The sequence below is a fragment of the Nicotiana tabacum genome, chromosome 16 (assembly GCF_000715075.1).
Source record: "Nicotiana tabacum cultivar K326 chromosome 16, ASM71507v2, whole genome shotgun sequence".
NCBI lineage: Eukaryota > Viridiplantae > Streptophyta > Magnoliopsida > Solanales > Solanaceae > Nicotiana > Nicotiana tabacum.
In genome coordinates, this window is record NC_134095.1 from 102,995,618 (window position 1) to 103,067,706 (window position 72,089).

The following is a 72,089-nucleotide window of genomic DNA, read 5'->3' on the forward strand; positions in this document are numbered from 1 at the left end:
CGTTCACAGATCACAAGAGTCTACAGTATTTGTTCAAGCATAAGGAGCTAAATTTGAGGCAGAGAAGGTGGTTGGAGCTGTTGAAAGACTTTTATATCACCATCTTATATCATTCGGGAAATGGCAATGTGGTGGCCGATGCTTTGAGTAGAAAGTTAGCTAGTATGGGCAGTCTTGCATATATTCTGGTCGGTGAGAGACCACTTGCTCTGGATGTTTAGGCTTTGTCCAATCAGTTCATGAGGTTGGATGTTTCTGAGCCCAGCCATGTGTTAGCTTTCACAGTCTCTCGTTCTTCATTATTTGAGCGTATCCGAGATCGACAGTATGATGATCCTCATTTTCTTGTCCTTAGAGACATAGTGCGGCACGGAGTTGCCATGCAAGTTACAGTTGGAGATGATGGAGTTTTGAGGATACAAGGTTGTATTTGTGTGCCTAATGTGGATGGACTTCGAGATTTGATTTTAGAGGAGGCCCATAGTTCCCGGTACTCTATTCATCCGGGCGCCGCTAAGATGTATCAGGATTTGTGGCAGCATTATTGGTGGAGGAGGATGAATAAGGATATTGTTGCATATATGGCTCGGTGTTTGAATTGTCAGCAGGTAAAGTACGAGCATCAGAGACCTGGTAGTTTGTTCCAGAAGATTGAGATTCCTGAGTGGAAGTGGGAATGTATCACTATGGACTTTGTTGTTGGAATCCCACGGACTCAGAGGAAGTTTGATGTAGTGTGGGTTATTGTTGATAGGCTGACCAAGTCAGCACATTTCATTCTTGTGGCAGTTTCCTATTCTTCTGAGAGATTAGCCGAGATATATATCCGGGAGATTGTTCGTCTTCATGGTGTGCCCGTGTCTATCATTTCGGACCGAGGTACATAGTTTACCTCACATTTCTGGAGAGCAGTTCAGTGTGAGTTGGGCACACGGGTCGAGTTGAGCACAACATTTCATCCTTAGACGGACGGGCAGTCCGAGCGTACTATTCGAATTTTGGAGGATATGCTTCGAGCTTGTGTCATTGACTTTGGAGGCTCGTGGGATCAGTTCTGGCCTTTAGTGGAGTTTTCCTACAACAACTACTAGTCGAGAATCTAGATGACTCTTTGTGAGGCTTTATATGGTAGGCGGTATCAGTCGTCGGTTGGATTGTTTGATCTGGGAGAGGCTCGGTTGTTGGGTACGGATCTAGTATAGGATGCCTTGGACAAGGTTAAGATTATTCAGGATAGGCTTCATACAGCTCAGCCCAGGAAAAAGAGTTATGTCGACTATAAGGTTCATGATGTGGCATTCATGGTCGGCGAGCGGGTGTTGCTTCGGGTGTCGCCTATGAAAGGCGTGATGAGTTTTGGGAAGAGGGAAAACCTTAGCCCTAGATTCATTGGCCCGTTTTAGATTCTTGATCGAGTGGGAAAGGTGGCTTATACACTTGTGTTGCCGCCGAGTTTATCAGCCGTGCATCTAGTGTTTCATGCATCCATGCTTCAGAAGTATCACAACAATCCATCCCACGTGTTAGATTTCAGCACTGTCCAGTTGGACAAGGACTTGTCCTATGAGGAGGAGCTGGTAGCTATTCTAGACCGGCAGGTTTGTCAGTTGAGGTCGAAGATTTTCCCTTCTGTTCGTGTTTAGTGAAGAGGTTAGCCTGCCGAGGCAGCTACCTGGGAGTTCAAGTCCGATATGCGGAGTTGATATCCACATCTTTTCTTCGACTTAGGTACTTTTCTTATGTCCGTTCGAGGATGAATAGTTGTTTTAGAGATGGAGAATGTGATGAAGAAAGAAAATTTTGTGTTCTGAGTCCTTAAAAACCTCTTTTTGTCTCCCCTCGATTTGCGTTCGTAGTCCATGCGCGTTTTCGGAAAGCTTTTATGTGAAAACTAAGTAAAATAATGAAATTGGCTTTTAAAATTGAATAAAGTTGACCTTGGTCAACATTCTTGGTAAACCGACCCGGACCCGTAATCTGTCGGTCTCATAGGGTCCGTAGTAAAATTTAGGACATGGGCATATGCCCAGAATCGAATTCCAAGGTCCCAAGCCCGAGAAATGAATTTTTGAAAGAAATTGTTTAACTGAAATTATAAGAGTTTTTTTGGAAATGAAAAGTGGTTTGAATTGATGGTATCGGACCCATATTTTAGTTTTGGAGCCCCGTACAAGTCTTATATAATAATTAAGTTGAATCTGTGAAGTTTGGTAAGAATCGGAGTTCGTTTGGTATAAATCGGACCTTTATTTGAGAAAATACAAATTTTGATGTTCTTGAATGATTTCATGAATTTGAGGTTTAATTCATAGTTGTTGATGTTATTTTGATGATTTGATCGCTCAAGCAAGTCCGTATGATATTTTTGAACTTGCGTGCATGTTTGGCTTGGAGCCCCGAAGGCTCGGGAGAGTTTTGGATAGGCCGCAGAGTGAAATCGGACTTAGGAAACCTACTGGTGTGTTGCAGGTCTACAGACTTCGCAATTGCGAAGCCTGGCTCGCAATTGCATGCTCGCATATGAGACTAGCCATAGCATTTGCGATGACTGGGCAGGGGGTGACCTTCGCATTTGCGAAGTTCCAGTCACAAAAGCGACTCCAACAGTGTTCGCATTTGCGAACGGTCGTTCGCATTTGTGATGTTAATGGGGCAGGCCTTCCTTCTCAATTGGGAAGCCTTTGCCGCAATTGCGAGTGCGCATTTGCGAACATATCATCGCAAATGCGATATCTGCACCTGTGTAAATCATAACTTAGCTGAAAATTCTTCATTTTCACTCCCTCAAACCCTAAGCTCTCTTGGGCGATTTTCTAAATAAACGGTCTTCTCCAAATCGATTGTAAGTCATTTATAACTCATTTTCTTTAATCTAGAACATTTTGATGGGTTTTTAATGTCTTTGCCTTATGCTTCTTATGTTTTGATGATCTAACAAACTTATTGTCAAGAACTAGATAAAGAACCTTAACCACCAGGTGTACTTTTCAAATGAACAATGTTCAGTCTGATCTCCAGCAAGTGAGTGAACAACCACAAAGAAGAACACAACAGGGACCTGGTCCCTTAAGGATCTCCAACAGAAGTACCAAGTCAACTATACAGTTGGAACGTAACAACAGATAGTGACTGTCCGCAACTGTTACAAAGAGGAACACAACAGGGACCTGGTCCCTTAGGGTTCTCTGATAGAAGTACAAGTAAACTATACATTTGGAACGCAACTGCAGAAAGTGACTGTTCGCAACTATACACGCGATAGTGCAACAAACAGTGCAACAGTAACTTCTCATTAGGAAGAAGCGTGTACCAAGATTTGACATCACCATTGTGATGTCTTTTGCGGTATAACAACCTGGTGCAAGGCACAACACATTCACTTGTGCATTCAGTGATATTCTCTCAAGTATTAAAGTGTTCATCTGGCATTAAAGTCACTGATGTGTCAAGAACAAGAATACAACTCCACTTAAGGATCAGTTTCACAATGAGTCTATGTGTATCCATAGTTGAGTTGTAATCTTGTTATTTGTTCTTCATTGTAACTCCTATCTTGCTTTCTCAGAAGCTTTGTTTTAAGAAACCCAAAATCCGTAAACTTTCTGATTTTATGTTGTGACTAGGTTTAGTCATAAGTTTAAAGCCTTTGTAACTAGAGAGTCACAAAGTGGCTTATGGTAAGAGTATCACAAGTTAGTTAAGTTGAATCCTCTGTAGTAGAGTTATTACAAAGTGGCTTGTAATAGTGAGATTACAAGTTAGTGATGTTGAAAGCCTACAAGTGTAGGTCGTGATTTTTGTCCCCTTATGTGGGATTTCTCCACGTAAAAATCCTATGTCTCATTTACTTATAGTTTTACTAGCATTCTCATCTTAACCTCATAGAGTACAAGGTACTCTACTGTTTTGTGAACTCATATAAACTATCAATTGGTATCAGAGCGGGTTCTTTCTAAAAGGTTAACAACTAGAAAGGATCTCAATGGATGTTCCACCAAACTTTGAGGAAGGACAATCAACCTACAGATCTCCTAGATTCAATGGTCCATACTACGGCTGGTAGAAGACTCGCATGCATGATTTTATGATGGCCGAAGATTCAGAACTGTGGGACATCATCTATGATGGTCCACATGTTCCTATGAATAAGCTTGAAGGAACTGGGCCAATGGTGCTGAAAGACAAAAAAGAGTAAAGCGACATTGACAGAAAAGCTGTAGAAAATAACTATCGCTGTCACGACCCAAACTGGAGGGCCATGACTAGCACCCGACCATACTTGCCGAGCACCAACGTACATTTTATCTAACCTTCTTTATTTTCTTTTAGGGCCGACGAGATCAATATAATTGGTAGACATGGATCACGGACAACTAACAACAAAAGATGATGACATGAACATATATAACATGGGTTGACCAGACAATCAAGAAACCATATATAAGGTACGAGCTACCACGCTACCATGAAAGACTATACAACAAAAATCAACCGACAAAGCATACCAAACTATACATGAGTCGACACCTGTCTATGAGACTCTAAAGGAACATAAGTGCTGCAACATTGCCGGAACAGGGCCCCAACATACCCATAATGTCTATAACAAAAATGCATACCAAGACCATGGCATGTCCGAAGAAGGGATCTCGACAATCATCGCTGAATTGGACCGCCTACTGTGGTGGGGGAGCTACACCTAGCTGTCTATCAGAACCTACAGCACGACATGCAGCATCCACAAATAAAAGGACGTCAGTACGAATAAAGTACTGAGTATGTAAGGCAGGGAACCATAAGTACGGACAGTAATGTAAGCAGGGATAGAGAATATACAACCTGTAACGTCTAGGTACCTTTGAGGGCTACTGACATGCAATGCATGATACATATGTATATATGCATAAACTTTTAAAACATACGCCTATGGGGGCATCATCATCATCATATCATACCCTGCTGTAGTAGGCTCGGTAAAACGTTACCCCGCCATCATAAGGCTCGGTAGAATCGTACCCAGCCACGTGGAGCTCAGTAAAACCTAACTGATCAGTGATTACACAATAGGTGCCGTATCCGGCTGACTATAGCGCGGCTCAGTAGAGTAAAATAGATACATATATAATACTGCATGCTCGACTCATGGAATCACATTCTAAACCTTTCGGAATGACGTAAGGTCGGTATCCTCTGTACACGTTATTAGGACTAACTATTCACTATGAACCTTATAAGAATTACGAAGTACTAACAACATTGATAATATAAGAATAAGAGAAGTAACATCAACATTAATCGTTCCATAAGAGGGGAAACAATGTAAGTACTGCTAGCTTCTAAGAGTAGAATATCTTTGGAAGCTCGTTAATTATATTATGTATAATCGAAGTCGTGCAAAATAAGGAAAGGGATAGACTCACATACCTTGTATATACTTTCCAACCTCAAGCTATGCAAATGTCAAGACTCCTTAGTCTACAATAGGAGAAATGACACTATCGTTAACGTTTAAGCGGCGTAACTATTATGTACCGATCACAACCTATTTTATGATGAAACGGACAGCACCTCCCCTATTTATATGACTTTCACAAGTGAAACAAATCACCAAATAGCCTAAACAACATAAATGTTAATCATATTGAACCTCCCAAAATAGTCCACCAACCGATAACATTACTACCAAGCCTTTTGATATATATTCCACAAGTTCTAGCTTCAATGACTTAGCCACAACTTGGATAATCTTAAATACATATAGAGTAAGAGGTTCCTTACCTTTATACAGAAAGATCAACTCCAATTTGACCTTAAATTTCCATGAAATATCCCTCCAATGCTGCCACAACAACAAGAAAGCGAAATAAGCAATCAATTAGTGATTTTCGGCAATAAAATCACTTTAGAAGGCTTGAAATCTCCTAGGGTTGATATTAAGAACTTGAGGGAGTATTTACAGAACATAAACCTTATAAAACAACCTCCCACAGGAGCTATAACAACACAAACATGAGCAACAACAAGAAGAAAAAGAAACTTACTAGCGCCACGAGATTCCCGACGCTTGATTTCTGTTGTTTGCCCTTTGTTTGGGTCTTGAATCTTGAGAGAACCTTGAGAGGGTGTTCCTAGTGTTCTAAGGTCTGAATATGGTGAAAAACAATGACTTAAAACGGGTTGGAGGGATCATATATATACCCAAATGTCTTAAACCGCCTAAGTGGGCCCCTAGAGAGGTGTTTGGCGCAATCTTACGAAAATGCGAATATCTCTCTACTCCGAGATCGTATCGATGAACAGTTTAATGCTTTGGAAACTAAACTCATAGATCTTCAATTTTGTGGGTAGATCACCCCATAATTCTAAGTAAATTGGGATAAAAGCTTAGTAACATTTGACCTAATGTTTAAGTAAAATTATGAACCTAAGTTGTGACAACTTTTGTCGACTTTTGTCTCATAACTCGTTTGACTTCAAGACTTATAATACGGATATTATATGATTCAAATACCTTAAAACACTACCTCTTGAGTGTATTAAGCACCTCTAGGTTTATCCAAAAATACGGCTGACAACATCCTTGATTCGTTTAACTTCTAATACTTGTTAGCCACTCTTATACACCTTTGTATCATTTAAGACCAATAGGATTAACTTCTTATCATCTTAAAGATAATCTCTTCATGGATTTATGTTGACTACCTTATGTCCTGAGCTAACATACGTGAATATGGGTTGTAATACCCTCCCCCCCTTAGGAACATTCGTCCTCGAATGTAAGGGTCTATGGGGAGTCCAAATCATCGTGGATTCCAACGGAAATTTCCGATTAATTTTCCCCCATAAAATGGTCACTGGCAAAACTTGCAAGCAGTTAAGCCCAACATATGGCCTCACAAGGCTACACAAAGCATTATGGATATTTACATTATCTGCATATCACCATTTTGTATTAAGGAAGAGTATTCTCAAGTTATTGCTTACCTCATAGAGCCATTTCAGCTTCCAATGTATCCTGTGTTCCACCAGCATCCTTGTTATCTTGATTCTGGAATAGGTACGGGTATTTAGAATTCATCTCCGCTTTTTCTTCCCATGTCATTTCTTCCATATTCTTGTTCCTCCACAATACTTTGACGGAAGCTACATCTTTTGTTCTCAGCTTGCGGACTTGTCGATCTAATATAGCCACTGACACTTCTTCATATGATAGGTCATATGTAACTTGTACATCTTTGATAGGGACGACTCGAGAAGGGTCTCCAATACATTTCCTCAACATAGATACATGGAATACCGGGTGGACATATTCCAATTCGGATGGAAATTCTAACTCATAAGCAACCTATCCAATTCGTCGAAGAATTTTATACGGCCCGATATACCTTGGACTCAGTTTACCTTTCTTCCCAAAACGCATAACACCCTTCATTGGTGAGATCCTTAGGAAAACCCACTCACCAACCTCAAACTCCAGATCACGATGTCGGACATTGGAATAAGATTTTTGCCTACTTTGTGTCGTTCTCAATCGCTCCTGTATCACTTTCACCTTCTCAATATCTTGGTGAATCAAATCTGGCCCATATAATTCTGTTTCAACGACTTCGAACCATCCAACTGGTGATCTACATCTCCTCCCGTATAGTGCCTCGTATGGTGCCATTTTAATACTGGAATGGTAGCTATTATTGTAGGCGAATTCTATGAGTTGAAGATGGTCATCCCAATTCCCTTTAAAATCTAGAACACATGCTCGTAGAATATCTTCCAGTGTCTAAATGGTACGTTCAGCCTGTCTGTCAGTTTGCGGATGAAATGCAGTGCTGAGATTTACTTGTGTGCCTAAACCCTTCTGAAAAGACCTCCAAAAGTTAGCCGTAAATTGAGCTCATCGGTCTGATATAATAGATACCGGCACACCATGAAGCCTAACAATCTCCTTGATATACAACTTCGCATAATCTTCAGCCGTGTAAGTTGTCTTAACTGGCAGAAAATGGGAACATTTTTTAAGTCGATCAATTATCACCCAGATGGACTCAAACTTATGATAAGAGCGAGGTAATCCAATAATGAAGTCCATATTAATCACCTCCCACTTCCAGGTCGGAATCTCTATATTCTGAAGCAATCCATCGGGTTTTTGATGTTCTATCTTTACTTGTTGACAATTGGGACACTGGGCTACATATTCTGCAATAGACCTCTTCATGTTATCCCACCAATACTGCTCCTTGACATCATGATACATCATTGTCGAGCCGGGATGGATGGAATATCGAGATTGATGAATCTCATTCATAATCTTCTCTCGCAACCCTGCCACATTAGGCACACATAATCAGCCCTGATATCTCAGTGCCCTATCTCTTCCGATCTCAAAAGTCGTACTTTTACACTGCTGAATGATCTCTCTTAATCATACTAAGATAGGATCTTCATATTGTCGTTCTTTTACCTCGACTACCAAATATGATTCTAATGTATTCTGTACAGTAACACCTCCGTCATCAGAGTCTAACAATCTGATTCTCATATTGGCTAGCTGATGAAGCTCTTTAGTCAACCCCCATCTACCTGTCTCAATATGTACTAAGCTTCCCTTTGACTTACGGCTGAGAGCGTCTGCCACAACATTGGCTTTACCGGGATGATACAATATCTCGACGTCGTAGTCTTTCAATAATTCAAGCCACCTACGCTGCCTCAAATTCAACTCTTTCTGCTTGAAGATGTATTGTAAACTCTTGTGATCTGTGTAGATGTCAACATGGACGCCGTATAAGTAGTGTCGCCATATCTTCAAAGCATATATTACTGCAGCCAATTCCAAATCATGGGTTGGATAATTCTTTTCATGCTTCTTCAATTGTCTTGATGCATAAGCAATCATCTTCCCACGCTGTATCAATACGCACCCCAAACCTATACCTGAGGCATCACAATATACCACATAACCTTTTGTTCCTTCAGGGAGAGTGAGCACTGGTGCGGATGTCAATCGATTCTTCAGCTCCTGAAAACTACGTTCACAAGTGTCAGACCACTGGAACTTGGTAGCTTTCTGTGTTAACTTAGTCAATGGTGCTGATATAGCGGAAAACCCTTCTACAAACCGCCTATAATATCCTGCTAGCCCCAGGAAGCTACGGACTTCTGATGGTGTTGTAGGTCTCGGCCAATTCCTTACTGCATTGATCTTCTGAGTGTCGACACTAATACCCTCGTCAGATATCACATGGCCAAGGAACGCTACTGAGTTCAGCCAAAATTCACATTTGGAAAGCTTAGCATATAACTTACGATCCTGAAGCATCTGTAATACTATCCGCAAGTGGCCCCCATGTTTAGCCTCCGAACGAGAATACACTAGAATGTCATCAATGAATACAATCACGAACACATCAAGATAGGGCCTAAATACAGTATTCATGAGATCCATAAAAGCTGCTGGGGCATTTGTTAGCCCGAACGACATCACCAAGAACTCAAAGTGCCCATATCTTGTCCGGAAGGCCATCTTTGGAATATCCTTCTCCTTAACCCTCACCTGATGATACACTGAACATAAATCAATCTTGGAGAAATACTTGGCACCCTGGAGTTGGTCAAATAGGTCGCCAATTCTTGGAAGTGGATACTTGTTCTTTAAAGTAAACTTATTCAATTATCGATAGTCGATACACATCCGTAATGACTCGTCTTTCTTCTGTACGAATAGGATTGGGCACCCCAAGGTGAAGTGCTAGGCCTAATGAAGCCCTTATCCAGCAAGTCCTTCAACTACACCTTCAACTCTCACAACTCTACAGGGGCCATTCTGTATAGAGGGATAGAGATCGGTTGAGTGTCAGGCAACACATCAATGCTAAACTCAATCTCCTTTCAGGAGGAAGGCTTGGGAGTTCATCTGGGAAAACATCTGGAAATTCATTGACCACAGGGATTGATTGTAAAGTAGGCGGCTTCGCCTCCGAATCCCTAACGCGAACGAGATGATAAATGTAACCTTTTGAGATCATTTTTCTTTCCTTAAGATAGGAAATAAACCTACCTTTCGGTGTAGCAATGTTTCCCTTCCATTCAATGACGGGTTCACCAGGAAATTGAAACCTAACCATCTTCGTACGACAGTCAACATTTGCATAGCATGAGGCCAACCAGTCCATTCCCATTATCACATCAAAATCAACCATTTCTAACTCAAATAAATTTGCCGAGGTTTGACAACTATAAATCATCATAGTGCAACCTCTATATACCCTTCTAGCAATCACAGAATCTCCTATCAGAGTAGATACCGCAAGGGGTTTACTTATCAATTCAGGTCCAATGCCAAACTTTTTAGCCACAAAGGGTGCAACATATGATAATGTATATCCCGGATCAATCAGCGCGTATACATCATAAGAAAACACAGACAATATACCTGTAACAACATCTGGAGATAACTCGAGATCCTGTCGACCTACTAGAGCATAGGTTCGATTTTGAGCACCACTCGAACTCGGCACTGCACCTCTACCTCTACCACGACCTGTCGACTGCTGAAAACCCCGTACTGGAGGTCGAACTGATGAGGAAGAACCAGACACATATCCAGTCGGCTGAGCCATACTATCACCTCCTCTATTAGGATAATCCCGATTCATATGGCCAGGCTATCCGCAAGAATAACACGCATCAGAACCTCGACGGCACAGTCCAAAGTGGGCCTTGCCGCACTGATCACAATGTGGTGTTGGGGGTCTCGTCTGACTAGTATCCATGTGATGTTGCGAGCCTGATGCCCGCGAACTCTGACCTGGACAAGAATACTTAAATTGATCATATCGAGGCCTCTGAAACTATGAAGGAGCACTAGCTATAGGTGGCGCTTAACTCCTCGAAGACTAGGGCCTAACGCTGCCTCTGAAGTCATCAGAATACCATGCAAATCTCGCCCTCTTATGCTGGCCCCTATCCTGCTCCCTATCAACCCTCTGGTGGCGCTTACAATCCTCTAGGGTCTGGGCATAATACTGAATACGGGAAATATCCATGACCTCCACCAAGGAGGCTGTCATACACCCATTTATCAGTTGTGGTCCCAACCCGTTCACGAACAGATGCACCCTATCACTCATCTCGGCCACCATATGGGGAGCATACCTTGCCAAAGAATCAAACTGCATACTATACTCTCGCACACTCATATTACCTTGTCGAAGGTTCAAGAACTTATCAGCTCTAGCTCGTCGTATCTCAACTGGCAAGTAGTGACGAAGAAAGGCCTCAGAAAATTCCTTCCACACAGCTGGAGGAGCATTCAGACCCTGTATCTCTCCCAACTATCATACCAAAAAATCGCAAAATCCCGTAACCGATAAGAAGCCAACTCTACTGCCTACATATCGCTAGCATGCATAACCCGCAGTGTACGATAAACCTGGTCAATAAAAGTCTGCAGGTCCTCCTTGGGGTCTGATCCGGTAAACACTGGAGGATCTAAATTAATAAAATCACGAACTCTCGTACTAACTGGTTTATCAGCAGCACTTGTATTCTGCCTCTGAGCCTGAGCAGCAACCAAGTTAGTCAATAACTGCAAAGCACTCCGCATATCCTGGTCTCTAGTGCCAGACAGAGGAACTGGTGGTGCTGGGTGCCTCCTAATATCCTCTGGAGGAGACGGAGTAGATGAGTTATGAGAGGGCATCTCACTCTGAGCCTCACTTTGTCCTGCTCTAGCTTGGGGCACCTGATTGGTACCCTCTCCTGCTGCTGTATCAAGCCATCTACTAATCGTTTGCTTCCTAGTCGAAGGCATCACTGAAAGAAAACAAGGTGAATATTAGAGACGAACACTTACGACTCAACTTTACGCATAATCTAGATTCAGGAAGAAGGTAACAACCCTAGATGTCATGTAGCCTCCTGATTATAAATCTGGCGTGCTACACATCCATAATTAAGACTTTACTATACACGGCTCATAGACAACCCCTAAGACAAACTGGCTCTGATACCAAGTTTATCACGACCAAAACTGGAGGGCTATGACTAGTACTCGACCATACTTGCCGAGCACCAACGTATATTTTATCTAACCTTCTTTATTTTCTTTTAGGGCAGACGAGATCAATATAATTGGTAGACATGGATCATGGACAACTAACAATAAAAGATGATGACATGAACATACATAACATGGGATGACCAAACAATCAAGAAACTATATATAAGGTACGAGCTACCACGCTACCATGAAAGACTATACAACAAAAATTAACCGACAAAGCATACCAAACTATACATGAGTCGACACCTGTCTATGAGCCTCTAAAGGAACATAAGCGCTGCAACATTGTTGGAACAGGGCCCCAACATACCCATAATGTTTGTAACAAAAATGCATACCAAGACCATGGTAAGTCCAAAGAAAGGATCTGGCCAATCATCGCTGAATTGGACCGCCTACTATGGTGGGGTAGCTACGCCTGGCTGTCTATCAGGACCTGCAGCACGACATGCAGCGTCCACAAATAAAAGGACGTCAGTATGAATAAATTACTAAGTATGTAAGGCAAGGAACCATAAGTACGAACAGTAATGTAAGCAGGGATAGAGAATATACAATCTGTAACGTCTGGGTACCTCTGAGAGCTACTGACATGAAATGCATGATACATAAGTATATATGCATAAACTTTTAAAACATACGCCTCTATGGGCATCATCTTCATCATATCATACCCGGCTATAATAGGCTCGGTAAAAACGTACCCGGCTATCATAAGGCTTGGTAGAATCGTACTCGGCCACGTGGAGCTCGGTAAAACCCAATTGATCAGTGGTTGCACAATAGGTGTCGTACCCGGCTAGCTATAGTGCGGCTCGGTAGAGTAAAATAAATACATATATAATAATGCATGCTCGACTCATGGAATCACGTTCTAAACCTTTCGGAGTGGCGTAAGGTCGGTATCCTCTGTACACGTTATTAGGACTAACTCTTCTCTATGAACCTTATAAGAATTAGGAAGTACTAACAACATTGATAATATAATAATAAGAGAAACAACATCAACATTAATCATTCCATAAGAGGGGAAACAATGTAAGTACTGCTAGCTTCTAAGAGTAGAGTATCTTTGAAAGCTCGTTCATTACATTATGTACAATCGGAGTCGTGCAAAAGAAGGAAAGGGATAGCCTCACATACCTTGTATATACTGCCCAACCTCACGCTATGCAAATTTTAAGACTCCTTAGTCTACAATAAGAGAAATGACACTATCGTTAACGTTTAAGCGTCGTAACTATTATGTACCGACGACAACCTATTTTGTGATGAAACGAACAGTACCTCCCCTATTTATATGACTTCCACAAGTGAAAACAATCACCAAACAGCCCAAACAACATCAATGTTAATCATATTGAACCTCCCAAAACAGTCCACCAACCGATAACATTACTACCAAGCCTTTCGATATATATTCCACAAGTTCTAGCTTCAATGACTTAGCCGCAACTTGGATAATCTTAAATACATATAGATTAAGAGGTTCCTTACCTTTATACTGAAAGAACAACTCCAATTTGACCTTAATTTTCCATGAAATACCCCTCCAATGCTGCCACAACAATAAGAAAGCGAAACTAGCAATCAATTAGTGTTTTTCGGCAATAAAATCACTTTAGAAGGGCTTGAAATCTCCTAGGGTTGATATTAAGAACATGAGGGAGTATTTACAGAACATAAACCTTTTAAAACAACCTCCCACAGGAGCTGGAACAACACAATAATGAGCAACAACAAGAAGAAAAAGAAACTTACTAGCGCCACGGGATTCCCGACACTTGATTTGTGTTGTTTGCCCTTTGTTTGGGTATTGAATCTTGAATAACCTTGAGAGGGTGTTCCTAGGGTTCTAAGGTCTGAATATCGTGAAAAAATGACTTAAAACGGGTTGGAGGCATCATATATATACCCAAATGTCTTAAACCGCCTAAGTGGGCCCCATAGAGAGGTGTTTGGCGCAATCTCACGAAAATGCGAATATCTCTCTACTCCGAGATCGTATCGATGAACAGTTTAATGCGTTGGAAACTAAACTCATAGATCTTTAATTTGGTGGGTATATCACCCCATAATTCTAAGTAAATTGGGATAAAAGCTTAGTAACATTTGACGTAATGTTTAAGTAAAATTATGAACCTAAGTTGTGACAACTTTTGTCGACTTTTCTCTCATAACTCATTTGACTTCAAGTCTTATAATACGGATATTATATGATTCAAATACCTTAAAACACTACCTCTTGAGTGTATTAATCACCTCTGGGTTTATCTAAAATACGGCTGACAACATCCTTGATTCGTTTAACTTCTAATACTTGTTAACTACCCTTATACACCTTTGTATCATTTAAGACCAATAGGATTAAATTCTTATCATCTTAAAGATAATCTCTTCATGGATTTATGTTGACTACCTTATGGAATGAGCTAACATACATGAATACGGGTTGTAACTGTCACACCTCCTTTTTCCGCCCCCGCGAGGGGCGTAGGAGTTTTTTCCAATTAAAGGACAATCGAAACGGGATTTGTTTATTTATTTCAGAGTCGCCACTTGGGAGATTTAGGGTGTCCCAAGTCACCAATTTTAATCCCGAATCGAGGAAAAGAATGACTCCATATTACAGTCTGCATACCAGAAATCCGGATAAGGAATTTTGTTAACCCGGGAGAAGGTGTTAGGCATTCCCGAGTTATCTAATTTAATACATGTTGAACCTATGTGCAAAATTTAACTTTTAACTGCTTTTATCATTATTCTTATTATTATTTTATACAAGAATTGCAACGTCGTGAAAATGCATCTCGAACCACGTCACAACCAGTGTACACGTGATTTGTTGACGCATTTTGACTCCGTCAAGATCGGGATTTGGGTTACATAAATGCACACCCATATTTAAGAAAATAACCTTATTAAATATGCGCCAAAAGACTACGCGTTATTATACTTTTAGGTAGGACTATGAAATTTACTAAACGGCCCATCCCGGGATCTAAGTATTTTTAAAAAAAAAAATAAATAAATAAATGAAATTGGAGAATCTTGCAAATTTTTGTATTGTTTACATCTATTTATTTTTAGCGAAATCCTTCCTTATTTTATGAATATCTATTAATGACTACATTTTTATTATTACTAAGTTTGTCTATAAATATAAAATCAATCTCTACATACTTTAAAATAACATATTAAATAGAAGAGAAAAACAAATATTAACGAAAAATAATATTACTAAAATTATAATTATAAATGCAACATGGAATTGTCAAATAATTTTTTTTAAAAAAACTAATTATCCCATAGTCGGATTAAAAATCATAATGTTAGATGACTTGAGCTATTGAAATTAATTATTTACAAATACTGAGAATTAGAAATAATCTTGATTACTACCGTATTTCTAAAAATTAAATAATTTAACCTTAACTAACCTTGTTTTAATTCAAATCCTGTTCTAATACTTGATTCGCAAAATTAATTCATGTTTTAACTTAATTTAGCTACATGATTCCGATCAACTTAACGTTGGCGATACTAAAACCCTTTTGAATAAAGAACTTAATCAATTTTGCCAAACTGATTTAATAAAGACATTTTTACGTTATTTTCGTCTATTTTAATTATTTGACAGTTTAATCAGTAATAGACAGGCTTAAATATATACTACCTAATAATCAGGTTAAAGCAAAACATTATTTAATACATCGCTACAATATGCCTAATTATGCAAAACAACGGCGATTTACAGAATAATAATACATGAAATAACCTAAATGCAATTAATAAAAAAAACTAAATTAAAAATTTAAACTTCCATTCTTCATTTTCAACTTACAAAAGGCCAAAATTACAGTTGTGTACCTGGTATTGTCAATATAAGAAGAAGAAAGTCAGCCACGTAGTACGTAACACAGCAACAACAATAATAACCAGCAATCCAGTCAACAGAAATCCCAGTGACAGATTTGAAACTCAAAATAAAATCCAGAAACACCAACAACAAACAACGGACAGAAACCAAGGGAATTTTCAGATTTTGAAAGGCTAATTAATGTTTAACCCTCCTTTTCTAAACCCGTATATCAGAATATTTATCAAGTGTGTACTACTCTCTCTTCGAATTTCCGGCTCCTTTTTTATTTGTATTTTTTTTCTTTTCTTTTTCTTGAAAGTTTTTATATTTTTCGGAATTTTCTTTCTCTCTTAAATATTCAGCTCTTTTTTCTCTCTCTCTATCTGTCTCCCTCTTTCTGTTTGTCCTCTGTCTGTTCTAAAATCTGATCAAGTTCTTTTATTTATATACCATCCCAAACCCTTTAATCAATTAATAAAACCACCACTTTCTCCTACCAAACCCACTATCTTCCCACTCATCCCCCACTACATTAAACAAATATATCAATCCAACCCATTACATCTTGTCCCCCATGCCTACCATAAACAATTACCATATTCCCCTCTACTACATTATGTCTTGTCCCCCGTTATATTAAACAATTATATCACCCACACCTCATTACATATTGTCCCCCATGCTTAACATATAGAATTATTCAAAATGCTCAATTCCCGAACTACCCCTCCGACCTTACTGAAATTACCAATTTACCCCTAAACGTACTACAAATTACCAAACTACCCCCATCAGCTATAAACAATTCACCTAATCAATTTCAACCAAAATACAACAAATATGACCAATTTCTAAACAATTTCAACAACAAATCATATGAACACAGATGAACAACACAACTCCAAATTAATGGAAATAAATTAACCATATCGGGAACCAATCCTGGTTAACTTAGACCAAAAATGGATGAGCAATGAAACAACAATATTAACAACACAATACATGATTCATCAACAAATCAAAAACCAAAACATAAATTCACATTAAATCACTGGACTAAAATGAACTTCAAACCAAGATGAACATGAATTAAATCCATTTTAAACAACAAAATATGACGGATTCACATGATTAAACCAACATATTTCCCTATTACAACTAAATTCTTTTAGACAAAATAACAAAAAAAAATGAAGAAGAAACAATTATGAATTTAAACTTGAATCTAACAACATTAACAATTTCTGAAAAATACATAAATCACATGAAACAAATTGAAAAAATAATTAATTAAATTTCAATTTGAATCTAACAAACATTAAACTAACAATTTCACATGAACAAACTGAAAAATTAACAAAACAATGAACATGAACAAAACAAAAATCAAACATCTACCGATTTTAAATTCGAGAATATCAAAACGAAATATGGACAAAAATAAAACTCAAAAACCCAACTAAACGGCAATGACCAGTGAAGAACGGAAACGGAAAACTCGGATAGAAAACTCGACGTACCGGATCTCGACTCAACGAAAAAAAAACCACATTCTCTTTTATCCTTGACGAAATTTGCCGAACTTTAACCGGACTGCCTTGCTTTTCCTCCGTGTGTGTGCGATGGTGAGCAGCAACAGCAGGTTCATGAAGTCGCCAGCAGCAGTACACAGCAGTGAAGCGGCTGAAGCAGACGCAACAACAGCAGAAGCGATACACAGTCGAGCTTGGACGTGACGAAGAGGAAACAGTAGCAGCTTCGACGAGGCAGCCATGGGAGGTGAGCCGTTTTGGGTCCGTTTGGGTCTTCTGGAGGTCGACGAACTGTTCGTCATCGATGACTGGATGTAGCAGCTGGTCGTTTGGACGTGAGGTTGAAGGCAGCCATGGACGAGCCTGAGCTCGCCATGGAGAAGATGAAGACGCAGAAGTGGTTGCTGCTGGTCGTTTAGAGGAGATGCAGTTGAAGACGACGACGAGGGTTGTTGGTACGACGAAGCAAAGGCCCTGTCCGCCATAGATGAGCTAGATAAAGAAGATGAGGCAGCAGCCATGTTAGCTCAGGTTCGAGCTTGACGAAACAGTAGCAGCTATGGTTCTTGGGGTCATTTGGACGGAGAAGAAGACGAAGCAGCGGCAGCAGCTCTGGGAGCTGGCATCTCGAGGGTTTGTTTGGACGATGAGGAGGGGGGAAGCCATGGTTGTTTGCTTTAGAGTTTGGAGAAGAAGAAGAAAATGAGAGGGGGCGGATGGGTTTAGTTTAGGGTTTTTTTTGTTTTATTTTTGAAATGCAAGATAGGGGGTGTTGGGTTATGGATTGGGTCGACCCGGTTTGGAATGGACCGGGTCGTAGAGGAAGGTTGGGTATATTTGGGCCTGTGGTTCAAAATTGAAGAAGATGCCTAATTCCGATTTTCTTTTATATTTTTTGCTCTCTTTTCTTTTATTTCCTAATTAATAAAACTAAAATTCTAAATTAACTTATAAACTAAATTAACTTATAAAAAAATACTAATTAATTACAAATAACTATTATCGCACATTTAAATAGTAACTAACGATAAAATTGCACAATTTAGACGTTAAATGCTAAAAATGCAACATACATTATTTTTTTTATGATTTTCTCATTTTTGTAAAACAAACTTAAATAAATACTAAATGAAAATGCGACATATTTTATATTTTTATTAATTTAAATGAATAAACATGCACAGACAAAAATACAAATGATTATACAAAAATACCACAAAAATAAAAACATTGCACATAAAGGAAAATTGTTTTATTTTGAATTTTTGGGAGTGATTCTCATATAGGGCGAAAATCACGTGCTCACAGTAACAATCACGCCAAGAAAATCTTGGTATGTGGTATAGGACCCTATGAGTACAACAGAGTATCAGCTTGTGATACTGCCAAAAAAATATGGGAAGTGTTGCAAACCGCACACGAAGGAACTACTCAAGTTAAACAGTCCAAGATTGACATGCTCACCACTGAGTATGATCTCTTTAGGGTGAAAGATGATGAGTCTATACAGGATATGCATACCAGATTCACTTCCATCTTAAATGAGTTTCATTTACTTAGAGATGTTATTCCCAGAAACAAGCTTGTAAGGAAAATCCTTAGTGTTCTACACGGTTCTTGGGAAAGTAAGGTAAATGCCATCACTAATGTTAAAGATCTACAAACGCTAACTATGGATGAGCTGATTGGTAATCTGAAGATATACGAGTTGAAAAGAAAGAAAGACAATGAAAGGAGAGAGCCGAAGAAGGAAAAGAACCTGGTACTCAAGGCTGAAAGCAGTGACTCAAGTGATGAAGATAGTGATATGGCCTATCTTGCTAAAAGATTTCAAAAGATGGTTCGAAGAAATTGTGGTATACCAAAGAGGGGCAGTTCAAGTAAGGAAAGGAACAATTATCTCTGTCATAGGTGCAGAAAGCCAAGGCATTTCATCAAAGCCTATCCACTCGTGAAACAAGAGCAATACAAACAAAATCCTAACAAAGCAGCAAAAAGGAACCTGGTTCCAGACAAACGATTCAATCGAAAAGGTGTAGTTGACAATATTGTGAAGCAGGATCTTGCTGCTTGGGGAGATCCTCCAATGGATCAGAAAGGGAACCAGATGCAGAAAACAGTTCCATGATGGCAGTGGAAACTGAAGCAATGAAGTATGACTCATTGTTCTCGCTGATGGCTTAGTCTGATGAGGATGAAGAAGATGAAGATGATGAGGTAAATTTTAGGGATGTTCAGAGAAATCTAAAATCCTACTCTTCTAAGAAGTTAAGGTCATTAGCAAATGTTCTAATTGACGCTTATTATAGACTTGATAATGATAAGGAGATCCTGACCATAGAACTAGGAGAAGCTGAACAATCTAGAGATGATCTGGTGGTCTGTGTAGTGGACCTAAATGAGACCATAGCTAATCTTGAAAAGGAAAAAAATGCTCTAAATGAAAAAATAACTGGTGTAGAAAATTAGAGATATGACCTGATGGTAGTGGTCGTTGACTTGAAGGAAACAATAGAAGGTCTTAGTAATGAGAAACACACTCTAGAAGAAAAACTTTTCAGCTAATTAGCAAGAGAGGGATGATTTTTTAGTGATAATCACTGACCTAGAAAAAACCATTGAGGGACTCAATAGAGAACATAGGACTGTGTATTGGGAAAGGGAAGGAAGTAGCTAGTGAGACACACATCAATCTTGAACATGAATTAAATGATGTAAAAACTAGTCTATGTGGTGAACTTGAGAAAAATCGGCAACTTCAAGCTGAATTGGAGAAAGTTAAAATTGATCTTGAGAAATCTTTGAAGTGGACCTGGTCCTCAGATGTTGTCACTACTATGTATTTGTATAATAATGGAAACAGGTAGGTAATCGGGTTCCAAAGGAAGAAAACTCCTTACAACCCTCACAACAAGTACGTAACTGTTCCTGATAACTGGTTGTGTACCCACTGTGGGAACAATGGGCACTTTAAAGAAAATTTCCAGGCCAGGATTCAATTTGTTTAGAAAACAAAGTGTTTACTGACAAAGTGACTAACAAGGGACCAGGTACCGGTCGTAAGAAACGAATATTGTGTGCATGGACTAGAAAAGCCCTTATCCATCAATTTTATCATAACAAGGGACCCAAACTAGTTTGGGTTCCTAAATCTAACCCTTAATTTACATGTGCAAGGAACAATGAGAAGACGTGAACTGCAATGAACCATGGACAGTGGATGCTCAAAGCACGTGATTGGAAGCACCATAGATTTATTTTCACTTAAAGCCCTGCAGGAAGGGAATGTATCCCTTGAAAAAGGAAAGGGTACATTCTCAGTGCTGGAAAAGTTGGAAAATCTCTTTATCACTCAAGTGAGAACGTGTACTATGTGGATGACCTGAAGTACAGTCTCATGGGTGTCTCTCAGATCAACGATAAAAGGGAACAAAGTAGAGTTATTATCAAAAGTGTGCATAATTACCAATCTGGTAACTGGCAAAGTGGTCTTAGTGGCCAAAAGAAACAAGAACATCTATGTTGCTGACTTTGAATCTTTACAAGCTGGCGATATGAGATGCTTGAAGTCAGTTATTAATGATGCAGAACTTTGGCATGGAAGATTGGGGCATTCAAGCTTCTCACTTCTGAATAAATTGATTCAGAAGGACCTAGTTTGTGGTCTGTCAAATTCAATATTCACCTGGACACTGGTTCTTAGAACAAAGGATGAGACTTTCGAGGTGTTTAGGGCCTTTGCCAAGAAGACCCAAGTGAAGATAAAATTGAAGGTAGTAAATGCATCAGATCTGACCACGGGACGGAATGTGACAACACCAAATTTGATGAGCTTGTAACAAAAATGGAATCACACAAAACTTCTCATCACCAAGGACTTCACAGCAAAATGGTGTTGCTGAAAGAAAGAACAGAACTCTGGAAGACACGGCATGGACAATGCTCATCGACAATGGAAGCAATAAACTCTGCTTGCTACTTGGTGAATATGTGTATGATCAGGTCCCTCCTGAACAAAACCCACTATGAGCTACCAAATGAAAGAAAACCAAGGACAACTTATTTGAAAGTCTTTTTGAATGAAAATGCCATGGTTTCAACAACGGGAAGGACCAGCTTGGGAAGTTTGATACAAAAAGAGATGAAGGAATCCTTCTGGGATACTCCCCATAAAGCAAAGGCCACAAAGTCTACAACAAAAGAGCACACTGGGTGGAAGGAAGTGTTCATGTGCTATTCAACGAGATACCTTCTTCTAACAAAGGAGGAAACAATGATGATCAATATAATGAACCATGTCTAACACCTAGAAATATCTGAGGTTTCAAATGGGAAGGCTGATATGATGAGTAAGATAAAGGAGACAGGTGAAAGACAATGCAAAATTCTCTTCCACTTCTCATAAGGAACCTGGTACTTCAATTACTACCACTGAAGCTGAAGAAAGAGTGGAGATGCAGTGCAAGGCATTCTACAAGTAATCGAAGAAGAAGTGTAGGGTAATCCAATTAATCTACCAAGTTCCTTTGCCAATCAAACCTTAATCCCAAACTGGAAACACAAAAGCTCCCATCTACCTGATAACATAATCACTCCTTTTCATTCTGGTTTTAGACAAGAATCAAAAATTTTAAAAAAATTTTTTTGTCCCTTCTGTATTTCCATTCCAGAATAGAATTCAAAGTCAAAGTCCCAAGGAATTCTACTTGAAGGCTACCAAAAGAAGTTTGAGATACCTAAGGGAACTCAGGACCTGGTCCTGTATTACCCCTCAGGTGACAGTTTTAATCTTATTTGGTATGCTGATGTTAACTATGCAGGTTATCTTGTGGACAAGTAAAACATTTCTGAAATGGCTCACTTGCCATGATCATGTCTCGTCTCTTTGGGCACAAGGAAGCAAAACTCAATGGCTTCGTCAACAACTAAACAAGAATGTGTAGTGTCAGCATCCTGATATGCTCAAGCCCTTTGAATTAAGTAGCAACTGGAAGATATTGGGGTATTTTCTGATGGTATACCTTCTCTATCCAGTTCAAAACAAGAGGACCAAGCACATTGAGGTGAAACATTATCTTCTGAGGATCAATATGGAGAAAGGGCTGATCTGTGGAAAGTCATACGGTACAGAAGACGAAATTCCAGATATCCTCACCAAATCCTTGAGGAGGGAACATTTTGAAAGAAACAAGGTGAAGCTGGGGTTATTGAAACCTAATGGAGAACCTGATTCTCCATCAGTTTGCTATGAAAAGCACCTTCAGGAAAAATTAGCTAAAGTATTTTCTGGAAAAACCTAACTCACATCGATATCGTTGTAGGTAAACACGCATGACGATCATAAAAACTAAAGGCACTGTTATGAACTGCGAAAGAAGAGCTGCTAAAATCATTTTCAAAAAAAATGTTCGGTCATCAGGTTCCTATACCACAGGTTAGTAGTAATGTGCTTGTTCTACATGCTTTCTCAAAAATGTTAACAAAATTAACTCAACTGCCACATCATCCGACTTTTCAAAGTCTGCATGTCTTGTCTTGTCTTTCAAATCCCTTCATCCCCTCTGCATGATAACGTTTTCCAACAAACCTACCACCGTTTTCAGAACTATTCAGAACTCATTTCTCTCTTTTCTCATCATTAGTACTCTTTCCAATAAAACTTTCTTTCTCTCTCACAGCAAGTCATGAACGTTTCATCCCTTCTATATATCTGTGATTCTCTCTTTATCTCTCTCTCACTCTACTTACCTACTAAATACTCCTATAATGGCAATCGAACAATCGCTTCCCTCTCCCACCATTAATACTTCTGTCACTTCCCTATCATCCGTAAAATCATCCCCAAAAATTCACCATTCCGCTCCTTCCAATACTACTGTATCCACACCTGGTTCCTCCTCTTTTCCTATAGTCTCTCTTTTTCTGACAAACCCTGTTTTCCTTCCATATATTGAAAACCCTATGTGTCTTCATTCCTCGGATCTCATCAAAGAACACTCAGGAGGTTTTACTTCTCAAATGTCAGAGGTCTCTGAGGATGATCCTGATTAGTATCTGAACTCCTCTATTTTGGACTTAGTGACTCTCACAAAGTCACCAGAAAAGGAAGCAATGCATAACATCATGGCTATCACTGCTAAGAGTCTGATGAATGAAAGAGCATATCTCTTATCTGAGTATAAGGGGAAGAAACTCCATTCCTAGGCGATGTAAGAACCATAACACTTCTCGAGTCTTTGGCTCATGAGACGTTCCTAGAAAAAACTACTGAAGAACCTGATTTTCTTCCAGGCATACCCACTTCTGCACCACCTGATCATCCTAAGCTCTTAGAATCCCCCTCCAAGTCACCCACTATCAGGTCGCAGCAAAAAGAGGGCTTTGGAGCTACATTGCAGAAAAGTAGGAGGAGTGTCAAGACAAAGAAAAAGAGGTTGATGAATCAAGGGAAATTTGATACTGATAAGAGCATTCCAGTAAGTGGGGTTGAAAAAAATGCTCCAAAGGAACCTAGTTCCTTAGTGAAACAATCTATAAAAGTTCAAAAGTCTGTGGATGAAGCTTCCGATGAAACTATTGAGAAACAAAATGGTGCATCCGTGAAGGTCAACAACAAGTCTAAGAAGAGTCTAGTTGAGCAAGCCATGTCTAAAGATAATACTATGGGGCTAGTAAATTGGAAAGGAAAGTCTGTTGAAGGATCTAGCAAATGAAAATGGGAAACTATAAGGGAAGGTCCACTGAGGACCATGCCCAGTGATAATGGTCTTTGGCAAGAGAGATTAAGAACTCATAAAGTCTTGTGGGGTCATATATTTGACCCAACAATTTCAAAGATGGCCGGTATGAGACAAATTCTGGAGATAGTGGAATTTCTGTAATGGGAGCACTTGTTTCAGGGGAGCATGCCTCTGGTGTACGAAGATGTGGTACAAAATTTCTACACATCTCTCGTTGAGAGGGATCACATTCGTGCGCTAGTAAATGCAGTAGACATTGTTCTCCATGCTTCAACATTGGGAAAGGTTCTCAGAATTCCATGTGAAGGAATGTACTCAGTCAAAGGTGTCTGTGGTGTCAACTTTAGGAGAGCTAACATGAAAGGGCAAGCTATTCAGTAGGGGGAACAGGTGCATAAGAAGGTATTACTTCCTGAGTATCAGCTTCTTTTTGAACTAGTTAATAAGATGCTCTTGCCTTGTTCTGAGAGACGGTCCATTGCTACAAAATCGGATATGGTCTTAATGGAGGCGCTTGATGAGTTTGTCCCAATCAATCTGCCAGCAATTATGATAGATCATATGCAAAAGGTGGCAAATTTTAAAGGTGGGAATTATGGGCTGCCATATGGTTTTCTCCTCACTCAAGTGTTCGGATTTTAAAAGGTCCCCTTGGTTAATACCAGAGAGGGCAAACACAAGCAAACCTTCTCTAAAACCACTCTGTAAGAATGTGAGTGCGTAGAAAGAGTTGGTGGAAGCATCTCGGACATTTCTCAGCTGATCAATGCTCAAAATGAAGCTTCTGAAGAGATAAGAAGGTTGAGGGCTCAAAATGCCATACTAGAAACTCAGCTCAGTCAAGCAGTTAAAGGACCTGATTCCATTAATGAACAAGTTGCATGCCTGACAAAGGAAAATGATAAGCTTCACGCAAAACTTCTTGAAGAACAACTGTCTGCAAATGCCCGACTGGACCTGGTTCTCAAAAGCAATGTTGCCTCCTCTTCCAAGCCTCCTTCTTCTAGTGCTCCCTAGGTTCCTCTTAGTGGCCAGCTATCTTTTGCTCTAATGATTTGTGGATGTTGTTTTCCTTTTGTTTGTCTTTTTGTGATATGCATGTTGGATTTCACCACTACTGCTCCTGTTTTGCTCAGTCCATTGTTAATATTAATGAAACAGCTCCTCTTTGTGCATGTATAATATTGTTTTCCTCTGGCTTCTCTTTTCTATCATGTTGTGTGCACATATGCGGCATGAGTTGGCTGTGTTAGACTTCTTTAAGTTGATTTTCTGCTTATATATCTTTTTAATGATGCCAAAAGGGGGAAAAGGTTAGGGGTTAGGGAGTTAGGAGGAACTTGTCAGGGGGAACTTATGTATAAACTTGCTACAAATATAAGGGATCTGATTAAGGAGGAATCAAAAGCAAAAGGTCAGGGGGAACTTGTGTAGTTTCTAGTACCTTATGTGGTTATCTCTGGTCTAAACAAATACCATCACTGCCTAAGTTTGTCATCATTAAAAATGGGGAAATTGATGGGTTCTCAATGTCTTTGCCTTATGCTTCTTATGTTTTGATGATCTAACAAACTTATTGTCAAGAACCAGATAAAGAACCTTACCCACTAGGTGTACTTTTCAAATGAACAATGTTCAGTCTGATCTCTAGCAAGTGAGTGAACAACCACAAGGAATAACACAACAGGGACCTGGTCCCTTAAGGTTCTCCAACAGAAGTACAAGTCAACTATACAGTTGGAACGTAACAGTAGATAATGACTATCCGCAACTGTTACAAAGAGGAACACAACAGGGACCTGGTCCCTTAGGGTTCTCTGACAGAAGTACAAGTCAACTATACAGTTGGAACGCAACTGCAGAAAGTGACTGTCCGCAACTTTACATGCGATGGTGAAGCAGACAGTGTAGCAGTCACTTTTCATTTGGAAGAAGCGTGTACCAAGATTTAACATCACCAGTGTGATATCGTTTGTGGTATAACAACCTGGTGCAAGGCACAACACATTCACTTGTGCATTCAGTGATATTCTCTCAAGCATTAAAGTGTCATCCGGCATTGAAGTCACTGGTGTGACAAGAACAAGAAGACAACTCCACTTAAGGATCAGTTTCACAATGAGTCTATGTGTATGCATAGTTGAGTTGTAATCTTGTTATTTGTTCTTCATTGTAACTCCTATATTGCTGTCTTAGAAGCTTTGTTTTAGGAAACCCAAAATCCGTAAAATTTCTGAGTTTATATTGTAACTAGGTTTAGTCATAAGTTTAAAGCCTTTGTAACTAGAGAGTCACAAAGTGGCTTGTGGTAGGAGTATCACAAGTTAGTTAAGTTGAATCTTTTGTAGTATAGGTATTACAAAGTGTCTTGTAGTAGTGAGATTACCAGTTAGTGAAGTTGAAAGCCTACAAGTGTAGGTCGTGGTATTTGTCCCATTGTGTAGGATTTTTCCACGTAAATATCCTGTGTCTCATTTACTTACAGTTTTAATAGCATTCTCAGCTTAACCTCATAGACGACTAGGTACTTTACTGTTTGGTGGACTCATATAAACTATCACATCTTTTCACATGATTTCAATTCAAAATCAATGGTTTTTATCGGGGAAATTAGGTGTTTTGGGTAGAACTTAGGATTTTTAAATTTTGAGGATTTGGACCTTGATTTGAGGTCCGATTTCAAAACAAATTATATATTTGAGTTTGTGGGTTAATGGGTAATCGGGTTTTGGTTCAAACCTCGAGTTTTGATCATGTGGGTCCGGGATCAATTTTTGACTTTTTGGGGAAATCTTTAGAAAACCTACTTTCATTGGATTAGAATTGATTCATTTAGCATTTATTGATGTCGTTAAGTAAATTGTGGCTAGATACAAGCGAATTGGTGGTGGAAACAAGAGGTAAACCTATAGTTGAGGCTTGAATTGTGTTCGTGGCATTGAGGTAAGTGTTTTGTCTAACCTTAGCTTGAGGGATTAGGAGTTGTGCCCTTTTTGCTATGTGTTAATTGTTGAGTATGATGTATAGGTATGGTGATGAGTATCTATACGTCAGGGTTAAGCATGTCTGTGAGTCTTATACTATGATTAACGTGACTCTCTTTCGTATTGTTCATGCTTTATATGATGATTTATATTGTTTAACAAGGCTCATGGAAGTATTATTGGTAATTGAACATTGTAGAGCATTGGCTCAATTTGAGAATTGAGTTGTGAAGTAATTGTGGAAAAGATAAGAGGTGTATGATATTTTCTCCCTTGGCGGGATATTATTGCTTTTGATATTATCTCCCTTGCCGGGATATTGTTGTTATGCTATTGTTCCCTTGCCGGGATTTTATTGTGATATTATTGATTCCCTTGCCCAAATTGCTTTGTGATTGTTGTTTGGGTGAGGAAGAGTGTAAAGCACGAAAGGTGATGTCGTGCATGATTTTGAGAGTATTAATGTATGAAGGGTGATGTTCTGCCGATATTGTGAGGTAAAAGCACGAAGGGTGATGCGGTACCGCACGATGTACAATGACGTGCCATGATATGAGTGATAATGCATGAAGGATAATTTCGTGCCATGAATATGTAAGGTAAAAGCACGAAAGGTGATACCGTACATATTTTATTGATTTTAATGGTGAAGATGAGAGTAAAAGCACGAAAGGTGATGTCGTGCACATGTTATTGAGTTCTTGATTCTTGCTAATAATTGAATTATGGCCTTCTTTACTTTTTTCTATTAGTTTTCTGTTGTTATCTGATATTCCCCGCATCATGTTTTCCCCTTCCTATCTTTAACTATAAATTTCTGCCTTTATTTTTTCGCTGTATTATTTTTTCGCTGTATATGATTTAACTGCACAGTTTATTTGGTAGTCTTGTCCTAACCTCATCACTACTTCACCGAGGTTAGGCTAGGCACTTACCAGCACATGGGGTCGGTTGTGCTGATACTACACTCTACACTGTGTGCAGATCCCGGTGCGACAGTTTTTGGACCACAGTGAGGTTGCTGCCTTTAGTCCATCAAGCGACCCGAGGTAGTCCTACAAGCGTTTGCAGGCCTTGGCATCTCCTTCCTATCTAGTTCTTCTTCTGTTCTTTATTATATCAGAGACATACATGTATCTATTTTGTTCGGACCCTGTTTGTAGTATTCTTAGATAGTCTGTGACATTGTGACACCAGTTCTGGGTAGCTTATATTTATGGATTGGTATCGGTATTATTATTAAATGGTTATATTTCATTCTTTCACTTTATTATTTCTGTTGTTTATATAATTAATTTACAACTGTAAAAGGATTAAAAATGAAAAAGGTAAAATATTTGGAATGATTGGCTTGCCTAGCTTTCACTAGTAGGCGCCATCACGACTCCCGAGGGTGGGAAATCTAGGTCGTGACATCGGATTGCACCCAAGGTTTTGTTATCTCTAATCCCACTTTTAAAACCTCCGTATTGATCCCTCATATACATTATGAGTGATGTTGTTCAACAACTACCTAAATATATAATCTCTTTTGAGTAATACATACTAAATAGGCACAGTCGATTGAGAGCTCTTCAACCAACCACAATAATAACGTAGTTAAACAAATAGAGAGAATACTACAACAAATCTATATTAACATAACAGGAAAATCATCCTCCAATAGGTTCCATCAAAACCCTAGATAACAAATTAGCTATTCATAATAGTATGCAAAACTATAATACTAGAATTCATAACCAATAATGGAAATAGGAAGAAGAACGTGAAAAACTCGTAGAAGAATTCTCCACCTTGCTCCTAGTGTGTTCTTGCCTCCTTAGGTCGAATCCCCGTCTCCTTAGCCTCCTTAGGTCTATATTATGTCAAAACTATGTCCAAGGTGCTCAAAATACCATTTTTTCATGTATATATACCAAGTAGGGTCGGGCCCAACGAATTATACCTTCTCCTACGCGAAAAATAACACTTTTTTAGGTCAGGACATCCGCGGCTGCGGATTGGACCGCGAACCTGACCACAGATTTTGGCATAGTGTTCTGTCCGCAACCGCAGACCTGACCGCAGATTATTTGAAATTTGGAAAAATGTAAAACATAAAAGTTGTAGCCCTTTGAATTATCTTTCCAACCATATATTTTATAGCTCAATATGCCTACTCGGTTCTTCGTTCGTTCTTAACTAACATCCGTTGATCCCCGAACACGATCTCGGCTTAATTCCTTGGGCTTTTACTCAGACTTCAAAGCTCCAAATCACTTGAATTTATTCCATAACATCTACATAGCTCGGAATCACTCTTACAAGGTATAAACACACAATTAGTGCATAGCACTAGCGATTAAAGCACAAACTCAACTAAAGTGAAGTGAATTAGAATGCAATAATTGACTAAAATACATAATTATAACCTATCATTAGAAGTAAGAACAGTTAAAGAGTCGTGATTTGATGAACAATAGAGAAATATTATATTGCCTTGATTTGTATGAATGTAAGGTGTGTACAAATGATGGGGACCCCCTTTATATACTAAAGGAATCATAATTATAGTACAATTCTATCCATGGAAGTAAATTCCATGATTGGTACAAATAACCACCCTTGATTTGGTCTGCTTCAAGATTTCTGTCGTGATCTCCGACCGGTTATGGATATCTCTCCTTTCCGTTATTACATTTCACTCGAAGTTGGTTATACTTAGTCTCGACTGCTGCTGGCCTTAGTCTCGACGGACACTTTGATCTTTTGACTTAATGCCTCGTCTTCGAGCTCGAACCTGATTCATTACGAGGTTATCCCCGATGCATCTCCCTTGTCTCGATCAAATAGCAAAATCGGGTAGGCCCGATTTTGACCATATACAGATAACCCCCTCATTTCTTAAAGTGTAATGAGATGGAATGAACTAAACCATCAATTTTGCACCTCGATCAATTATGATGTCACCCTCGTGACGTAAGCAATGGAGGAGACTGAAGCATTGCATCTGCATGGTTCTCAAGATCATTAATTAGTGTCAGTTGATGCTCGGCCACTAGTGCCCTTGAACCTTCACGACAAATATTATAAATAGACCATCTTCACAATTTTGCCAAACTTTACTTTCAAAATCTTTTCTAATTTTCAAAACACTCCTTCTTCCTTCAAGTTCCTTAATTCTGCAAATTATTTACATCCCCTTCGCCAATCCTCTCTTAAAACAACAAACCTCATCTTGTTATTTTCTCTGAATTTACATAGAAATGGTGAAACATCTAAAACTGTTTCCCAAAAGGATAAAGCTTCTTCATCACGGTCGGCCAGTGATAAAACGCCGGTGGATCCACGTATGGAAGAGTGCATTCCTAGGTCATGCGACCTCTCTTCTGATTTCCAAATTGAAAAACCCTCTTTGGTCCCTGGCCGATGTGAGCCTATGTCGAGATATATATGCTTGATAACCGAAGGTGATCTCGAGCATATGAAAAAAGACTGCCATTGGGAAAATGCAGTGGTGGTGGTTCCTACCCCCCAGGAGGATATTACTACTTACGTGAAATGGTTTTTAGGTGTTTACACTTACCTTTTCACGCTGGGTCCCGTCGATCCCGTTATTATCGACTTCTGCCACCAATACCGAATAAATCTTGACTATATACACCCCTCCTTTTGGTTCATTGTTATCTTGCTTTGATTCTTCGTGAGCAAGGTCGAAGGGATTCCATTTACCCTCGACCACCCCATGAGACTGTATAGCCCCCTACCTCTATCGGGGCAGATTAATAAGGCTCCATCGCCAAGCCACAAAGGTGTTGTTCTCTAGTACAGACGAGGGCAAGGATCAAAGATGGATGGGTCAGTTTGTCCGAGTGAGGACCTCCGATGTAATCCCTGCCAAGAAAATGCCATTCCTCGAGGAACATGAAGCGTAAGTAAACCCATCAAAATCTTATGTTGATTGCTTTGTTTCTTTTATCTTCCTTCACCCACATCTTTTCTCACCATGTCTTTTCTTATGATATAGCGGTTCCCTGGGTGACCGGTGCGATCCCGAACATCGAAAGTTGGGTTCGGAAGCTGGCTTTGACTTCCACATATGCTGAGCGCTCGTGGAGCGACTTAGCGAGAGGCCGATGGGAGGCCAAGAATCATGGTAAGCTTATCCTATACACTTTTGATGCTTTTTCAGAAACATTTCATTTTATTTATACTTGATTCCCTTTTATGCAGGACTCGATGATGTTGCTGAAATGAGGCCGGCCCCACCTGGAGAAGAGGAGGCCGGCCCCTAAATTGGCTAAGGATAATAAGAGGAGAAGGGTCTCGCCTTCAGATACTCCGAAGCCTAAAATGAGCAAGGCTCGTAAGTCGAAGAATGACTATGCCACTCTGTCTGCTAGCGTAGCCCAAAAACTACAAGATGAAGAAGAGGAGGGAGAAGAGGATGGCGCCTTCAAACTAGTCGCTCAAAAGAAGACCGTCGAGGTCCCATAGGCCGCTGAGCTGGCTGTAATTGAAGAAGTTGAGCCTCGGGCTGAGGAAGGCTTGGAAGATTCCCCAAGCAGAGTCCCCGAATCAATGGGGGCTAACATTTCCTCTCACCGAGATGTGCAATCGGTGGACATATTCAAAGGGGCTAGTTCCTGTTACAACCCATATCCACATGTGTTAGTTCATGCCATATATTAGTTAACATAAATCCAAGAAGGAATTATCTTTGAGATGATAAGAAGTCAATCATATTGGTCTTAAGTGATACAAGAGTGTATAAGGGTGATTAACAAGTATTAGAAGTTAAATGAATCAAGGATGTTGTAACTCGTATTTTCAGGTAAATCTAGCGGTGCTTAATACACTCAAGAGGTCATGTATTAAGGTATTTTAATCATATAATATCTGTATCATAAGTCTTGAAGTCAAACGAGTTATGAAACAAAAGTCGACAAAAGTTGTCACAACTTAGGTTCATAATTTTACTTAAACATTAGGTCAAATGTTTCTAATCTTTTCTCCTAATTTACAAGAAATTACGGGGTGATCTAACAACCAAATTAAATATCTATAAGTCTAGTTTCCAACGCATTAAACCGTTCATCGAAACTATCTTGGAGTAGAGAGATATTCGAGTTTTCGCGAGACTGCGCCAAGCACCTCTCTATGGGCCCCACTAAGGCGGTTTAAGATATTTGGACCTATATAGGATGCCTCCAACCCGTTTTAAGTCATTTATTCTCACTATTTTCAGACCTTAGAACCCTAGGAACATCCTCTCAAGGTTCTCTCAAGATTCAAGACCCAAAAAAGGGGCAAACAACACAAATCAAGTGTCGCGAATTCCGTGGCGCTAGTAAGTCTCTTGTTCTTCTTGTTGTTGCTCATTTTTGTGTCGTTCTAGCTCGTGCGGGAGGTTGTTTTAAAAGATTTATGTTCTGTAAATACTCCCTCATGTTCTTAATATCAATCCTAGGTGATTTCAAGCCTTCTAAAGTGATTCTAGTGCCGAAAAACACTAATTGATCGCTAGTTTTGCTTTTTTGTTGGTGTGGCAGCATTGGAGGGATATTTCATGGAAATTTAAGGTCAAATTGGAGTTTGTATTTCTGTATAAAGGTAAGGAACCTCTTAATCTATATGTATTTAAGATTATCCAAGTTGTGGCTAAGCCATTGAAGCTAGAACTTGTGAAATATATATCGAAAGGCTTGGTAGTAATGTTATTGTTTTGTGGACTGTTTTGCGTTGCTGTTGGGCTGCGTATTTTACTACTGTTTTGTGGAGTTTTGGAGGAGGAAGGGTGTGTAGAAACACCATATATATGTATGGTTATGGGCTGATAGTTATTCGTAACATTTCTAGGTTGTTTGACACGACTACAGTGGTCATCGTATGTATGGAGTGATTAGGCTATGCGTGGACTATTTTGGGACACTCAATTATTTATTATCGATGTTGTTTGGTCTGTTTGGTGATTGTTTTAAATGGTGTGAGGTCATATTTATAGGGGAGGTGTTGTCCGTTTCATCGTAAAATAGGTTGTGGTCGATACATAATAGTTATGACGCTTAAATGATAGCGATAGTATCGCTTCTCTTATTGTAGACTAAGGATTTTTGACAATTGCATAGCTTGAGATTGGGGCAGTATATACAAGGTATGTAAGGCTATCCCTTTCCTTCTTTTGCACGACTCCGCTTGTACATAATGTAATGAACGAGCTTCCAAGATACTCTACTCTTAGAAGCTAGCAGTACTTACATTGTTTTCCCTCTTATGAAACGATTGATGTTAATGTTGCTTCTCTTATTCTTATGTTATCAATGTTGTTGGTACTTCCTGATTCTTATAAGGTTCATAGTGAAGAGTTAGTCCTAATAACGTGTATAGAGGATACCGACCTTACATCACTCCGAAAGGTTTAGAATGTGATTCCATGAGTCGAGCATGCATTATATATATGTATCTATTTTAATCTACCGAGCCACGCTATAGTTGGTCGGGTACGGCACCTATTGTGCAACCACTGATCAGTTGGGTTTTACCGAGCTCCATGTGGCCGGGTACGATTCTATCGAGCCTTATGATGGCCGGGTACGTTTTTTACCGAGCCTATTATGGCCAGGTACGATATGACGAGGATGATGCCCACAGAGGTGAATGTTTAAAGGTTTATGTATTTATACATATGTATCATGCATTTCATGTCAGTAGCCCTCAGAGGTACTAAGATGTTACAGGTTATATATTCTCTATCCTTGCTTACATTACTGATCGTATTTATGGTTCCCTGCCTTACATACTCAGTACTTTATTCGTACTGATGTCTTTTTATTTATGGATGCTGCATGTCGTGCTGTAGGTCCTGATAGACAGGCAGGTGCAGCTCCCCCACCACAGTAGGCTGTCCAGTTTAGCGGTGATTGGCGAGATCCCTTGTCCGGGCTTGCCTTGGTCTTGGTATGCATTTTTGTTATAGACATTATGGGTATGTCGGGGCCCTGTTCCAGCTATGTTGCAGCACTTATGTTCCTTTAGAGGCTCATAGACAGGTGTCGACTCATGTATAGTTTGGTATGCCTTGTCGGCTAGTTTTTGTTGTATAGTCTTTCATAGTAGCGTGGTAGCTCATACCTTATATGTAGTTTCTTGATTGTCTGGTCATCCCCTGCTATGTATGTTCATGCCGTCATATTTTATTGCTGGTTGTCCATGATCCAGGTCTACCATTTATATTGATCTCGTTAGCCCTAAAAGATAATAATGAAGGTTAGATGAAATGTACGTTGGTGCTCGGCAAGTGTGGTCGGGTGCTAGTCATGGCCCTCCAGTTTGGGTCGTGACAAACTTGGTATCAGAGCAAGTCTATCCTAGGAGTTGTCTATGAGCCGTGTCTAGTAGAGTCTTGATTATGGATGTGTAGCGCGCCACATTTATAATCAGGAGGCTACATGACATCTAGGGTTGTTACCTTCTTCCTGAATCTAGATCGTGCGTAGAGTAGAGCCGTAAGTGTTTGTCTCTAATATTCACCTTGGGGTGCGCCAGTCCTATTCGTGCGGAAGGAAGATGGGTCGTTACGGATGTGTATCGACTATCGACAGTTGAATAAGTTTACTATAAAGAACAAGTATCCACTTCCAAGAATTGATTACCTGTTTGACCAACTCCAGGGTGCCAAGTATTTCTCCAAGATTGATTTACGTTCAGGGTATCATCAGGTGAGGGTTAAGGAGAAGGATATTCCAAAGACGGCCTTCCGGACAAGATATGGGCACTTTGAGTTCTTGGTGATGTCGTTCGGGCTAACAAATGCCCCAACAGCTTTTATGGATCTCATGAATAATATATTCAGGCCCTATCTTGATGTGTTCGTGATTGTATTCATTGATGACATTCTAATGTATTCTCGTCCGGAGGCGGAATATGCGGGCCACTTGCGGATAGTATTACAGACGCTTCAGGATCGTAAGTTATATGCTAAGCCTCCAAATGTGAATTTTGGCTGAACTCAGTAGCGTTCCTTGGCCATGTGATATCTGACAAGGGTATTAGTGTCGACACTCAGAAGATCGATGCAGTAAAGAATTGGCCGAGACCTACAACACCATCAGAAGTCTGTAGCTTCCTAGGGCTAGCAGGATATTATAGGCGGTTTGTAGAAGGATTTTCCTCTATATCATCACCATTGACTAAGTTAACACAGAAAGCTACCAAATTCCAATGGTCTGACACTTGTGAACGTAGTTTTCAGGAGCTGAAGAATCGATTGACATCTGCACCAGTGCTCACTCTTCCTGAAGGAACAGAAGGTTATGTGGTATATTGTGATGCCTCAGGTATAGGTTTGGGGTGCGTATTGATGCAGCATGGGAATGTGATTGCTTATGCATCAAGACAATTGAAGAAGCATAAAAAGAATTATCCAACCCATGATTTGGAATTGGCTGCAGTAATATATGCTTTGAAGATATGGCGACACTACTTATACGGCGTCCATGTTGACATCTACACAGATCACAAGAGTTTACAATACATCTTCAAGCAGAAAGAGTTGAATTTGAGGCAGTGTAGGTGGCTTGAATTATTGAAAGACTAAGACGTCGAGATATTGTATCATCCCGGTAAAGCCAATGTTGTGGCAGACGCTCTCAGCCGTAAATCAATGGGAATCTTAGTACATATTGAGGAAGGTAGATGGGGGTTGATTAAAGAGCTTCATCAGCTAGCCAATATGAGAATCAGATTGTTAGACTCTGATGACGGAGGTGTTACTGTACAGAATACATCAGAATCATCTTTGGTACCCGAGGTAAAAGCACAACAATATGAAGATCCTATCTTAGTACGATTAAGAGAAAGCATTCAACAGTGTAAAAGTACGACTTTTGAGATCGGAAAAGATGGGGCACTGAGATACAAGAGCCGATTGTGTGTGCCTAATGTGGCAGGGTTGCGAGAGAAGATATTCATCAATCCCGATATTCCATCCATCCCGGCTCGACAAAGATGTATCATGATGTCAAGGAGCATTATTGGTGGGATAATATGAAGAAGTCTATTGAATAATTTGTAGCCCAGTGTCCCAATTGTCAACAAGTAAAGATAGAACATCAGAAACCCGGTGGATTGCTTCAAAATATAGAGATTCCGACCTGGAAGTGGGAGGTGATTAATATGGACTTCATTATTGGATTACCTCGCTCTTATCATAAATTTGACTCCATCTTGGTGATAATTGATCGACTTACAAAATGTGCCCATTTTCTGCCAGTGAAGACAACTTACACGGCTGAAGATTATGCGAAGTTGTATATCAAGGAGATTGTTAGGCTTCATGGTGTGCCCGTATCTATTATATCAGACCGAGGAGCTCAATTTACAGCTAACTTTTGGAGGTCTTTCCAGAAGGGTTTAGGCACACAAGTAAATCTCAGCACTGCATTTCATCCGCAGACTGACGAACAGGCTGAACGTACCATTCAGACACTGGAAGATATGCTACGAGCATGTGTTCTAGATTTTAAGGGGAATTGGGATGACCATCTTCAACTCATAGAATTCGCCTACAATAATAGCTACCATTCCAGTATTAAAATGGCCCCATATGAGGCACTATACGGGAGGAGATGTAGATCACCAGTTGGATGGTTCGAAGTCGGTGAAACAGAATTATATGGGCCAGATTTGATTCACCAAGCTATTGAGAAGGTGAAAGTGATACAGGAGCGATAGAGGACGACACAAAGCAGGCAAAAATCTTATTCTGATGTCCGACGTCGTGATCTAGAGTTTGAGGTTGGTGATTGGGTTTTCCTGAGGATCTCACCAATGAAGGGTATTATGCGTTTTGGGAAGAAAGGTAAGCTGAGTCCAAGGTATATCAGGCCGTATAAAATTCTTCGACGAATTGGACAGGTTGCTTATGAGTTAGAATTGCCATCCGAATTGGAATTTGTCCACGGTATTCCATGTATCTATGTTGAGAAAATGTATTGGAGACCCTTCTAGAGTTGTCCCTATCAAATATGTACAAGTTACAGAGTACCTATCATATGAAGAAGTGCCAGTGGCGATATTAGATCGACAAGTCCGCAAGTTGAGAACAAAAGATGTAGCTTCCGTCAAAGTATTGTGGAGGAACAAAAATATGGAAGAAATGACATGGTAAGAAGAAGAGGAGATGAAGTCTAAATACCATTACTTATTCCAGAATGAAGATAACAAGGATGCTGGTGGAAGACAGGATACATTGGAAGGTGAAACGGCTCTATGAGGTAAGCAATATTTGAGAATACTCCTCCTTAATACAAAATGGTGATATGTAGATAATGTAAATACGCATAATGCTTTGTGTAGCCTTGTGTCCATATGGTGGGCTTAATTACTTGCAAGTTTTTCTAGTGACCGTTTTATAGGGGAAAATTGATCGGAAATTTCCATTGGAATCCACGATGATTTAAACTCCCCATGAACCCTTACATTCGAGGACGAATGTTCCTAAGAGGGGAGGGTGCTACAACCCATATCCACATGTGTTAGTTCATGACATATATTAGTTAACATAAATCCAAGAAGGAATTATCTTTGAGATGATAAGAAGTCAATCCTATTGGTCTTAAGTGATACAAGAGTGTATAATGGTGATTAACAAGTATTAGAAGTTAAATGAATCAAGGATGTTGTAACTCGTATTTTCAGGTAAATCTAGCGGTGCTTAATACACTCAAGAGGTCATGTATTAAGGTATTTTAATCATATAATATCCGTATCATAAGTGTTGAAGTCAAACGAGTTATGAAACAAAAGTCGACAAAAGTTGTCGCAACTTAGGTTCATAATTTTACTTAAACATTAGGTCAAATATTTCTAATCTTTTCTCCTAATTTACAAGAAATTACGAGGTGATCTACCAACCAATTTAAAGATCTATGAGTCTAGCTTCCAACGTTAAACCGTTAATCGATACGATCTCGGAGTAGAGAGATATTCGAGTTTTCGCGAGACTGCGCCAAACACCTCTCTATGGGGCCCACTAAGGCGGTTTAAGATATTTGGACCTATATAGGATGCCTCCAACCCGTTTTAAGTCATTGATTCTCACTATTTTCAAACCTTATAACCCTAGGAACATCTTCTCAAGGTTCTCTCAAGATTCAAGACCCAAAAAAGGGGCAAACAACACAAATCAAGTGTCGGGAATTCCGTGGCGCTAGTAAGTCTCTTGTTCTTCTTGTTGTTGCTCATTTTTGTTTCGTTCCAGCTCGTGCGGGATGTTGTTTTAAAAGGTTTCTGTTCTGTAAATACTCCCTCATGTTCTTAATATCAATCCTAGGTGATTTCAAGCCTTCTAAATTGGTTCTAGTGCCGACAAACACTAATTGATCGCTAGTTTTGCTTTTTTGTTGTTGTGGCAGCATTGGAGGGATATTTCATGGAAATTTAAGGTCAAATTGGAGTTTTTATTTCTGTATAAAGATAATGAACCTCTTAATCTATATGTATTTAAGATTATCCAAGTTGCGGCTAAGCCATTGAAGCTAGAACTTGTGAAATATATATCGAAAGGCTTGGTAGTAATGTTATTGTTTTGTGGACTGTTTTGCGTTGATGTTGGGCTACGTATTTTACTACTGTTTTGTAGAGTTTTGGAGGAGGAAGGGTGTGGAGAAACACCATATATATGTACTGTTATGGGCTGATAGTTATTCGTAACATTTCCAGGTTGTTTGACACGACTACGGTGGTCGTCGTATGAATGGAGTGATTAGGCTATGCGTGGACTATTTTAGGAGGCTCAATATGTTTATTATTGATGTTGTTTGGGCTGTTTGGTGATTGTTTTGAATGGCGTGAAGTCATATATATAGGGGAGGTATTGTCCGTTTCATCGTAAAATAGGTTGTGGTCGATACATAATAGTTATGACGCTTAAATGATAACGATAGTATCGTTTCTCTTATTGTAGACTAAGGAGTTTTGACAATTGCATAGCTTGAGATTGGGGCAGTATATACAAGGTATGTGAGGCTATCCCTTTCCTTCTTTTGCACGACTCCGATTGTACATAATGTAATGAACGAGCTTCCAAGATACACTACTCTTAGAAGCTAGCAGTACTTACATTGTTTTCCCTCTTATGGAACGATTGATGTTAATGTTGCTTCTCTTATTCTTATGTTATCAATGTTGTTGGTACTTCCTGATTCTTATAAGGTTCATAGTGAAGAGTTAGTCCTAATAACGTGTATAGAGGATACCGAATTTACGTCACTCCGAAAGGTTTAGAATGTGATTCCATGAGTCGAGCATGCATTATATATATGTATCTATTTTACTCTACCGAGCCACGCTATATTTGGTCGGGTACGGCACCTATTGTGCAACCACTGATCAGTTGGGTTTTACCGAGCTCCACGTGGCCGGGTACAATTCTATCGAGCCTTATGATGGCCGGGTACGTTTTTTACCGAGCCTATTATGGCCGGGTACGATATGACGAGGATGATGCCAACAGAGGTGAATGTTTTAAAGGTTTATGTATTTATACATATGTATCATGCATTTCATGTCAGTAGCCCTCAGAGGTACTAAGATGTTACAGGTTATATATTCTCTATCCTTGCTTACATTACTGATCGTATTTATGGTTCCCTGCCTTACATACTCAGTACTTTATTCGTACTGACGTCCTTTTATTTGTGGACGCTGCATGTCGTGCTGCATGTCCTGATAGACAGGCAGGTGCAGCTCCCCCACCACAGTAGGCTGTCCAGTTCAGCGGTGATTGGCGAGATCCCTTCTCCGGACTTGCCTTGGTCTTGGTATGCATTTTTGTTATAGACATTATGGGTATGTCGGGGCCCTGTTCCGGCTATGTTGCAGCACTTATGTTCCTTTAGAGGCTCATAGACAGGTGTCGACTCATGTATAGTTTGGTATGCCTTGTCGGCTAGTTTTTGTTGTATAGTCTTTCATAGTAGCGTGGTAGCTCATACCTTATATGTAGTTTCTTGATTGTCTGGTCATCCCCTGCTATGTATGTTCATGCCGTCATATTTTATTGTTGGTTGTCCATGATCCAGGTCTACCATTTATATTGATCTCGTCAGCCCTAAAAGATAATAATGAAGGTTAGATGAAATGTATGTTGGTGCTCGGCAAGTGTGGTCGGGTGCTAGTCATGGCCCTCCAGTTTGGGTCGTGACAGTTCCGAGGCCCTTCGAAATGAAGGGAATGCCCCAAATGACTTGCTTGTAGAAATAGACATTAGTGATTCGCCGACTCTCCCCTTATTCTCCGAGGGGAAAATTGAGAAAGCTCGACCATGGGGACCCCCGATGCGAGAATGGCCCACGAAGGGTAGAACCTTTTATGTGGTTGCTTTACGGGTGTCAAAGATGTTCCCTTCAAGACGAATCGATCATCTTTGATGAGGCTCATCGACTCATGAGTCGGGTAAGCCTTAACTCCCTTTATCAATATCAGTTTTGTCTTTTCGTCTTTCTCTTGTCTAACATTCCTTTCTTTCTTCATAGGTTTTAATGCTTCACAAGGAAGCATTTTCGAAATCTCGGGCAGAGTTGGACCGATTTGAGGCTGATCTCAAAAGGCTCACCAAGGAGAGAGATGACCTCAAACTCGTTTATGTTCAAAAAGAAGAGGAGATTAGGGACCTCCGAGGTGAATTGGCAACAACTCATAAAGAGAAAACCGATCTCATCGAGTAGGTTATATAAATTTTTGGGAGCTCGACATATCAATTTGATATCGACGACTACTATTTAGATTGTGCAGGTTTAGCAAAAGGCCGGAAAAATTGAGTAACTTCATGAGGAGGATGAGGTGAAAGAGGCATAGACTTTGGGGTGGAAGCAGAACATGGACCGTCTTGCCTCGGAGAAAGATACGGCTCGAGCCTAGCTATCTTCAGTTGAGCGTCAACTCCAAAGCGCCAAGGACGAGAGCTTGGTCCAAGCTAAGAAAATTGAAGAACTCGAGACTCAATTGGCTACTGAGCTTGCAAAGGCCACATCTGAGGCAAAAAAGTAAAGGTGGAGGTGGTCGTGGCCGACTACCGAGCTGATGCTGAAGCCGCTAACACTCTAGCAAAGGACATTTTTCTGATGCTGCTGAGGTTCGATTATCTTGTGTTGCCGGTCATGCTATGTTCTAGTCGTGGAGAGAGACTCTCAAAGAGATTTATGCTCGTGGCTTTGATCTCACAACCGATATCGAGAATGTGAAATGGTTAGAGGCCGAAGCCGAAGCTTCTCTCTGATGATGATGACTCCGGGAGTGCAAGTGGATCCGAGAACGGAGAAGATGAAGATGAAACTCCCGAGGAAGATTAAGAACTTAGAACTTTTTTCTTCGTTTTGGGTTTTTGTGTACGACCCTGAGTGGTCTTTGTAAGTACTCTCGTATATATAAAAGATCCATTTTCTTAGAACTTTGTTTTGTGAAAACTTTGGTTTGCTTTCGCCTTATGATAATTCCGATATACTTTAGGCCTTGTAAGGAATTTAACTCGCTTCGTTGCCCCGTGAAAATTTTATTGAAATCGGATTACTATAGTTTCTATAGTCGAGTGAGTAGTTGCTCGAACTCGGAGTAGAAAAACCCTTAGGTTTTTTGGTTAAGCGAGGGCGGGTCCTCGAGCTCAACAATGTAATGGACCTTAGGCTCTTGAATCGGGCCGGTATGGCCTCAAAAGAGTGGGTTTTCCCCTTTTTCGGCTTAAAAGTTTTAATAAAAGCTTGCTATGTTTTAGCATGACATAGATTTGTACCCATTAGTGTTGTTGAAAAACATTGTTATGCCTTAGCATAAGTTTGTTCAATTTGGTACCTCTTAAGGTTTTCGAGGGTTGATGTTATCGAAACCCTATGTAAATTTGCCGAGGGTAGCCCTTTTTAACTGGTTTTATGAAAATATTTGAAGGCCTATTTGATTACGGAATTCGGACATCTCTGAACCGTGTTAGTTTGACCGTAGCCTTTAACTTGATATTTTCCCATTGGGCTTGTCTATCGATAATTCTTCAAACTTGTTCGAGGTATTAGTCCCTGAGTGGTCATGGCCCATAAAATCGAGGATTGACTTTTTAAGGTCTTAACATTTCGAAGTTTAACAATTCGAGCGTGTCGATTTTCTGACGACAGTCCCTGAGTATGGAGTTAATTGCTCGAGCTTTAGTTGTGATTGGCTCTTGAGCCGGTTTCTGTAAAATATCGTAAGTATGAAATTGTAAAGTAGAAATTTCACTAAGGCATGGAACATCTGATAAGGAAAAAGTACTTCTTTCAATAGATCATTCATGCGTACATGTTTTGTCATTACGGCTCGGGCAATCTACGGCAGGATTTGTTTGACCTTTTGGCCCTTTATAAAATTTTCCTATCGAGACCTTATTGACACGAAGCATCTTCCTTGAAAACATAACATTCGAGGGTGATGCCCCCCAGTATTCGAGGTTTATTGTAAATAAGCCTCGGATACTATTAAATTGTCCCCAGGTAGCACATATAATTGTTGCCTTGTTAAAAACCTCGTCGAAAAAAACCCATTTGGGATAAAAACCGATCTAAGGGAAAAAGAGTGCAATGCGTTCTTTAAAACCTAAGGTCTATGTGTTGAACAGCTTCTCGACGTTTTTGATCAAACACCTACAATAAGTTAGTATCAAATACAAATGAAAAGGGAGAAAGTCATATCTTAGCAATAATATCGTTTGAGGAGTGATATGTTCCAATTGTTTAGCAATTTTTCGTCCTCCATTGTGCCAAGTTTGTAAGATCCCTTTCCGACGACATCGAGGACCTGTTATGGCCCTTCCCAATTTTGGCCGAGTTTCCCTTCATTTGGTTCTCTAGTGTTGAGGGTGTCTTTTCTCATAACTAAGTCCCCTATTTTGAAGTGTCGATGATTGGATCTCCGATTATAATATCTTTCGATTCGCTATTTTTGGGCGGCCATTTAAACGAGGGCGGCTTCCCCTTTTTTGTCTAACAATTCGAGGCTTGTGCTCCTAGCTTTGTGATTTGATTCTTCCATTGTGTATCAAAACCTGATGCTTGGTTCCCCGACTTCGACCGGGATTAGAGCTTCGGTGCTATATACTAAGGAGAACGGTGTTTCCCCTGTACTAGATTTTGACGTAGTTCGATTCGTCCAACGGACTTCGGGCAAAATTTCTCTCCATTTTTTCTTAGCATCGTTCAACCTTTTCTTTAGGTTTTGAATGATGGTCTTGTTTGTTGATTCGGCTTGTCCGTTCCCACTAAGGTGATACGGCGTTGACAATATCCTTTTTATTTTGTGATCTTCGAGGAACTTTGTTATTATGTTGCCGATAAATTGTTTCCCATTGTCACATGCTATCTTGGCGGGTATTCTGAATCAGCATATGATGTGATCCCAGATGAAGTCTATATCTTCCTTTTCTCTGACTTTCTCGAAAGCCCGTGATTCAACCCACTTAAAGAAATAGTCAGTCATAAATAAAATGAACCTAGCTTTACCTGGGGCCGATGGCAGAGGGCTGACGATGTCCATTCCCCATTTCATGAACGGCCATGGGGATAAGACTAAATGAAGCTACTCCCCGGGTTGATGAATCATCGACGCATGCCTTTAGCATTTGTCGCATTATTGAACAAACTCTTTAGTATCGTTTTCCATACAGTTCCAATAATATCCTGCTCTGATGACTTTGTGAACCAGTGATTCAACACCGAAATGATTCCCGCAAGTGCCCTCTTGAATTTCTCGTAGGACGTAGTCCCTGTCTCTAGGACCCAAGGATATCGCCAACGGCCCATCGAACATCCTTCTACACAATGTTTCGTCTTAGAGTCCGATGGAAGTTTCCCATTCTTCAGATAATCAATATATTTGTTTCTCCAATCCCAAGTTAGCTTGTGGAGTTTATTTCAGCGTGGCCTTCTTTGACCAATGATTTTGAAAGTTGTACAATAGTCCTTGAGCTAATTTCATCATCTTCAACTGATGATCCCAAGTTTGCAAGGGCATCGGCCTCACCATTCTGTTCTCGAGGTATATGTTGTAGGGTCCATTCTTTGAACTAGTGTAAGGTTACCTGCAATTTATCGAAGTACCTCTGCATTTGATCTTCTCGAACCTCGAAGGTTTTGTTGACCTGGTTAACCACGGGCTAGGAATCACACTTGGCCTCGATGACCTCGGCTCCCAAGCTTTTAACCAGCTCAAGACCTGCAATCATGGCCTTATACTGAGCTTCATTGTTAGTCAACTTAGGGGTTTTGATAAATTGTCTAATAGTATTGCTTGTGGGTGGTTTCAAACGGTGACTAGACCGGACCCCTTCACATTTGAAGCACTGTTTATGAAAAGGGTCCACACCCTCAAAGATGCACTTGATTTTAGCAAGAGATCCTTTTCGACCTCGTGCACGAGGGCTGGGGCAAAGTTAGCCACGAAGTCTGCTAAAATTTGAGACTTGATGGTCGTTCGGGGTTGATACTCGATATCGTACCCACTGATTTTGACAGCCTATTTGGCCAGTCGGCCTGAGAGCTCGTGCTTATGAAAAATTTTGCGAAGGGGATAGGTGGTTACAACACAAATCGGGTGACATTGGAAATATGGTTTTAATTTCCTAGAGGCACTTATTAGAGATAGCGCTAATTTTTCTAAGTGTGGGTACCGAGTCTCTGCTTCACCTATAGTTAGGCTAACATAGTAAATAGGAAATTGTGTACCTTGTTCTTCTTGAAATAAGATGCCACTTAACGCGATTTTCGAGACTACCAAGTATAAGTAGAGTTGCTCTTCCGCTTCCAGAGTATGAAGCAATGGTGGGCTCGAAAGGTACCACTTTAATTCTTCAAATGCATGTTGGCATTTCGGGATCCAAGTGAAATTGTTTTTTTTTTAGCAGTGAGAAGAACATGTGACTTCGATATGAAGACCTCGAGATTCACCAGCCTAGAGCGGCTATCCACCCTGTGATTCTTTATACGACCTTAATGCTTTCCACGATTGTGATGTCCTCGATTGCCTTGATTTTATCGGGATTGATCTCAATTCCCCGATTTGACACCATAAAGCGAGGAACTTGCCTGAGGCGACCCCGAATGCACATTTCTCGGTGTTTAGCTTCAGGTTGTATTTTCTCAATATGTCGAATGTTTCCTGCAAATGTGTCAAGTGGTCCTTTGTGCTCAGAGACTTAACTAGTATGTCATCAATATAAACCTCCATTAATTTACCTATTTATTCTTCGAACATCCAGTTTACTAAGCTTTGATAAGTAGCACCAGCATTTTTTAGCCCAAACGACATTACATTATAGCAATAAGTATCATACTTAGTGATAAATGAGGTCTTTTCTTGATCCTCCAGGTTCATTTGTATTTGGTTGTACCCAGAGTAGGCATCGAGAAAGCTGAGGATCTTATGGCCAGCCGTGGCATCGATCATGCGATCGATATTTGATAGTGGAAAAGAGTCCTTAGGGCATGCTTTGTTTAAGTCTTTGTAATCTACACACATTCTAATTTTATTCCCCTTCTTAGGGACTACAATTGTGTTTTCTAAACACTTGGGATATTCTACTTCCTATATGGATCCTATTTTGAGAAGTTTGGTTACCTCATCCTTGATGAATGCGTGCTTTACCTCTGACTGTGGCCTTCTCTTTTGCTTTACTGGTCTGAACTTCGGTCCAAACTGAATCGATGGGTGGTGATCTCCGGTGGGATCCTAGTCATGTCAAGGTGGGACCAAGATAAATAATCCATATTTTTAACAAGAAATTTAACGAGTTTTACCCTGAGCTCTGGAGTTAAACCCGTACCCAGGTATACCTTTCGATCGGAAAGGTGCTCGATCAGTATGACTTGTTCCAGCTCTTCGACCATTGACTTCGTGGAATCGGAATCATCGGGGATTACGAAGGTTTGAAGTATTATGCAATCTTCGTCCTCGATAATTTCCTGATGTTCCGATCTGGTCAAAGCCGGTGGCTGTTGTTGCTATTTGACCTTCTGCTTTTCCTTTGATTCTAGTCTTTTTACTGATGAGTGGATACTAGTATCACCTCATCGATTGCAAATATTTCTTTGGTTGTTGGTTGTTCACCGTACACCGTTTTGACTCCCTCCTGTGTTGGGAACTTCAAGACTTTATGGAGTGTCGAAGGTACCACCCTCATATTGTGGATCCAAGGTCTTCCGAGCAACACATTGTACCTTATATCACCTTTGATCATGTGGAACTTCGTTTCTTGGATGGTACCGGCCATGTTCACTAGAAACATGATTTCCCCTTTGGTGGTTTCACTCGCCATGTTGAAACAGTTGAGCACTCGAGCTGTAGGCTCAATTTGATCCTGATGGTCGATGTATACGGTAAAAATCAGTAGTCCGATTTTATGATAATTAAGGCGCCTCGTAGAGACTGCCCCCAGAAGGGTCGAAGCTCAGCTCGGGTTTTCGACCCTGAGGGTCCTGAATGATCGACCTCGAGGTAGTGTAAATGATGATCGACCTCGAGGCAGTGTAAACCACCGGCTATTGTGGATCGATGTGAGGTTCCCAAGGCACGTGACTGGAGCTGACAAAGTCTATTAGGCTAGTTCAAACCTGTATCATGGCATTAAATGGTTGTACCTTCCGCATATCTTTGTAATAAAGTCATTTGTACTATGTTAGGATTCCCCCTCATGTATAAAGGGATCCTTGTCATTTTGTAAGGGGTATTTGGGACACAATATTGGATATACAAGAACATTCTCTCTTCTCTCTAACTTGAACATATTCTCTTGGTTTCATTACTTACATTTATTTGCTTATATTCATTGTGTTCTATTTATTGTTCTTCATTTATTGCTAATTATTGCCATAAAGAGCCGCCATCAAATTTATCATAACTGTTAATCCTCCATTGATTGCCCCTAGCCGGGCACCCAACTCAACCTCGAGGCCCCGTATACGCAAGCTCGAGGCCCCGATTTCCAGCCATTCGGTTTGATTATTACACTATCTACAAGCTATTATCTTGTTTTCTAATCTTTCACTTAGCATCTATTGTCTAACAACTAGCATAAAAATAGATCACATATTTTTAGAACCACAAAATCAAATCTAATTGCAATTACTATTTTAAAGGTAAACAGTTTGGCACCCACCGTGGGGCTAACAATAATAGTGATTGTATTCTTGCCGATTCAACACATAACACAAGTGGTCTTTCACGTTTTTTCTTGTCCGAGAATCGTTGATTTCATGTCAAAATGTCTAACTCAGTCAACACATATGAAAACAACAGTGTTGAAGACCATGGAGAGAATGGTGTGGTTGTTCCAGGTATTGGTGTACCACCACAAAACCCTGAGGACGCACCTGAGCCGATCCCCGTGGATGTGGTCTCACGTGATACTCAACACGTCGATATAAGCTCCCACAATAACAAGAGCATACGACAAAGAGACCAACAAGAGCTCAGAAAACCCCAGCTCGGATGGAATAAGAGGTTAGCCTTCATGTTATTTTTGAAATATTACAGGCACAACAGCTGGCGATTTCTCAACTACAAAGCCATAAAAAAACCAAGTACAGCAGCCCCAGAAATGGCCCCTCGAACCGAACAAGTACCTAAAAGGTCAAGCAACAACGGGTCAGCGGCCGACCAAGCTATTATAAAATTCTCAAAGACCTTACAAAGAGGATCGAGTCGGGCGAGAAGAAGATAGAAGCCAATGACAAGAAGGTAGAGACCTACAATTCTAGGGTCGATCAAATTCCGGGCGCACACCCGATCCTGAAGGGTGTAGATTCGAAAAAGTTCGTACAAAAGTTGTTCCCATAGGAAGCGGCTCCAAAACCCATTCCAAATAAGTTCAGAATGCCCGACCTTCCGAAGTACAATGGAACCTCGGACCCCAACGAGCACGTCACTGCTTACACTTGTGCAGTAAAGGGCAGCGACCTAAAGGACAACGAGATCGAATTTGTCCTACTAAAAAAGTTTGGAGAGACGCTTTCGAAAAGGGAAATGATGTGGTATCACAACCTAGCCCCAAACTCGATAGATTCATTTGCCATGCTGGCACTTCATAAAGGCATATGTTAGTGCCATCAAGGTAGCTACAAGGAAATCCGACGTCTTCAATATCAAGCAAAGGGAGAATGAGGTGCTATGAGAGTTCGTATCTCACTTTCAAATGGAACGAATGGAACTACCACTAGTCTCCAACGACTGGGCAGTGCAAGCCTTCACTCAAAGTTTTAACGAGCGAAGCTCGGTATTTTCTAAGCAGCTAAAGCAGAACTTAGTCGAATATCCCGCTGTGACTTGGTCAGACATCCATAACCGATACCAATCAAAGATCAGGGTCGAAGAAGACCAACTAGGATTCCCCTCGGGCTCGGTATATCTTAGCAGGCTTCCGGAAAAGGAGCCAAAGCCAAACAAAGAAAGATACCATCCATACACAGAAGATAGAAGAAACGCCCCGAGGCACAACATACCCCGCAATGACCGAAGGATGGATCGAGGCCAGAATCCTTGGTGACTCGTTAGCAGAGCTGGATTTGATAGGCACACAGGGCCGACAGAGGCACCCCGCTTGTCGGAATACAACTTCAATGTTGACATTTCAGACATCGTATTCACCATCAGTAAAATCAGAGACACCAGGAGGCCAAGGCCTATACAATCAGAGCCTTCACAAAGGAACCATAACTTAGTGTGTGAATTTCATGGCACACACGGCCACAGGACCGAAGATTGCCAACAACTTCGAGAAGAAGTAGCCCGACTACTCAACAAAGGTCACCTCCGATAATTCCTTAGCGACCGAGCCAAAACTTAGTTCCGGGAAAGAGAGGCGACCAATAAGAATGAAACAGATGAGCCGCAACATGTCATCCGCATGATCTTTGGAGGCATCGATGATCCACAACAACCCATGGTCAGGAGAACAAAAATATCCATCACCAGGGAAAAGCGAACTCGAGGTTACATACCCGAGAACACCCTCACATTCAGCGACAAAGACATCGAGGCTCTATCTCAGCCTCATAACAACGCATTGGTAATTTCTTTTCTTATAAATACATTTCAAATTAAGTGTGTGCTTGTGGATCCAGGTAGCTCGGCCAACATTATCAGGTCGAAGGTGGTGGAGCATCTCAGCCAGATTGTGCCCGCCTCTTGAGTCCTCAAGAGATTCAACATGGCAAGCAAAATAACGAAAGAAGAAATCACCGTCCCGGTCAACATTGCTGGCACAACCCAAAATGTCAAGTTTCATGTCACCGAAGGAGACATGAGGTATAACGCATTGCTCGGATGTTCGTGGATACAATACATGAGAGCATTACCATCCACCCTCCATCAAATGATGAAATTTCCGACAAAGGAAGGGATAAAAGCCGTCTACAGGCAACAACATGCAGCAAAATAGATGTTTACGGTGCACGATGTGGCACCGACGCCAATACCTCCACCTTCAAAGGAACTAAAGGATAAGCAAATAGTAAAATAGCAATAACAAGCTATATTCTTCTCTACACCCGACTAAACAAAGGAAAAGACCGTACCGCGTCCTCAGAACAAACGATTGAAACCTATCGAGGCCTGAAACACCGTCAGCACTAAGGTATGATCATCTCCCCTTTTTCAGTTACATTTTACACTAACCTGAGTATAGGTATCTGATCGAAATGGCTGATGCTCTTTCCAACTCGAAGGCCTTAGGTTCCAAAAGCGTACGTTGCACTCTTTTCCTTCGACCGGGTTTTTATCCCAAGAAGGGTTTTACCGGTAAGGTTTTTAACTAGACAACATCTATATACTACCTAAGGAAGGATCAAAAAGTATTCAAGGCTTCTTTTCAATCAACCTCGAATACTGGGGGGCACCCCCGGAAGGTCGCCTCCTCGGAGAAACCAAGATGCGCAAAATGGGGTCGCGATAGGAAAATAATGTACCGGGCCAAATAGTCAAACGAACCGTGTCTGTAGAGAATTACCGAGCCCTTGACAGCAAAAACGTGTATACTTGTACCAAGTAATCAAAGAATACTTTCCCCTTCATCAAAGCATTTCGCATTTCAAACAAGTTCAGTATTTTTTACAAAAATGGCTCCAGAGCCAAAAACATCCCGAACACTCGGGGACTCACGTCAAAAACTCGAAGCCGTATGACCTCCGGGTCGGAAGCTTCGAACTTGTAAGCCCTCAATGAGGCAACATAAAAAACGGCCCTAGAAGCCAAAAACGTCCCAAACACTCGGGGAATAGCGTCAAAAACTCAAGGCCACATGACCTCCGGGTCGGAAACTCCGAACTCGTAAGCCCTCAATGAGACAATACCAAGTTTACAAGTAATATCTCCAGAGCCAAGAAACTTTCGATGACTCAGGGATGCCGCCAACTGCCACCCCCATCGATCTGTCAAAAACCCGAAGCTATAAGGCCCCATGCGGGCAACCTCGAGTGCATAAGACCTTTATAAGGCAAAACCAAAATTGTAAGACCTCAAGCAAGGCATGAACCATACTTGTACCAAGTAACTAAAACTATAAGACCTCAAGTAAGGCATGTAAAAATTATAAGACCTTACAAAAAGGCATTATCCTGATCTTAAATTAAGGCTATATATCCAAACTTATAAGACCCCTAAAAAGGCATACCCTCGATATAGACGCCAAAACTACCTCACTCGAGGACTTAAAGGCTCTGGCCAAACATATTGACTACGGTCACAAGGCTGTACCAGCCAAACTAACAAGACTCGGGGATGCCCGACCGTCGCTATCAAATCACAAGCCTTCAATTACTTCGAAAGTACTTCGAAAAGAACCGGTTAAATAGGCTACCCTCTACATAGGCAAAAGAGCTTCGACCATGTTAGCTCCAAACTATAGGCTTCGAAACACTCAACCACCGAGCAAAACCTCCCGAGGTGCTCGTTCATCGCCACATAACGACTCACAATCGAGGTTTTTATCGAACCGTCGAAGAGTCAGGAAAACACAAAGTCCTTAACAAGGGACAATAAAGCCCATATAAAGGGTCGCATCGACCCAATGCGTAAGAACCACTGCCGCCAGCCCATATAAAGGGTCGTACCAACCCAATACGTAAGAGCCACTACCGCCAGCTCGTATGAGAGGTCGCACCAACCTAGCGCATAAGAGCCTAAAGGCCGGCTTCAAATTCAAAAACGTAAGTGTCAATGAGCTTGAGTCGAAACCAGACTCGGAGACTGAACCCGAAATAGTTAACTGAATATGCATAAAGCGAAAGCATAAGAGCTTAAATGTCGGCTTATACTAAAAGGTTGTACCGACCAAATGCGTAAGAGCCTACGGGCCAACCCAATAATCCCTAGGGCTATACTATAAACCTAAGGGTTCTTTTAACTCGAAGACTAGTTCATCTGGCTAATGACTGACAAACATCAAAGCAAAGGGAAGTGCATGAAAAATGAAACTGCAAGGCTTCCTTTTATACGTATATGTGAAAAAATACAAAGCTTCATTTACAATATTCTTTAAAAGCACTATACACAAAATCAGAAAAGAAAGACCTAATATGCATTCCCCTCAGAGACTATGGCTTGTCGGCCTCTTTCTTGCTATCTTCAACATCAGACAGAAGGAACTTAGCATTATATTCATCTGCCTTTGCTTGCTTTATCTCTTCCGAGAGATCGAAGCCCCTAGCATGGATCTCCTCGAGGGTTTCCTTTTGATATTTGCACCGAGCATACTCCTTGCTTCTGCTCTGACGGTCAAGAGCCCCTCTCAACTCAGCTCGAGCATCGGCAGCGTCCTTCAAATAGATGGCAACCTTCTTATCAACCTTAGTTTGGATCGTTTCGACTTCAGCCCGGGATCCACAACTTTGGCCTTCATCTTCAGAAGCACAGACTCGAGCCTTGTAATCATGTCCGCTTGGACCAAGCTATTCTCATGAGCGTTGCGAAGTTGTAATTCGAGGGAGAAAGCCTTGGCCAAAGCATCCTTCTTAACCGTAACCTGGTCATCCACCGAGCCTTTAGCTCATCACACTCACACTTGGCTTGACCAATTTCGCTCCAAAGGCATTTCAGGTCCTCCATCTTTTTCTGCAACTGAAGTAAACAAAACATTAGCTTCAGAAGATAGAAGAAGAAACACGCACTCCCTTGGAGAAAAAATTAACCGCCCCTCGAGGTATCTTTCGTAATTCAGACTTCGACTCTCCTCATACTGCAAGTATGCCAACTCGTCTTCCCTTTCATCGCAAAGAAGCCTGAGGTATTTCTCCCCATCCACGGCTTTTCACAGCCTGGCCTCACGACAAAAAGCAACTCAGACTTGATCTTGTTAAAATCGTATGAAGGAGAAACTCGATAAGAGAGTAAAAATTGCAAAACCTATAAAACCAATACGATCAGCCAAAGCTCACCACAGAGTAGAGCCGCTGAGCTTCATCAAAAGTCGAGCGCACATCTACTAGTCTGGCTCCATCAGCCCCAGTAGTACCGCTCCTATTTGGGATACGGTCGCTCGATATATGTAGCCTCTGGCTTCGAACATCCCTCGAAGTACCTTTGACGAGAGAAAAAGTCAGCAATAGAGAACCCTCGTTCCCCGAGGTACTTTCGACCAGAAAAGATTATGGAAGAGGAGGACAGACCATTTTTTTAAAGCCAGAGATCTCGGGCATCGCAGGCTCAGCTAATACATCCTCTCTGAGCCTCCGGGCTGAACTCGTCTTGCTATAAGCACCATCGCACTACAAAGGCCTTTTTTGCTTATTATTATTATTCCTCACCCCCGAAGTTGACGATCCTTCTCTCTCTGAGAGGGCACAATCTCGCCTCAAATAACTTCCCAATGCCTACGATGACGGATTTAGTACGCATAAAAAGAAAGTGCCTTTCAAAAAAGGAGCAAATCACATAGCACGTACCATGGTGTTTTGCCACCCATCTACCCCTAGACAAGTCTCGCCACTTACGTTCATCATAAGTCGAGTGGCTCGCCAACTTCCAAGCCCAACCCGTTAGGTCGGGGACCTCGTATGGCATCCATGGAATTGCTGCAGAAAGGGAAAGAAAGGCGTATTTACGAATCCCGCCTCCGCCATAAACAAAACAACGAAGGCACAAGTGTACCACTTACGTGTAAAATTCCATTCCTTAGGAAACGGCAGAAACTCCATGGGGATAATGTCAGCAGTTCGAACTCGGACGAATCAGCTCATCCATCCCCGATCCTCATCTTCCTCATCATCGACAATAAAGGGCCTGATTGATCGGCATCGTAGGGTTAGCAGGCCTCGGTGGTGAAAAGGCTGGTACAGCCTAATGAAATGGCTAAGGGTGAACTCAAGCCCTGCTTCCTCCGCAATGAATCTCATCATCAATACTATCCTCCAAAATGACGGATGAACTTGTGCCAAGGTAGCCCAATACTTTCGACAGAATTCGAGCACAACCCTATTAAGGGGACCCAGCATAAAGGGGTACGTGTATATATTCAAAAAAGCCCTCGACATGATCCATGATGCTCTCTTCCGGGGAAGGTACCTGCAGTACTACCTTTTCCCCCCCATCCACAATCTTTCCTCACTGACTCAAGGTGCCCGTCTCCTATTAAAGAAATAAACTTCGAGGCATACTCCCAATGACCATGAACATTGGGAGGTCTTTCTGACGAAAAGTCCTCCCTCGAAACAAAATGTCCCGAGGTTGGCTCGCCTGGCACTAGTGGCGCACTACCAACCAGACGGGAGCTAGAGGTGGGAATTCTTTCTCCTTGCTGAACAGATCCCGGCGTGACATCCATAACTGTGGTAAAATCAGAGAATCAGAGCGGGAATTTGAGCGAGGGCTTCAAAGTTAAAATGGTGAAGGACCTAATACGGGAAAGAAGAACTCTATGAAGGAGGATAGCTACTCAGAATAGCAAAATCCTTAAAGGAGGGAAGACAAAGCTATATATGGAGAAAGCGGTGACTGTTCGCCTGCCTTAATGGCTAATTAAAAATACTGACTGAGTCATTATCACTTTGGGAAGATGTACCGGTGGGATCGCCTTGGTCGTTTCATAACCATGTCATACAATTAACACTGTCGTATGATGTTTTGGGGATCAAAGACCCCCGCATTAACCTAGCCTCGAGATGGTACCTGATCTTGAGGGTTTCTTCTTCCATGACTAAAGGCTCTAAGGAGCCATTGATATCATTGCAAGCCTCAAGATGGTACCCTATCTCGAGGACCTCTATCAAAAAGAAGATAGGCTCTAAGGAGCCATTTATATCGCTATGAGCCTCAAGATGGTGCCCGAACTCGAGGATCTCTGTCAAAACGAAAGATAAGCTCTAAAGAGCTACTCATATAGGCCTGACCTCAAGGTGGTCCCTACCTCAAGGATTTCTGCTATTGCGAATGCGGGTCATTCACCCGATTCTCTGGCCCTCGAGCTACCTGAGCTCGAGCCAATTTTCACTCGAAAATTGCTAATAAAGCCTTAGGGCTATTGTTTGCCTTCGGATAAAGTTAAACATCCCCTCGATTACTTTAATCCAAGGGCTATCTGAGTCCAGGCGTACCCTCATCGGGGGTCTATCTATAGCTCCTTAAGGCTATCTTTACTCTAAGTTCAAAATAAGTTTTCAGGTCTCTCGAGATTGAGCGAACTCTCACTCGGGGACTGTCTTCGAAAGCCCAAGGGCTATTTTTATTCTTAGAGGCTCAAGCAAATTATCCCTCGAGGATTATCGACAGTTTCTAAAAGGCTAAGCTCCGTTCTAAAAATTCAAAGCCCTATTCTCACTCAATCCAAATTCGGGGGTCCCGGCGGCCTAAGTTTGCATCGATACAATGTGGGCTCAGTCCAAGGAGTGGTAAAGGGTCCTAGGGAATATCATAATAATCAATTAGCAATCGAGCGAGTACCTACGCCCAGGCTCGATATTCGGACCAATCGGTGGAGTCATGTGCTCAGATTCTTCACAAACGCAAAAAAAAGGGAAATTCAGCATAAATCAGAGACAAATTGAAGAAGCATTTTGTAGTAATAAACGATGATTACAAAAGCCTATGGAGGGTCCTTACACATGATTACAAAAGCCCACAAAGGGTCGTTACACAAAAACAAAGAAGCAAAAAATAAATATATATATAACATCTAAAAGTCTAGTCTGCTCTCGGGGGTACACCCTCGGGGGAAATGTCTTTGACTACTATTTCCTCGGGAGCCTCATCTTGGTCTTTCAAATGGCATATTCAAGAATGAAGAAGAAGCAGAAAATGATGAAAAAGAAGCAGAAAAAGATGAAAAGATGAAGAAGTGGCTGGGTGAAAAATTTGGCGAGTATGGGTCTCTCCAACACTACTATTGGAGAGCCACTTCTTAAGACATCGCACCGGTGTGGCATGTAACAGTTAGTATATGGCACCCCTCACTCCATGGAAAGCAAAAGGAGTGAAGCGCCATACTAGGTGGAAGTTAAGAGAGATGAGTAGCAGTTTACGGTCTGCATATCCTCTAATACGAAGATAATTTGAGATTCCTCTCTCATTATTTCGGGCTAACAACAACAACAACAACAACAACAACAACAAAAAACCAATGCAATCCCACTTAGTAGGGGAAAGCTCTGATGAAAAGCCATAACGTAACTGGCGAAGGCATTGCCGTGTGATCTTTCGACCACAGGCTTTAAACATGTGAGGTAGAGTCGGATAAGGATGAAGAGAAGAAAGGAGTTGAAGGCTATTGAAGCATGATCAAATGAAGTTTAATTCAAGAAAGCTTCTATTTATAGGAAGGAGACAGCATAATCGACGGCTTAATCAATGCCTTTGGGAAACGTAGCGACAGTCGCAATCAATGCTTTTTTGGGAGACAGATCAGTGGCGATATTATCGCTTTGAGAGAATAAACCGGTGCTACATTGAATGCTTCTGGAAAGATATATCGGTGGGACGTCTCAGTTATCACAAAAGCTGACGTCATAAGCATGACATCATCACAAGAGGCTCGAGAAGATCGGTATCAAAATCGTTTCTTATCATTTTATTCTAAGAAATGCGGGGACTATCTGTATACGGTAAAAAACAGTGGTCTAATTGTATGATCATTAAGGCACCTCATAGATACTGCCCCCAGAAGGCTCGAAGCTTAGATCGGGGTTTCGACCCCATCCTGAATGATCGACCTCGAGGCAGTGTAAATGATGATCAACCTCGAGGCAGTGTAAATCAGCGACTACAATGGATCGATGTGAGGTTCCCAAGGCATGTGACTAGAGCTGACAAAGTCTATTAGGCTAGTTCAAACCCGTATCATGGCATTAAATTGTTGTACCAGCCCCATATCTTTGTATTAAAGGCATTTGCACTATGTTGGAATTCCCCCTTATATATAAAGGGGATCCTTATCATTTTGTAAGGGGGATCTGGGACACAATATTGAATATACAAGAACACTCTCTCTTCTCTCTAACTTGAACATATTCTCTTGGTTTCATTACTTACATTTAGTTGCTTATATTCATTGCGTTCTATTTATCGTTCTTCATTTATTGCTCATTATTAGCCATAAAGAGCCGCCATCAAATTTATCATAATTGTTAATCCTCCATTGACTGCCCCTAGCCGGGCACCCAACTCAATCTCGAGGCCCCGTATACGCAAGCTCGAGGCCCCGATTTCCAGCCATTCGGTTTGATTATTACACTATCTACAGGCTATTATCTTGTTTTCTAATCTTTTCCTTAGCATCTATTGTCTAACAACTAGCATAAAAATATATCACATATTTTTAGAACCACAAAATTAAATCTAATTGTAATTATCATTTTCAAGGTAAACAGCCGAGCTGCTCCACGACCCTTGATCGAATAATATTTGTCAAACTACCTGGATCAACCAACACACGTTTAACATGAATTTTATTCATAAGGACAGATATTACCAGTGCATCGTTGTGAGGCCGTTCAATCCCTTCTGCATCCTCATCGTTGAAAGATAAGGTATCTTCTGGTAAGTAGTCCCGGGTATGCTTCTCCAATGTGATTGTGACTTTGGTGCGTTTAAATGTCGGACCCTGAGGGGTATCGACCCCACCGACGATCATATGAATCAAGTGATATGGCTCCTCCTGTTCGTTTTTCCTGTTTGCATCCCTGTCTTTGAAGTGATTTTTTGCTCGATCACTCAAGAACTCTCGAAGGTGACTGTCGTTGAATAAGCGAGCTACCTCCTCCGTTAACTATCTATAGTCTTTGGTTTTGTGACCATGGGTTCCATGGTACTTGCACTTTTGATTTGGATTCCTTTACGCTAGATCAATCTGTTGGGGTCGGGGCCACCTAGTATCTTTGATTCGTCCAATGGCTGACACAATACCTGAAGCATCGACACTGAAGTTGTACTTTGATAACCGTAGCGTTTCCTTAGGCTCGACATGTTTATGAAGCCACTCTTACTCATGATCCCTCGGGAATTTTGACCTCGATCATTCCTTCGATCATTTCGAACGAGATTACGTCCTGGTCTGTTATTTCGACGATCTGCACTATATGGTTGCTACCGATCTCTGTTCAATCGGGGCTCTCTATCAATGTCTCTTCGAATCCTACCTTCGGATCTATTTGGGTAAACGAAACCGGACGGGGCTCCCAACTGATCGTCCTCGACTCTGATTTTTGACTAGTAACGATTATGCACATTGCCCCAGTCACCGCTAGATATTCAATCAAATTCTGCTTCATTTGACGTGATGCTACCAAACTTCGCTCGTTCAAAGCCTGAGTAAAGTCTTGGACAGCCAATCATCGGTAACCGGGGGTGGGTCCATGCATTCCATATGAAATCGAGATACAAATTCCCTTAGCATTACATTGTCATTTTGTCTCACTTTAAAGAGGTCTGACTTCCTGGTCATGACCTTTATTGCTCCGGCATGTGCCTTTACGAACCAATCGGCGAGCATGGCAAAAGAATCGATGGAATTAGGCGGAAAATTGTGGTACCATATCATTTCCCCCTTGGATAAAGTTTCTCCAAAAATTTTCAGCAAAACGAATTCAATCTCATCATCTTCTAAGTCATTTCTCTTTATTCCGCATGTGTACGAAGTGATATGTTCATTAGGATTGGTGGTCCCATTGTACTTGGGGATGTACGGCATGCGGAACTTCTTAGGAATGGGCTCCGGAGCCGCACTTTGAGGAAAAGGCTTTTGCATGAACTTCTTCGAATCCAAACCCTTTAGGATCGGGGGTGCCTCCAATATTTGGTCAACTCATGAGTTGTACGTTTCTATCTTTTTGTCATTAGCCTCGATTTTCTTTTCACTTGATTCTATCCATTTCGTGAGCTCCTCAAGCATCTTCATAACAGCGGGATCAGTCTCCGATCCATTATCGTTCAATTTCTCCTATACAGGTTCGACCATATGAACAACTTCCTTCGATGTATCGAGTTCGATTCTGCTTGGTGCTTGAATCTGGAGTTGCGCTATTGTACCCTGCTGAGTTTATAACATTTCAAATATAATTTGAAGGCTAATCCTGCTTTCTTCACCGCTCTGTGCATTCTGATCGGCTGCCCCGGCGTCTCTACGGATGCTATTTTCAGGGTTGGCGCCTAAATTTCCATGAATCGCAACACGAGAATTGATATCGATTGGATTTACGGCATGTGGTCCATCGGGATTGATTGGAGGTTCTCCATTTTTGGGGTGACTATGTGCTCGTTCTCGCCATGAAGACTAAGGCTGGTGTCTGTGTGAGTAGGCACTGCTTGAGAGTTTGACATGTTGATTCCTGAAATCAAAGACACTTTCAAGAACAAGTGTACAAGTAGTGTGTATTATGAATATTAGTACTAAGCAATCACTATTATCCTTAGCCCCACGGTGGACGCCAAACTGTTTACCCTAAAATTCAAGTAACAATTAAACTTGTAATGTGGTTTTAAGGATACATGATTTCACTTAATACCAATTGATTAACTTAGAGATAAATGATGGGAATTGACAAGAATGTAAAACAAATCAATGCTTGGACAATACCTTCGGGTTGACGAACCCTCGAGAGTAATGAAGTAAGAACAGTTAAAGAGTAGTGAGTTGATGAAAACTAGAGAAATATTATATTGCCTTGATCTATATGAATGTAAGGTGTGTACAAATGATGGGGACCCCCTTTTATATACCAAAGGAATCCTAATTATAGTACAATTCTAACTATGGAAGTAAATCACATGATTGGTACAAATAACCGCCCTTGATTTGGTCTGCTCCGAGATTTCCGCCGTGATCCTCGACCGGTTACGGATATCTCGTCTTTTCGTTATTGTATTTCACCCGAAGTCGGTTATACTTTGTCTCGATTACTGCCGGCCTCGGTCTCGACGGACACTTCGATCTTTGGACTTGATGCCTCGTCTTCGAGCTGGGGCCTGATTTATTATGAGGTTATCCCGGCGCAACTCCTTTGTCTCGATCAAATAGCAAAATCGGGTCCGTATACAAAATGATTTTTGAGATGGGCAACGGAGAAAAAAATAAGCCAAAAGCACATGTTGTCAGAAATATTATGCATCATCTCAATGTTATCATTAACGATCGTAATTTACCAAAGACAGCTTTAGAGTAATTGGTTGGTCGTGTTGTACTAGCAAAAAAGTAGAAGGAATAGACAAATAAACTACTCCGACAAAATGAAGAGCATTTTGGCCAAGAAAATAAATCTTGGTAACAGTTATTTTGTTTATGTACATCCAAATATATTTGTTAACACAATAATTTTTCTCACATTTGAAGAAAAATTATCTAATAACCCGATTGAAATACTTGTAAAAATTAAAAAAAAAAAAAAAAACGAAATAAGATAGGAACGAACACACAAGACAACCATAAGGTTTTCTAATCCAAACGACAATGGACGTAAAAACAAATCCATTGCTACCGCTATTAATAACCAAAAACGATAACGACACTTTGAGAAAGATATACTAGCTAACTGTCAAAAGGTAAAATGATCAAGAATGTACCATTTTATGGACTACAAAAGAATAAAGAAGAACAAGTAGAGAAATCCTCAAATCTCCCTACACATTTTTTTGGCCCACTCACAAGTGTATTTTGATCACGAAAAGTCATATTAACATCGCAAAAATACTTCAATCCTCCCAAATTGAACCCATTATGTCCAACTCCTCCACGATAAAATATGTCAAATCTAATCTTGAACATCTCTGATTGATGCAATTTCTGGCTGCTAACGAGTGCTCGCGGCACGTATATGTCTGTCTCCATTTTCGCAGGGGCTGCTGACACGTTCAACAACGTCGTTTCGCTAACTGCTTGGTAAAATTCTCTCGTAGGTAATGTCCATAGAACTTTCTCGTCGAAAAAGACCCATATCATGCCCCTATCATAGAAATATTCAACATCTCTCTTGTTTGTCACGTTAAATGTTACATTGCATCCAGCAGTTATTGTGGATTTGGATGAGGTTTGTAAGTTGTATATGATCATGGAATCAAAATCAATACCATGTTTTTCTATGATTTGATTGTTCATGTAATTAGCTGACCTTGTCATACCAAAACCAATGATTGCGAAAATTCCAAACAAAAGAATGATCATTACCCCGAAACCAAAGAACAAAGATCCAATTTTTTGAGCAGCATTAAGGTTCTCTAATTCTCTGTCGAAATCTGAAGAGTTTCTTGATTCTGAAGGGGGTGAAGTTTGGATTGAGGTTGGCAGCATTTCGTAGGATGGGTTTGAAGAAACTCTAAAAGCTTCCATTCTGAATTTTAAATTTCAGAATGAAAGCTTCACCCTAAGAAGCAAGGAAGAACAATTGGGAGGGGACATGAGTTTTATTTGGATTTGTAGAAGAGGTTGGCTGATGGTCATTCGCAATTGTTGGAAATATTTAAAGGGAATGTGTTGTGTAACAAGATTGATGACTCTGAAGAGAGGAGATCTAAATTAATTATGTACACAATAGTATAGTGAATTTTATATTACTGGTGTCTTGATATGCTCGCTGTGTATGTAATACTTATTAGTGAGTATAATATTTTACAAAATCATATAAATATTACTAAAATTGTGTTTGAGTTAACAAAAAGATAACAAACTCAATAAAAGAAAGAAATCGTACCCACTAAAATTCTAAGGTGTGATATCATACTTGTTTTAAGGCGTACACAGTCTCACCCTCTCGTTAAGGCATTCTTTATTATGTCTAGACCTAGTAAGCTTTGCGTGCTTTTGGTGGTGCCTTTCGGTCAATCCTTTAAGTTTCAACCTTTGCGACATGTATGATGTAAAATTGGTTTATATTAAATAATCGAATAGTAGTCTGATATGTGGAACCAAGACAACTAGAAAGTAAATCAAGAAACAATTCGGACTGGGAACAACAACTGCTTGGCATTGGATAGACCGCGAAGGGAGCATAATCAACGTGAGCAGATCTAATAATTGTCATCAGATAGCATTCAATGAAGAATATTCACTGGAATTAAATGGGCAGCCGTTGCAGAGAATATTTTGGCATTCATGGCCTGCCGTTACACCTTCATCAATGGCCCCCTTTATTGTCATTTAAGAAGGGCTTGATCCTAGGATCTTGTTTCCTTTGGTATAGCTATAAATATTAGATTGAACAGCCATTGTAACACACGGATTTTTTGGCAAAGCTTATGATATATTTCATTCTCAAGCTTAATCAGATAACTTGATACGCTATTTTACATTGGTCTTATTTCTGTCATGACATTCCTTTCGGAGCCAAGTTTATCATTTCCTTCGATTTTAACCACTAAGTCTTATTTTTAATCTTGTTTATTTGTCATTTTTGGATCAAATCAGTTCGCTTGTCTATAAACCACGTAACAAATTCAACTGTACTATTTTACGGGTAAACAGCTTTGCGCCCATCGTGGAGCTTAGACCATTGCGTAATTGAGTTGATTCTTGCATTTATTACTAACTTGTTTGATTGTTTTTCCTTAGCAAAAAATCGAAAATGGCAGCTAACGATGTCAAAATCGCACACAACGTTGAGGAGCATGAAAATTTGTAGCAACCCGTAGGAGGATGCCATTTATAAACACTAATGTAATACTTATAAATTAAACATTCTTTTAACCAAAAAAAAAGAGAAAAAAAGAAGAAGAAAATATTCCCATGAATAAACTTCAACGTACGACATCTCAACTTAGAAAAATCTCATTAAAATCTCTTTAAAATTTCAAGACACAAATATAAAAAAAGGATAAGAAAATAGCAATATCTATTTAAGTTAAATCAATGCTTTAAATTTACCAAATACTTAGTAGAAGAAAATCTTTTCTCATACACCATTCAAGACTCAAACTAAGCATAAAATCCAACTCTCAATCAAATCCAAGCTAGTTAAATCTTTGAAAAAAAATCTCCCAAGTTCAATTCAAGTACTAAATTTAATAAATTATAAGGCTTGGGCATAAACATCTCCAAAAAGGTCAAATATTCACCAAGATTAAGTTACCAAGATAATAGTGTCATGATCCTATAATCATTCAAGAGTGCATATCTAAGTGTATTATATGGATCATATACAAGTCATCAAAAGTCTACAAAAAGAATACATATGCTTATGCAAGTGTAATCTTCAAATGATATCCTCAAGCATCTCCCGGCACATCACCTACGATAGGAGCAAACTATCGCTAAGCATAAAACTTAGTGTCACATAAACTTATTAACATTTCATAATAAAAGAAAGGTAAACTATGTAATGAATACAAGGAATAAATTCTAGATATGAGCTTATTAAAATCAACATCAAGTACTTTATGAAGGTACAATCCTCTCAAGAGGGCTAAATATCAAATCATAAAATGGTGTAAGATACCATTATTCAAAATCTCAAATGTCAAGAAGATTTTCAACTAAAATTCAAGAAAGTCCACCGATTAGTTGATTCGCCTAACACATGCATCATGCAATTACATCAAAGCACAATAAAGTAACAGGAAGGACCAGAGTCCTAGATCAAGTAGGATCGTCACAATTATCAAGAGAATCAAGAGCCATATTGAAAGTAGCTTTCCCATCCACTCAAAATAAACAAAGTCAATGAATAAAATGGAATGTGAATCAAAAGTGAAGATGGGTCAAGATCCAAACAAAAGGCATGCCAATATAAGTGACAAAGTCACTACCATAAGAGGAACAAAATCCCAACAAGAATGCAATAATGCTCAAGCAATCCGTATATGTGGGCGAATTAAAATGTCTTTCAAAAATACTTCAGATGACACCCATATATTTTTTAAAATATTCATAATTCAATTCCAAAATTATACCACTAATAAATCAACTAATAATTGAAGGTTGAATTGTGTTCCCGAAACTAATGAAATTGTGCAAAATTACAGGAATGCTGCAAGTTGGGCTCCCGAGATGAAATTTGACTCAAAGAGGAGTAGTTTAAGCAAAGGGCAACAAATGGCACATAAGCACATATTGTGCAGTCCGCAAAAGAAATTGTGGACCACAGAATTCCACATGCGGCCGAGAACAAAGAAGGAAAACTACGTAGACATTTGTGCAAATTGCGGACCGCACATGAATTGTGCAGCCGCAAAACGGGCCTAAGAATTGAACATTTAAAAGTGCAAAAAGATCAAGTCCAGGAGTCTCTGTGAATTTCAAACCGCACAAGAATTGTGCTGCCGCAGAAGAAGTTCCTTGAGACTGCATACCAAATTGTGCGGACCGTAGAAGATTACCTCGCAGCCGCAGTTCAGACATGTGCGGCCGTAGAACTCCACTTCCTGCTAAGATGAAGAAATCTGCGGACCGCACATGGAATTATGAGTAGCTAGATTTTTACTAGGGTTGTGACCCAACCCTGGTGTGTGAACTTTATGGGTATCTAACTTAGTGCTTGTTTATGATTGGATGTTTACTATTTATCTTAATTAATGCTTTAATTGAGGAATTAATGGTTCCAAACATTAGTTCATACCTATTTGACTTAGTCTCCACTTGAGAAAGAGAGACCTAGCCTAGGATAACTTAGCTAACAAGGAATTGGGTCAATTGAGAGATTGATTAACCCAATGAAAGGGTTCAACCTAGAGATAATAATAACCCAACTTGAACTTTTATTAATTGTTTTGTATGATACCTATTTGGTCTTGATAAAGCCAAATTGCGCAAAACCACTCTCTGACCGAGAGGTATTGAGTGGGTAAACACATAGGTCATGGTAACAGCCCTATGCTTTAAATTTGGAAAACCCTCAAAAACAATCATCTCTAGTCATCTTTCTTTATTTTGCAATCTTTAGAGTAAAATTAAAGATAGAAAATAAATGTTTGTGTAGAAGTGCAATCTGGATACTTCGCTTGCTAACTCCGAATATATAATCCTAACTCACATCTTAGCTCCCTGCGGATTCGACCCCGACTCTTTTTTGGGTTTTATTATTGCATACGATTGTTACATATCTCTATTGACGTGTGCATTTGGACATGATCAATTTTTGGCATCGTTGTCAGGAAGTTAAAAACAGTGTTAGCTATTTATTTGAGCATGTTTTTGGAATATCTTCCTTTCCTTCTGTGTTACTAACTTGTTTGAGAAATTATAGGTACAACCATGGCAAACAATAAGCTCGGAAATATTGCTTTAGGGGATGTGGACGTCGAGGATGAGCAAGTTGATGTGGTTCCTCTTGAACCTCAAGCCAATATAAGAGGCTGAGCACCTCATGACAATGTCCCCACTCCACCCCTACCTCCACCATGAGCGGCTCCACACTGGGTGTTACCCAACGAAGGATGTGAAAGTGTAATAGTCCATCCCCGTATTAGTGCGGGCAACTTCCAAATCACCAATGAGATGCTCACTTTGCTACAGCAACGGGGTTTCTTCACCGGTGCTCCAAGTCAAAATGCATACAAACACTTGAAGAGATTTGTGGACACTTATTGGTGGAGCAAACAAACAAATGTCTCCGAGGATGCATTGAGGCTAATGGCTAAGTTCATTCCATTCACACTTGGGATGAGTTGGCGAAAAAGTTTATTTCTAAGTTCTTCTCTCCGGGGCACATGGCTACACTTCGGGATGAGACTTTGGCATTCAAGAAAGAGAAAAATGAACCACTACACGAGATATGGGAACGATATAGAAAAATGATTAAGGAATGTCCCAACAATGATATGACGGAGAATATGATTCAACAAACTTTCTATCGTGGGATCAACACAACCAACCAATGTGTAGTGAATCAACTTGCGGGTGGGAATTTCATGACTACACCTTATGTGGAGTCGTGTGAGATTTTAGATGAAGAAAATCCCGGTCTAATGTTCCACAAGGTGATCCCAACGTGATCCACCTTCAAAAAGAGTTGCATGACCATGGACAAGCCATTTCCGAATTGACTACCACTATGAATCAATTAGCCAAGGCTCAACTTCAATAAGTGCAAAATCCTAAGCAAGTTAATGTCATGGAGGGATTTAACATGATGGTGAATAAAAGAAGGACCAAGGGACCGCAAGTGCAACATCGAGTGGAGAATTATGTGCAAGAAAATAGTGTGTTTGATCAAGATGATTCTTCAAATGAACAAGAAGAGGAGGTGCAATATTTTAACAACTTTCAAAGGTAACGAAACAATTTCCATGTCCCAAATTAACAATAATGGCGACCTTAAAAAAATTAAGGCAATTGGAATTCTAACAACCAAGGTAATTAGAGTGGTGGAAACAATCAAGGGAATTGGCATAACAATAACAATCAAGGAAATTGGAGTGGCAATAATCCAGGAATTTGAGGAAGGGGGGGGGGTAATAATCAAGGCAGATGGAACAATAATCAAGGCAATCGGGGGTCGGGTTTTCAAAGGCCCCGGTATCAACAACCGAGAAACCTGCCTCTTTATCCCTCCCATGTCCCAAGTTCTTCAAACAATGAGATGGGGTATATTGAGAAAATATTCAAGCAAATGATGGAAAAGAATGCTGATTCGGATGCTCAACTTGCCTCACACAACACATCGATCTACAACTTAGAAGTTTAAATGGGTCAAATTTCTCAAGCTCTAAATTCTCTTCCTAAGGGGGCACTACCAAGTGAAACGATGGTAAACCCAAATGGTAGGAACAACACGGGGCATGCCATGGCCGTTACTACAAGAAGGGGAAGAGGTGGGAATGCACCTACCTCGACTCAAAAGCAACTTGTGGATGATGAGCAATTGGTACAAGAAGAAGAGGTCCCAAACAATGTGATACAATCAAATGATGAAGTTCAAAGTGATATTGATGATAGTGTGGAAGAGAGTCAAGAGGAGGTGAACCCGTCTAGGAATCATATTATTGACATACCGGAGCTGGTAATGCAAAAGGCTAAAGAACCATTGCCTAAGCCTCCACCTTCATACTCTTAAAGACTTGCCAAGAAAAATGGTGAAAACCAATTCAAGAAGTTTATTCAAATGATGAAAAGTCTCGCAATCAATGTGCCATTGGTTGAAATTTTAGAACAAATGCCCGGTTATGCAAAGTTTATGAAGGATCTTATGACAAAGAAGCGGTCAATGAATTTGAAACTATCAAAGCCACTCATCAAGTGAGTGCAATTGTACATTCAATGGCTCACAAGTTGGAGGATCTCGGTGCTTTCATGATTTCTTGTATAATTGGAAGTGCCGAGTTTGCTAAAGCTCTTTGTGATCTTGGGGCAAGTATCAATTTGATGTCCTATTTGGTTTTCAAGACCTTGGGAATTGGGAAACTAAGACCCACCTCTATGAGATTGGAAATGGCCGATCGTACTATGAAGAGACCTTTGGGAGTGATTGAAGATGTCTTGGTTCTTGTTGATAAATTCATTTTTCCGACAGATTTTGTCATTCTTGATTGTGAAGTTGATTATGAGGTGACAATTATTCTAGGAATACCTTTCCTTGCTACGGGAAAGGCTCTTTGTGAGTGGAAGCTGGAGAACTCATCTTCCGGGTGGGTGATGAACAAGTGGTTTTCCATGTGTGTAAATCCATGCAGCAACCAAATAGCAACAAAGTGTGCTCTTTTTGTAGACTTGGTGACCGATGTTATTATTGATGATACAAGTGCCACAATCAATGTTGGTGATATGTTGGAGGCTATCTTGCTCAACTTTGATGATGACGAGATGGATGGATTCATGGAATGTGTGAACTTTTTTGCAAGGAATGGGGTCGTACAATTATGCACCTCGGAAACTATCTTTGGATATTGAAATTAAGAACAACTCCTCCTACAAAGCCTTCCATTGAAGAGTCTCCTAACTTGGAGTTGAGTCCATTGCCTCCACATCTACTTATGAATTTTTTGTCCCTTGTTCTACTTTACAGGTTATTCTTTCCTCTTGTTTGACTAACGTGTAGGTAAATTCTACATTGGCAGTGCTGTAAAAGAGGAAGAAGGCTATTGTGTGGAGATTGGCAGTTCGGGGAATAAGCCTCGCATTTTGCATAAATAATATCAACTTGGAGGAAGGCGTCAAACCATATATTGAATATCAAAGGAGATTTAATGAGGCTATGCAAGAAGTTGTCAAAAACGAGATTGTCAAGTGGTTGGATGTCGGGGTTGTCTACCCCATTTCTGATAGTTCGTGGACTTCTCCGTTCAATGTATCCCAACGAAGGGAGGCATGACGATGGTCACCAATGACAATAATGAGTTGATTCCTACAAGAACGGCGACCGGTTGGAGAGTGTGTATGGACTATCGTAAGCTTAACTAAGTTACAAGGAAGGATCATTTTCCTCTTCCTTTCCTAGACCAAATGCTTGATAGGTTGGCCGCCCGTGCTTTCTATTGCTTTCTAGATAGGTATTCGGGTTGCAACCAAATCCTTATTGCTCTGGAGGATCAAGAGAAAACAACCTTTACATGTCCCTATGGTACTTTCGCTTTCAAGCGGATGCCATTTGATTTGTGCAATGCACCGGCAACTTTTAAAAGGTGTATGATGGCTATCTTCACAGACATGGTGGAGGACTACCTTGAAGTTTTCATGGATGACTTCTCGGTAGTTGGAGATTCTTTTGATGATTGTCTTTCAAATTTAGACAAAGTGTTGGCAAGATGTGAAGAAACAAATTTGGTGTTCAATTGAGAGAAGTGTCATTTCATGGTCGAGGAAGGCATTGTCTTTGGCTACAAAATCTCAAAGAATGGAATTGAAGTTGACAAGGAAAAGCTTGAGATGATTTCTAAACTTCCACCTCCGACTTCGGTGAAGGGTGTGCAGAGTTGTTTTTAGGCCACACGAGGTTTTACCGGCGTTTCATCAAAGATTTTTCTAAGATGGTGAATCCGTTGTACAAGATCCTTGAGAAAGATGCTAATTTCAACTTTGATGATGATTGCATGAGAGCTATTGAATAGTTAAAGTTTAAGTTGACAACTACTCCTATCATCACTGCTCCAAATTGGAGTGTCCCTTTTGAACTCATGTGTGATGCAAGTGACGTAGCGGTTGGGGCTATTTTTGGGCAACGCATCAACAAATGTTTTCACCCGATCTACTATGCTAGTAAGACTATGAATAATGTCCAAGTCAACTACTCCGTAACAGAGAAAGAGCACCTTGCTATTGTGTTTGCAATTGAGAAGTTTCGCCCATACTTGATGGGTGCAAAGGTCATTGTCCACACGGATCATGCAGCACTTCATTATCTAATGAGCAATAAAGATTCTAAAGCTCGATTGATGAGATGGGTGCTCTTTGTTGCGAGAATTTGATATTGATATCCAAGATAGAAACGGGAGTGAAAACCAAGTGGCGGACCACTTATCTAATTTGGAGGAGGTGGGGAGGCCGCATGATGACCTTGAAATTAATGACTACTTCCCCGATGAGCAACTCTTGGCTATTTCAATGAAAGAGGTGCCATGTTTTGCAGATCTAGCAAATTTCCTTGTGTGTGGTATCATCCTGGATGAGTTTTCTTCAAACCAAAAGAAGAAGCTCAAATGGGATTGTCAATATTATTATTGGGATGAACCATACCTTTTCTGGATTTGTACGTATGGGGTGATTAGAAGATGTGTGCAGGAAGAAGAGCAATATGAAATTCTTCGGGCTTGTCATTTTTCGCCATATGGTGGTCACCATGGTGGAGCAAGAACAACGGCCAAAGAGCTAAGTTGCGGTTTCTGTTGGCCCAATCTTTACAAGGATGCAAGTGAGTTAGTGAAAAGATAAGATGAATGTCAAAGGGTCGGTGGAATCTCAAAGAAAATAAAACTCCTCTTACCACCATTTTAGAGATTGATATTTTCGATGTGTGTGGTATTGACTTTATGGTTCCTTTTGTGAGTTCTTATGAAAACACCTACATCTTGGTCACAGTTGATTATGTTTCTAAATGGGTTGAGGCCGTTGCTCTACCCAACAATGAGGCGAGAAGTGTGGTGGCATTCTTGAAGAAGAATATTTCACAAGGTTTGGTACTCCGCGGGCTATTATAAGCGATGGGAGTCACATTTTTGCAATAAGGCTTTCGACACATTACTAGCAAGTATGGTGTTACTCATAAAGTCATGACTCCCTCTCATCCACAAGTAAGCGGTCAAATGGAAGTCTCCAACCGAGAGATAAAGAGTATTTTGTCCAAAACAGTGATGCTAATCGGACGGATTGGTCCAAGAAGCTTGATAATGCATTATGGGCTTATCGGACAGCTTACAAAACACCTATCAGAATGTCTCCATATTGGTTGGTGTTTGGAAAAGCTTGTGGCCTTCCCATGGAACTTAAGCATAAAGTCATGTAGGCTCTAAAGAAGTTTAATCTTGATTGGGATGAAGCCTCTACCTTAAGTGTGTCACATTTGAATGAATTGGATGAGTTCCGATACCATGCTTATGCAAGTTCGTCCTTGTACAAAGAAAAGATGAAATATCTTCATGACAGATGCATTTGGAACAAAGAGTTCAAGGCGGGTGATCTTGTGTTGTTGTTTAACTCAAGGTAGAGAATGTTTCCAGGGAAGTTAAAGTCTAAATGGAGTGGTCCTTTTGAAGTTGTGGGCGTGATACCCTTTGGTGCATTAGACTTGAAGAACAAAAATAATGAGGTATTTCAAGTCGCTAATCACCGGGTGAAGCACTATTTGGGAAAAGTTGGAGATGGCCACATCGTGGCGGTCATTCATTTCAATTGATGGTATTCTGCATCATGTTGCGACATTAAATCAGGCGCTTCTTAGGAGGCAACCCATATTTCTTTTTCTTTTCTTTATTTCTTTTGTAGTTAGATATTATTTTTGTGCTAACTTGATTTGAAGTGTGCTACATGGATGAGTGTGCTTTACAGGAATTGTGGACAAAAATCTGGCTAAGTGTTGGAAGACGTGTGGACCGCATTTGCATTGCGTGGACGGCACAATTATGGTTGCTACAACAAAAGTGCTTTGCGGCCGCCCAAATTACTTGCAGACCGCACAAATGGAAGGTGGAAAATGACAACTCTCTGAAGCTGGTCAATCAGAAAAATAGTTGATTTGCGGCCGCAACGGAAAATCTGCGGTCCGCAACTGGAATTCTGCAGCCGCACTAGCTCCTTCTTCCATTGGAAAATCGATAAGTATAAATAGAGGGGCTAGGGCTCCTGATACACTTTTCCCTCTCTGAGAAAAAACATGCACCAATTTGAAATCTCTTGGTAGATCATCTGCCCACATGCCTAGGAATTGTTGATCACTCATTTCTTGCACTCATTAATATCTGGTATGCTTCAATTACTTGTTAGAATTTTTCAATTTTTAGTTTAATTTTTAATTTTTTAGTCAGTTTAGGCCTTTTGTCGGTAGAAATAAATTGTACAGTCATGTGAGGGTAAATCTGTAGTGGGTCAACTAGTACATGCTCTATGGGAAATGGTTCAACTGATTTTCATGCTTGTACGCTGTAACCATCTCAAAATTTGTGCAAAAATTGCAAGCCCTAGATAAAAGTACTGATCTGTTCGTAATTGTTTGAAATCTCCGGCCATACAAGAAATTGTGCGGTCCGCAGAAGTTGAGTCGAGGGTAACTTTAGGAATGAATGGGTCTGCAGCCGCAAGGAAAATTATGCGGACCACAGAAATCCCATCGTGGCCGCAGATATGCCTTTGTCTTGTTATCAGAGAGTTTAGACTCACATGTGCGGCTGCAAGATAAATTGTGCGGACCGTAGAAATCAGGTTGCGGCCGCACATCAGCCAATCCTCTGTCATCAGAGAGTTGGCATATTTTTGGTTTATGAGTTGGCATGTGTGGTCACAGTTCCAGCAAGATAAAGACCTGTGAACCTAAGACAGGTTGTTAGGATGACAAGAAAGTCAACCTAAGCATAAGATTATTGGTTTCATCATATTGGAGCTTAGCCTCATATGGAAAACATTTCACATTTACCTACGGGCAAGGTTACCTGTTATGTAAGGTTTCAATATGCAAGGGGAAAAGTGCGTTCAACTTATTTGTTTGTGCCTTTGACACTACAATAGAGTTTTTGATTCTTGAGACAATACACAGATTTCAAGCTTCTAAAGGCAATATGTTTTGAACATATGTGGTGTTTTACCTAAGGAAGTAGTAGGACATACAGATATATATCTTCGTATGATGACTTCAATGAGATAGAAGAGTTGGGAGAATAGTGTGTGATTTCCGATATGAGTTCCTCTGGCCAATGTTTCACCATGGGGTGCAATTTGCCTCTTTTATCGACTTGGAGTCATAAGAGAGAATTTGAAGTTTTGGGAGACAACTTTCCAAGACTTGTCGAGGTCACCGCGAGTTTTTTAGGAAATCTTTGGTGTAGACAAACTAATGGACAACCTTTATATATTAAAGGAACAAAGGATTT